Source organism: Schistocerca nitens, chromosome 7 (genome assembly GCF_023898315.1).
Source record: "Schistocerca nitens isolate TAMUIC-IGC-003100 chromosome 7, iqSchNite1.1, whole genome shotgun sequence".
NCBI lineage: Eukaryota > Metazoa > Arthropoda > Insecta > Orthoptera > Acrididae > Schistocerca > Schistocerca nitens.
The window spans coordinates 77,268,808-77,340,896 of NC_064620.1; positions in this window are offsets into that span (position 1 = coordinate 77,268,808).

The following is a 72,089-nucleotide window of genomic DNA, read 5'->3' on the forward strand; positions in this document are numbered from 1 at the left end:
TAAGATACCTAACGCAACCACTAGCAGTTCATTTCTAACCAAAGTTGCTCCCCGTGATGTAATCAGTTACTCCTAGACGTTCGATGCAAAGGCTCTGAAACACCTTGCATTGTCTCCAAACGTATTCTTCTGACGTTGCCAGAGGTTGTGTCGTGACATATAACCAGTGGTGCGGCACGTCGGCCGAAGCAGGTGAGGCAGTGAGGAGAGGTTAGTGCGGGGAACAAGCATGCAGGCCACGGCTGACCACAGCTGATTAGCTGGAAAATTCCAGGCAGGGGGAGTGAGACTGCTCTCCAGTTGGACAGAGTGGGCGATGGTATCCAAAGAGAATTAATATCATAGTCCCACAACTAAATACCTACCATACGGCAGAGCACACGCCAGAGAAACTGCAGCAATAAGGTGAACTCATTGAAACTTTCAGAATAATTCTAAAACTTACGTTTTAAAAGATGTAAATTGTTTGAATCATAATAGTTTATAAAATTAATAACAAGTGTAACAAATGAATTAATGGACACTATGTACTTACCATGCACCATATGAAAGCTGATGATGACAGCACTGACTCCGAAACGTAACAGGACGTCAAATCAGACACCTGTCAGCCGTACAATATCCAAAGATTTTTTTATTTGGCTACCAGTTTCGGCAATTTACTACGACATCTTCAGGTTCCTGACCGACCTGTAGCAAGATTCCAATCTCAGATTAAAACTGTGTGCCCGACCGAGACTCGAACTCGGGAACTTTACCTTTCGCGGGCAATTGCTCTACCATCTGAGCTACCCAAGCATGACTCACGCCTCATTCTGACAGCTTTACTTCTGCCAGTACCTCGTCTCCTACCTTCCAAACTTTACAGAAGCTCTCCTGCGAACCTTGCAGAACTAGCACTCCTGAAAGAAAGGATATTGCGGAGACATGGCTTAGCCACAGCCAGGGGGATAGGGGGATGTTTCCAGAATGAGATATTCACTCTGCAGCGGAGTGTGCGCTGATGTGAAACTTCCTGGGAGATTAAAGCTGTGTGTCGGATCGAAACTCGAACTCGGGACCTTTTCCTTTCGTGGGCAAGTGCTGTACCATCTGAGCTACCCAAGCATGAAGTAAAGCTGTGAGGACGGTGCGTGAGTCGTGCTTGGGTAGATAAGATGGTAGAGCAATTGCCGGCGAAAGGCAAAGGTCCCGAGTTCGAATCTCGGTCCGGCACACAGTTTTAATCAGCCAGGAAGTTTCATATCAGCGCACACTCCGCTGCAGAGTGAAAATCTCATTATGGAAACATCCCCAAGGCTGTGACTAAGCCATGTCTCCGCAATATCCTTTCTTTCAGGAGTGCTAGTTCTGCAAGGTCGGCAGGAGGGCTTCTGTAAAGTTTGGAAGGTAGGAGACGAGGTACTGGCTGAAGTAAAGCTGTGAGAACGGGGCGTGAGTCGTGCTTGGGTAGCTCAGATGGTAGAGCACTTGCCCGCGAAAGGCAATGGTCCCGAGTTCAAGTCTCGGTCCTGCACACAGTTTTAATCAGCCAGGAAGTTTTACTTCAGCGCACACTCCGCTGAAGAGTGAAAATCTCATTCTAGATTCCAATCTCGTTCACGTCGAACTAGGGACCGACATTAAAATACTGGTATCTGTAGATTTCTGCTTGATACAGTGATGAACCATCATCTCAAATCTACAGATACCAGTATTTGAATGCTAGACCCTATTTTGACCAGACCCGAGGTTGGATTCTTTCTAATCGTCGGTCAGGGGGCGTGAAGGTGGCGTAGTATATCGCCGAAACTGGTAGCCGATTAAGACAAAAGTTCAGAAATTAGGCGGCTGAAAGGTGTTTGATTTGACGTTTTCTACCGAACAGCCGAATCCGGCAACCATCTCTGAAAAGATGGACATACAGAGACTCCAACACGTAACGTTTAGAGTCAGGCGGTTGTGAGAATCATTACAGACAATTAACGAAATTTATTTGCAGATTGTGGGAATTAGTGCAACACGCTGTGTCCAGGCCTGGCAGGGTACGTAAGGGGTCTGCACAGCGTCAGACTTTGAGTGATTATTGTGAAAGACGTGGAGACACCACATACGCGTGTCAAACAGAGTTGTCGGCAGTCTGAAAGAGACTTCATTGTCGTCTCCATATCGGTGGCTCGTCAAATAGTGCCAAATCACATGTGACACTGACCCATAGAGGACTGCATGAGAACGTGAGGGCGGGCGTACTCTTCGTCGAGATTCCGGTCGACCGCGCCTGACCACAACAAAAGGACTGCTATATTGTACACCAAGCACTAATGCACCTACCATCCGTGAATAAGTAATCCACTCCCTGCAACGCTCTGTGTCAACCCACACCACTGGCCGGAAACCGCCAAATCTCTGACTAGGAAATTACTGTTCCATGCGAGTTCGCTGTTAACATTACAACAAAATGGACCGAGTTTGGAGCGGTGCTATGCCTAGAAGGGATGGACAGCTGATGAATGTCCTCGAACCGTGTTCAGCAAAGAATCGTGGCTGTACACGACCGCGATTGAGCATCCTGCGTTCTCACGTGTTACCTCCCATGCGGCAGCATCATGGTGCCAGTTTTAAACAGGACAATTGTCGTGCACACGTAGGACGTGTCTGTCTGAAATTTCTACTTGATGTTGAAATATTACCTTCCACAAGAAGGTCGTCAGATATCTCTCTGGTAGAACACCAGCTCGTTCCACTGTTGGTATCCAGAATATCAAGCATCAGTTGTCGGACATCTTGCCTCAAAAAAGGACACCCTCCCGGAATCGGTGCATACGCCAGACCGAGGCAATAGGGCTTACACTGTCAAGTTCTTCATACATTTGACTCTATATAATAATCACAGGAACAACGTCATATACTCTCCGGAACGGTGAAGTTAATTTCGTTCCCTTCTCCCCTTCAGGGTGCTTATAACTGTTTTGTTGCATTATTGTGTTGTTTGTTGTTGTTGTGCACATAAACAGGTTTCTTAATCTTACGTATAATGTGTGTCCGTGTTGTAAGGTGTACCTGAACAATGGAAGTCGTGTCCTTACGTAAACTTTATCTCTTAAAAAGAGCCGCCGAATCCACCTGAACCTGTATAACTGTATTAACTGTCACCAAAAATAATTAGAAAACATGAAACTATATACTAAATAAGCTATCCCGTGAAATTTTGTATTTTTTAGTGGAGTGAACAGTGTGAGAATAGGTGACGTCATAGTGCTTGTCTTACTGTTCCACCACTTAAAACTAAGTTAATAAAAATTTTACATAAAATATAAATCGAATTTTGAAACAAAAGACATTCAAACAACAAAACAGTTTCATCTGAATGCCCTGTAATTTTATACACGCAAGATGACAGAACAAAATCACGAACATTTAATGATGCACACGTGAATGTGAAACACTGCACTGTAAGAATAAGACTGACTAAGAAATGAAATCTGAACAGAACTCTACCTAAACTGATATTGATGATAATTTTGAAATGCAACGCTTAATTGTCAGTGACCTTATCGTGTCCATCACTGTAATGTTAAACTGGCTGGACCTAACAAATGTACATCGCTTACCCTGTCGCAACCGAAACACGGTGCTCTCAGAAGAACAATCAGGATTCTGAAAGTCACGTTCGGATAATGACTTTACGTCTGTAATAAGAGAAAATTATTGAAAAACGTCGCGAATGTGGGATATATTCGGATTTAGCATTTATTCATTTTGAGAAAGCTTTTGATGAGGTAAAACATTTAATTGTGTGAGGTGTAAAATACTGGAAATAAAAAGTTTTCGTAAATATCACGTTAATACAGTCAAGAGCATGTATATAAATACAAAAACAGTTATAATTCAGACGAATTTTTAATAAACCAGGTTTTTCGACGCGGGTGCAATCTATCACCCTCTTTATTTTACTTATGTATTGACAACCTAGTTATGAACTGCAAAGATGACATAAAATTAAAATAGGTTTTAATGTACCGTTAAATGCTGACAATCAGATAAAAAAATGTTCAAATGTGTGTGAAGTCTTATGGGACTTAACTGCTAAGGTCATCAGTCCCTAAGCTTACACACTACTTAACCTAAATTATCCTAAGGACAAACACACACACCAATGCCCGAGGGAGGATTCGAACCTCCGCCGGGACCAGCCGCACAGCCCATGACTGCAGCGCCTCAGACCGCTCGGCTAATCCCGCGCGGCTGACAATCAGATAATTATACAGGAAACAGAAGATAATTTACGATCAGTAAATAGATTGAGCGAAAACACAATAAACTACAACTTAACTACATCTGCAAACAACAAGAAGATAATGGCTTCAGAGAAAAGAATCTAGTCAGTTCGAAAGAAATAACACATGAGACAATTTTTGAACGAGTACCCCACTTCATTATCTAGGATGTGATATTAGTTTTAACAATGACAAAGATATTGAGAATAAGGTTAATAAATAACAAGCTATCTGCAGAAAAGTCGGAAAACTTTGGGAAGAAAAACAAGACAATAAACAGAAGCTGTACTTACTCTTGTATATTGTTGCGAATCATGGACGCTAACAAGAAAAGAAAAATCACGTATACAAGTAGCAGAGATGAAGTTAATGGCAAGATAGAAGAGAACATAATGAAGCGGTAGGACGATGTTGACAGAATAACAGAAAAGGGAGTTCCAAAATAGATAATAAATTATCGACCGACTGGAAAGAGGGAACTCTGTAGATGTCGTAAGAGATGAATGTATGGATGGCTGAGAGAGAGCGGAACAGGTGATTGCAACACCTATTCCTTGGAAGGAAATGATGGTGATTATACCCTGACACACTTCACTGTTTCGTCAGGCAGTGTGAATTGTTGCGACAGCGGGAGGATCGATCACTCTGTATATCGTTGTTGAAGCTGTAGCTACACCTACTCTCGGACATGGCTAGTACTTCTCTTTCTGGGCCTGGTCAGCGGTTTAAAGCTAGACAGCACTGTGCGGTAGTGTAGGCAATGTCGGATTTAGTTCATCGATACTGATATGAAAACACGGTAGTTGTAGTTGAAACTTTCATTCTCTACTTCGTTTTCAGCTACCGACCTTTCCTCTATCTCGGTTTCCACACGATATGTGGTTCGTGGCAGCGACCTGTGTATGTCGTGTTAGGCTACAACATTAGCTGATTGAAGGAGTCTTGTTACATCTGACTCAGTTCTATGTGTTTACTTACAGTGACAAATACACTCCTGGAAATTGAAATAAGAACACCGTGAATTCATTGTCCCAGGAAGGGGAAACTTTATTGACACATTCCTGGGGTCAGATACATCACATGATCACACTGACAGAACCACAGGCACATAGACACAGGCAACAGAGCATGCACAATGTCGGCACTAGTACAGTGTATATCCACCTTTCGCAGCAATGCAGGCTGCTATTCTCCCATGGAGACGATCGTAGAGATGCTGGATGTAGTCCTGTGGAACGGCTTGCCATGCCATTTCCACCTGGCGCCTCAGTTGGACCAGCGTTCGTGCTGGACGTGCAGACCGCGTGAGACGACGCTTCATCCAGTCCCAAACATGCTCAATGGGGGACAGATCCGGAGATCTTGCTGGCCAGGGTAGTTGACTTACACCTTCTAGAGCACGTTGGGTGGCACGGGATACATGCGGACGTGCATTGTCCTGTTGGAACAGCAAGTTCCCTTGCCAGTCTAGGAATGGTAGAACGATGGGTTCGATGACGGTTTGGATGTACCGTGCACTATTCAGTGTCCCCTCGACGATCACCAGTGGTGTACGGCCAGTGTAGGAGATCGCTCCCCACACCATGATGCCGGGTGTTGGCCCTGTGTGCCTCGGTCGTATGCAGTCCTGATTGTGGCGCTCACCTGCACGGCGCCAAACACGCATACGACCATCATTGGCACCAAGGCAGAAGCGACTCTCATCGCTGAAGACGACACGTCTCCATTCGTCCCTCCATTCACGCCTGTCGCGACACCACTGGAGGCGGGCTGCACGATGTTGGGGCGTGAGCGGAAGACGGCCTAACGGTGTGCGGGACCGTAGCCCAGCTTCATGGAGACGGTTGCGAATGGTCCTCGCCGATACCCCAGGAGCAACAGTGTACCTAATTTGCTGGGAAGTGGCGGTGCGGTCCCCTACGGCACTGCGTAGGATCCTACGGTCTTGGCGTGCGTCCGTGCGTCGCTGCGGTCCGGTCCCAGATCGACGGGCACGTGCACCTTCCGCCGACCACTGGCGACAACATCGATGTACTGTGGAGACCTCACGCCCCACGTGTTGAGCAATCCGGCGGTACGTCCACCCGGCCTCCCGCATGCCCACTATACGCCCTCGCTGAAAGTCCGTCAACTGCACATACGGTTCACGTCCACGCTGTCGCGGCATGCTACCAGTGTTAAAGACTGCGATGGAGCTCCGTATGCCACGGCAAACTGGCTGACACTGACGGCGGCGGTGCACAAATGCTGCGCAGCTAGCGCCATTCGACGGCCAACACCGCGGTTCCTGGTGTGTCCGCTGTGCCGTGCGTGTGATCATTGCTTGTACAGCCCTCTCGCAGTGTCCGGAGCAAGTATGGTGGGTCTGACACACCGGTGTCAATGTGTTCTTTTTTCCATTTCCAGGAGTGTAGATCTTAAAATCACAACTGTCATTTTGTTTCTAAAACAACAGCTTCCAGTAAAACATAAGGAATAACTTGCGAAAGGAAGCAATTTATAGTAAAAAGGTCATATAAATGTATCACAACAATGAAGCGTAACGTGTGTCGTATGCTGTGTAGAACACGTGAGCTACTGATTGTGTTAAGAATGCGTCACGTATTTCTACAAAAGACAGTACTGGTCGGATCTAGAAGAAAACTTCCTACAATTATATATGCAGAAACGAATAACACCTGAGATTTGGACCAGTCTGTCGTATCAATCCGAACTCTCTGTTACTGAGATGTAGACGCGATAGGCAGATCTGCATGTGGTTATACCCATATTTCAGTCATTCGCCGCAGTGAATCTCATACTCTTTCAAATAAACGTGGATCAGTTCGATTATTTCGTCACTAACAATTCCAATACAAAGATAGTGAAACGATCCAGATGCCCTTCCTTCAGCACTCAATGGTTTGCATCTCTCCACACTTGCGTATTGAGGTAATTTACTATGGCATCTCTTGTGACGGTCAACACCATCGAGTTCTACATATTAGTCGTCATTAGTAAATCTGTCCATATCTCAGCAGGTATGTGGTCGCCAAGAACCCCGGCCCACACATTGATGATGGACATATGCTAATGAGAAGCCGAAGACATTCCCCGAGAATTGTCTCTAGCCCACGGATAACGATTATGCAAATCGATGATGCCAGTTATGGTAAAAGTCGCTTCGTCGGTAAAGAAACACCATTAATTGCGATGGTCTGGTGCAGAAGCCATCGACAAAATCGTTTGCGTACAGGGCTATCTGCTGCTAATAATCCTTACACTCGTTGCAGATGATAGTGATAACAGTGGCTGTCACACAGGACATATACGTATAGTCGTAGTGTGACTTATACCATGTTGGAGGGCCACTTGCCTGGAACTTGTACTAGGGTTCGTCTCGATATCCTGTAGAACCCAGTCCTCCAAATCTGGTATATGCACTGTCTGCCGCCCCCATGATCGTTCGTCTGTCTGAAAGGGCCCTTGATCACACAAAAGGGCTTGGAATATTGTAGGATGTGGTTGATGTCTTGTTTTGGAGTAGCCGTGCTGCCTCTCCACCGTTTCCATCTGCTTGACCGCACAAAAATACCATCTCGGCTGTTCCCGGCATGAATACCAGACTACTGTGCAGCCTACAGTATGCTGCGTTAATCACACAACCCGCAACACACAAGGAGCACACGGAGCTCGGTCAGAGGAACTTACATTCCTCAGCGTCATCTACTATGGCAATGACGCGTTTCCGGACATATGTTCGTAGGACCTTTTTTCCTGCATTTCGAGTCAGAAATCCGTCCCCGCATTTCGTCGGTTTTATTAATGTTCACCCATCATATGTTAATGAGACATCCACAAGAGTAAAGGCAGGTGTTAATACTACCCATAACCAAATACTTTCAGATCCATTCAAGAACACTAAGGTCACACTTTCACTAACTTCAATGTGTTGGAGAAACAGAAAGTGATATTTAAGTGTCGTCTCCAAAAACAATTCTGTGACATTCCGTTGCAAAAGCATTTCTTCTGCGTAACTTGCTGGAGTATTATAGAAGGACATCACACGAGAATGACATAACTGACACGGAGTGAGGTCTATCAAAATACACTATGGATTGTTAAGTGCAAAAATAAAAGAGAAAGCAATAGAAAGAAACGATATAAAGAGATTAATGGGCTGTAGTCGGTTACGCGAGACTGAGAAGGGGTGAGGCAATTTCATAATTCAGGAACCTATTGTGCAGAAAGGCTTTATGATACATCGATTTCCGTTACGTCGCTACGTAAGAAACGAGTTCGTTGCTAAAAAGTTTCGAGTTTTCAATTTTACTTCAGTTTCTCTCAACTTTAGGACATAACGTAGCAATAAATCAAGTTCACGGGCCGCTACCTACCGACGCGAACATCTTTACAAACTCTGTTGAGTAATTTCGTGAGAAAAACTGCTTCCCCGCAAAAAAAGTTATTGTGCGCCCTGGATGTCTGAAACCTTGCTGTTGACGGAGATTCTATCCAGCTGTTGGGGTATATGTAGTACTGGGCGATCGGTATTGTAAGTGGGTAACTGAGAAGTTTGATGACTACAGAAGTACAATAAGAACTTGAAAGCCATTTTTGGACAATAGCACAATTTTGGCGAGGCGAAGTATATTCCTGAAATACCATACTCCCTCCAAGGTACTTATATGAACATAATCTCTGCAATTCCAGAGCCTCTAAATACTTCATGAACGTCTTTGTTAAACACCAAAAATCTATCCCATTCATAAATTCTTTCCTGCTTAGAATAACTTCAGTTACAGAATCAAATGGCTGTGAGCACTATGGGGCTTAACTTCTGAGGTCATCAGTCCCCTAGAACTTGGAACTACTTAAACCTACCTAACCTAAGGACATCACGCACATCCATGCCCGAGGCAGGATTCGAAACTGCGGCCGTAGCGGTCGCGCGGTTCCAGACTGTAGCGCCTAGAACCGCAAGGCCACCACAGAATCATTTTCCGATGACGAAACGACGACCAAGCGTTGTGAATGGTGAACTGGTCGAAAAAACTCGACGCGGAGATTCCGGACAACAGCCGATTCACAGTAACCTGTCTCTCGTTTAGGATCCCACAAATTTCACGAATTTCTTTTTTTTTTAAAATCATTTGTAGAAGCTAGGCTACGACAAATATTGTGCACGATGGCTACCCAAAATCTTGACAGAAAATCCACGAGAATCAGACATCACTGACATTTCTGGATTCTTACGAAAAACGTAGTAACTCATTACTTGTGTGCAGGGAGGAGACCCCCAAGAGGGATCATTGCCGACAAAATTTTATTTAAATAAATTTTTCAATGCATAATGTTCGGCCGTAGCCGGCTTGGGCATACTGTGGTGGAAGGTGCTGGCCGGAAGACCATGGTCGGCACATTCCTGCCACGTGCTCCTCGGTCAGACTCAAGTCCCACGGGTTGGTTGCGCTGACGGGGGCACGCTACTAGCAAGGCACGTTGGCGGAATCAATCCTCCAATCAGAGACTAATCGTGTGATCACGTGGGGACGCGGCCGGGAGCGGCGAGGGCGGCTTGGAAACAGCTCCGCGCTCTCTTAGCTTCTGACCTCGGCCCCGAGTAGTCGCCCCTCTAGTCTCTGCTTCTCTGATGAGCAGACGGCAACCCCTCTTGGGGCTGCTCAGCCCTACGTAGGCACCACTGTACCATCATTACAAGAATAAACTGGGTCCATTCCACTCAATTAACTTTCATTTTACAACGCCCTCCGCTCCTGACTTCTATCCTGACGAACAAATGGTGTCAGAAGTGCGGATGCGACCCACCTTACGGTTGTAAAATTAACTCATCAGTTGAGTATGAGTACTACGAAGGGGCCGAGGATGAGTAAGTAATGGAAACTAGTCCGAACGTGGCGAGGCTGCAGCGCGCCATGCACGTGCCAGCCGGTCGCCTGCGTTGCAGAATGTGCGTGGCCGCGCACTAGCGCGCCACAAGCGTGACGCAGTTCGCCGCCGGACGCGAGCCGAGGAGGGTCCGCGATGCAGTCACGCTCGCCGACGCCGCCGCCGCCGCCGCCGCCGCTGTCCGTAGCTGCCACGGGTCACAGCCTGCGCCAGGGTCCGGGGTGCGGCCCTCGCGCCGCCCCGCCGTCGCAGCTGTCCGTGCTGTCGCCCGCCGCCTGCTGCGCCCACGCGTGATCAACGCGCCTGCCGCCGCTCGTCGACACCGCCGCCGTCCGTCGTCTGCGCGCCACCAAATAATGTAAGTCGCTCGCGACGCTACGGTGGTGTAGATGCCCATATTATTGTAACATGCCGATCACCAGGCAGCAATCGGAGGCAGGAGCAGCCGGAGAGGATGAAGATCCCCTCTTGGCGCTGCAGTCACAGTTAAATCAATTAATTCTAACTAACGCGGAGCTTAAGCAACAGCTAGATGATCTTAAAATGGCTTCTCTGCAATCTAATGTTGCTAAGCAAGTGCTAGTGGAAGAACAGCCGAAGCAGGTGACTCCACCACTCACTAGTGCAGAATCACCTGTGGCACTAGCCACCTCTACTTTGGTGCAGAGCTTCCCAGCAGTAGCGTTTATTCCGGCGTTCGCTGGAAAGCCGCACGAGGATATTCAAACGCTTGTGCAGAATATCCAGGACATCGGAAAGCTTTGCGGTTGGCCAGATGAATTTCTCTTAAACGTGATGAAAATGAAACTCACCGGCGAAGCGCGGAACTACGTGCAGTCGGTCGAGAGCTTGAAAAATGCCCCTACCTTCCAGTCCCTTGCAACAGGGTTGATTGAAAGGTATACAGACAAACGTGGTACTAGTTACTATCGCGACTTGCTTTCCACCCTTAAGCAAAAAACGGGTGAAGATTTAGAAGCATTCGCGGACAGGATTAGAAGCGTCGCATGCCACACGTACGCACTAAGTGCCAGTTCTGCTCGTAACGAGGTTCTGTTGGAAGAATCTGAATGTCGTGCGATAGACGTGTTTATTCGTGGCATAAACCCTCAAATAGGGGGCGAAATCAAGGTAGCTTCCCCCCGCACCTTACACGAAGCCGTGCGATTAGCACTTTTAAGAGAGGAGGCGAACCGATTTGTGGCCGTCTCCGCGCGGCAAAGCGAGCCCCGACGTGTCTTTTCGAACGATACTAAGTGTGGGCGCTGTAATAGACAAGGACATGTGGCAGAGCAATGTCGCGTGCCATATTGTCATCAGTGCAGGAACATGGGTCACCAAAGCGTGCATTGTCCAAATAGTAGGCCACAACCGCCTGCAAATTCCAGGCGAAATGCAAACCAACCACAGAATTCGGGAAACGGCCGCGGGGCAGGAAGTGCCACCCCTCCCGGCCCCCGTTAAAAATAGTGACCCCCCTAGTTGATAAGGGAATCACGCAGGTGGCAAGCGTGGTTGTCGATGGTGTTAGAGGCCGCAAACCAATACGCGTGCTAATTGACACAGGCGCACAGATCAGCTTGGCATTTTTATCGAAGAGAGATAAAAGAACATTGCAACCGCCGCGGTACCATATCAGTGGTATTGGTCCCGGCATAGTGAAACCTGATGGCAGCTGTTGCGTTGAGTTCATGTTGGACTCCACGGAATATGCTTTTACGATGGAGGTTGTACGGAACAGACGCACGGATTACGACATCATCCTGGGAAGTGACTTTCTGCGTCATTTCCAGGGGGTTATTGACTATAGGTTAAATACCGTCCAATTCGGCGACAACGTGCACCGTTTTGGACGTGACTGCACGTTGCGGGCGAGCGGAGCTGGGAAAAAAGGATCCGTTTCCCAAGTTTCGGAGTCTCCCGTAACGATGCTAAAAGCCGATAATCCCGTGGAGATACCAGAAGGCACAGGAAAGATCCTTTGGGTGCCTGTCGGGATACGTGAATCCGAAGAGGTTCATTTCTTGGTAGATCCACTCTGCCAGAATGAAACTCTTGACCAGATGCAGGTCCACGTAAAACGTAGCCTGTGCAAAGCACAGCAAGTTCAGAAAGAAAATTGCGTACCCGTGTGTTTAGACAATTTTAGTCACAAGCAAGCTTTAATACCGCGTGGTACAGTATTAGCCAGCTTACAGGTTATCACAGAAGATGAGTTGCCAATGAGAACCCCTTCTCTGAAAAAGAAAAAGGCTGCTGCCGCCTCTCAACACCTTTTGACAATCACGTCACATCTGACAGATAAGTTTAAAGCTAAGCTTAGTCACCTTACATTGCATGAACAAAAGCTAATAAATGAAGTATTGAATGAGTATTCATGGTTGTTTGAGGACAGGAAATATTTACCAGCAACAGATCTAATCCAACATGAGATTCCAACCGGAAATGCTAGGCCAATAGCTCAAAAAGGGTACCGAATTCCCTACCATCTTCAGTCAGTGGTAGAGGAAACTATACAACAGCAACTAGAAGCAGGAATAATACAACCCTCTTCTAGTGCGTGGTCTAGCCCAATTGTAGTCGTTCCAAAGAAATCTATAGACGGAGAAAAATCCTATCGCCTCTGTGTAGACATGCGAGCAGTAAACAAAGTTACTACTCCAGATCATTATCCATTACCCCGGATCGATGAAACACTCGATCGTCTGGGCAATTGCCGGTACTTCACAACATTAGACATGCGCAGTGGGTATCATCAAATTCCAATTGCTCCTCAAGATCGAGCTAAGACAGCTTTTGTAGTTCCTGGCGGCTTATATGAATTCTTAAGGATGCCTTTCGGGCTTCGCAACGCACCAGCAACCTTTCAGCGATTTGCAGATCTGCTATTACGTGGGTTGAAACCTACTATGTGCCTTGTGTATCTTGATGATATAATTATATTTTCAAAATCCATTGCTGAACATGCTGAACATCTACGCAGTGTACTGTTGCGCTTGCAAAATGCTAATTTAAGCTTAAAATTAGAAAAATGTTCTTTTGCTCAATCACAAGTGCAGTATTTAGGTCACGTCATCAGTTCCAGCGGAGTCAAACCAGATCCACGATTAACTGAAGCAGTAGACACTTTTCCTATTCCAACAAATTTAAAGGAATTACAATCCTTCCTTGGCCTTGCAAATTATTACCGCCGTTTTGTTAAAGATTATGCTACTATTACCAAACCACTTACTAAATTGTTGAAAAAGGATACTCCTTTTGTTTGGACGGATGAATGTTCGACCGCCTTTCAAACAGTGAAAACTATTTTAACTAGTTCACCTCTACTTGTTTACCCAGACTTCGCTGAACCTTTTATTTTATCTTGTGACGCATCTGATTTTGCTGTAGGATGTGTCTTAAGCCAAGTGCAAGATGGTGAGGAAAAACCTGTTGGGTATGCCTCTCGTCAACTGAATAAAGCAGAAACTAATTACAGTACTACAGAAAAGGAATTGCTTGCCCTTCTTTTTGGAATTAATTATTTTAGATGTTACCTTTATGGTCGCAAGTTTACAGTTCTTACCGATCACTCTGCTCTGCAGTGGTTATTGAATCTTAAAGACCCTAGCAGCAAACTTATGCGCTGGGCCATGAAACTGTCAGAATATGATTTTGAAGTTCGGCACAAGCCTGGTCGGTTGCATCAAAATGCTGATGCATTAAGTAGAAAAGTGCGTGTCATTCAATCAGATGAGGTATCAATTGAAGAGTTAAAAGAAGCACAGCAGGTGGACGTTCAATGTCAAAGATACGCCACCTTGCCAGAATTTGAAGTAATAGACGACCTTTTGTATCGAAGAACTCCCCATGGGAATCGTTTGGTAATACCGGAATGCTTGCAGCAACGTATAATACGGCAATGCCATGATACCATCCAAGCATGTCACAGCGGAAAACGCGCTACGAACGCTCGAATTGCGACACGTTATTGGTGGCAATACCGACAACGTGACGTGGACAGGTATGTAAGATCTTGCCTGTCGTGTGCACAACGAGCACAAAATAGGCATCCGCGAGTGCCGCTGCAGACACTTCCTCAGGCATCTTCACCCTTCGAAATTCTTGCTTTAGATTTCCAAGGTCCTTTTCCACAGTCGCAACAAGGTAACAAATACATTTTGTCTGTTATTGATCACTTTTCACGTTATCTAATTTTGGTTCCCCTCCCCGACATGACAGCTGAAACTGTGGCGAGAGAGTTTGTAAATCGTGTGATACTACCTTTTGGAAGTCCTGATGCCATTTTAACGGATCAAGGAACCAATTTCATGTCTGCTTTATTTGTATAAGTTTGTAAATTATTAAGAATCAAAAAATGGCGTACAACTCCCTTCCATCCTAAAGCCAACGGTCGCGTTGAACGCGTACACCGTACAATTTGTAAAATTTTATCCTATTATGTTGCAAAAACGCACGCTGATTGGGACAGATATGTACCGTATATTTCTTCTGCATACAACACCCGAATACATGAATCCACGGGGTATACCCCTTACGAAGCTGTGTTTGGACGGCCGATGAATTCGCCGTTCGAAATAGACAAACTACCTCAAGGTGTAGAAATAAAGGAAGTAAAAGGTTTAGCCCGCCGGCTAAAAGCGATCTGGTACAAGGTAAAGAGGAATAATATCATAGCTACTAATAAACAGTTGCACAGGCAGAATAAAAATGCTGTTTTACCGACTTATCAAACAGGTGATTTCGTGTTACTACGGAACCCGGCAATCAAAAAGGGACGAACTAAAAAGTTCTCTCCCCGCTTTGAAGGCCCGTATCGGATTGTTCGGTTGACCTCACCAGTCAATGCAGAACTGCAATTAACCGATCGTACGGTGATAGTGCACTTTGACCGCCTGCAACCTTACCACGGTAGGGCTGTGTCACCACAACAGGTCGCAGCCCCCGATCCGCCTGTGTCACCTCCACCTCAAGTGGAACAAAGACGAAAGAAAAAACGGAGGAGATTACCTCCACAGGGTTGTAGATACCCTTTGCGGAATCGACACCCTTATGGGTTGAGGTCGCGTGATTAATCACGCCTAATTAGAGTTTTATGTTATGTTTTATTGCAGATTAGTTTAAGTCATTTTCTCCAGGAACTTGGAAGCAAGCCGTGCCTGGCCACCACGGAGTTCCCGGCCATTCTCAATTGTCAACTTCCAGTCCTGTCATTTATTTTTGCTCATTTTTATATGTATGATTAAGTTTTATGTTTTGCCAGCAATGCCACGCATTAGACGTCACGCAACTGACTTGCTTCAAATGCAACCATTACACTTGGTGTTGGCAGAACCGCGGCTGCTAACTCCGAATAATATTCTTCAATGTCCTCTATTGCCATCTATTTGACAAACCAGTACATGTGGAGTATTTTTACTCCGAGCTTTTCTTAATACTTGTTACGTTGACGTCTAGTGTATTGTACTATATGTCGTAGTTCTGTAATTGCTACAGCTAATCGTAAGTAATCGGAACAGAAAAAGCCAGGGCTTGAAATGCATACGCCTCGTACGCTTTGTTTACGGGACCAGCTGTTGGCGGGGCAACACATCAGCTGTCGCCTCCCCTCCTCTCTTCAGCGCTGTCCCTTCTCCACGCCAAGAACTGGCCAGCGGCCATCATTCTTTATCAGCCAGTAACAGCGCTCCGCGCGATGACGTATCTTATCACCACGTGCGCTGCCGCCTCCAGCGTCTCAACACGCGGCGCGTCCTAGTAGTTGCAAAAACAAACCGCAAATTACTGCCCTATCCTCCGTGCATGACAGACTACAATGCATTTACCATCATTTTATATAACTAACAGCTTTTTTTTTTTAAAAAAAAACTCTTATTCTAGATAATTAGCAATTTCTAATTCATCGTTATTTCTTGTACACGCTAAGCGCGTGATATTTGTCGCTGCAGTAGCGGCCGGTCTCTCGCGGCTACACGCCGTCTCACATAACCGCTGACGTGCCGGTGCCTACTCCGCACCTACGCGTGCGCTTCGCGCTCGCTAACAGCTCCAAGCTGGTTTCTTTCATGCAGCCGGAAGACACGGCAAACAAAATTCATTCACACATCCCAATAAATCTTAACATAAACATTAAGTAGATGTGATTTATTGTTTAAATTCTTTTCCTTGTGTTGTTTCACATTAGCTGGATAAATCACACGAAGTTTTTAACGATTTACATTATTCTGCATACCTTAGTCTGCCAATCCTATATGTGAAGTTTCACTACTGCTTTGATTCATTGCATAAGCTACAAACTACAGCCCTAACCCTCTTACACATCGAACTATGAGGACATTTAACGTTATCTTCCTTGGACAAGGCCAGATATGGGCAAACCAATGCAATGCCACGAGTTTTTCACGCTACTGACGAGGCACAAACGACCAATCGTCCGAGCTGCCGTATATCGGTGGACGATTGTTCCTTGGTTGCTACGCAGTTATTTTTGCCCTCCCCATTTATTTTACTCTACCGCCGTGGTCATTGTTCTATCCTGTTTTCCTTCTTCTGTCGATGAGGAGGCCCCTACAACATGTTAGGTACCCTCTTCCGACAGTACCGGTCTTTTAATCTTACCACCCATTTACACCGAGATATTGCTCTCCCTTGTTGCAGTCTTTCCCCAAAATATCGGCCGATGATCCATTGTGAGATACGTACTTTGCCTCTAATTAGCCGGTGATGTAAGCGCTACGGGAACTGTGCCTAGTTGCCCTTTCAGTTCAATTTGTTATCGTCAGTTTTAAAACTAACACACACGCAGCCTAGCAGCCAGCCCCAGGTGGCCAGTGTTAAATGTTAACGTTGAGCGTTCCGACTACTTACAGCATTATTATTATACATCATTGTGTTTTTATTTTCTTGTCAATATATGTCATTGTGTTTAATTATGTCATTATGCTAGCGCTAGTGATTTATAGTTCATGATTTTCATTTTATGTAGTGTTATGTACTGCGCGCACGTAAAGTGACGCTATTTATGCATGTATGCTATTCTAGCTTCAGATCTATTTTTATTGCTTGAACAGTCGACATTTCCCTAGTACAGCAGGTCGCTAATAACGCCGCTGATACTTTTATTGCCGGCCGAAGTGGCCGTGCGGTTAAAGGCGCTGCAGTCTGGAACCGCAAGACCGCTACGGTCGCAGGTTCGAATCCTGCCTCGGGCATGGATGTTTGTGATGTCCTTAGGTTAGTTAGGTTTAACTAGTTCTAAGTTCTAGGGGACTAATAACCTCAGCAGTTGAGTCCCATAGTGCTCAGAGCCATTTTGATACTTTTATTCCATGCATCGCAGGAAACCCATGTGCCTACACTAATTCTTATTAAGTCAGACGGACGCCCTTAGGCCCGCTGAACCACGGTATCGCAGATAGCTCCAGTGCACTGCCTACCCCTCAATTATTAGACAGGTTGCCTTACCACTGTCCGCAGGTTGCTCCATTGCCCTGCAAATTATATAATCATCAATCCAAGTCTGCAGATTGCACTAATGCACTGCTGAACGTAATAGTCGAGTCACTCGCAGGTAGCTCATACGCACCGCGAACTTGTACTTACACGTCACCGAATCCTAGGCTCCTCGGTTGACCACAAAGCAATTCATACATCAATTACCGTGAGACAATTTGCACTCACACTACCCCTTTGGCACTCAACCACAAATGAACTGAGCTCCAGACGCTCTTTTATTACATTTTATACAACGCCACCTTCTTCTAGATGGCAATTCCATTGCAAAATCATCGGATTCTGCCAAAGATTCAGATACCGTTCCCCAGATGGCAGCCTTTTCCGTTGCTGAACGGATTAGTTGCTTTTCACCATCTGACAGTGCAAACTGCACTTTTAAGAACAATGTTGTTATATACACACACTGTCGGATTTTACTGACGTAGTCTCTTATACACTTCGTCAACCGACTAAAAAACAACATCCCCTGACGGATTTCGTATCCTATTCGGAAGTTTACGTTCGGGAAATATTCCCTTTATTTTATTTCTTGTCAATTATGATTACTTCAATGTCATGTCTTATTGTTATCATTTTATAGTTATGATTAATGTTAGTACACCTTATGGTTATACGTTATTTTTGCGCCATATTCGGTATTCCCTTTTAGTTTTCATTGTTTCTGGACTGGAAGTATCTCTGATAGCACCTATTGGCCTTCAGTTCGTATCCGCATCAGCTACCATTAGTCACACATTTACACAACACTTCATACGCCCAGTAACAACTTACAACACACTCACACTGTTCATATCCACACTTCCTTGGTGTAACTTGTTGATGTTACCAGACCTCTATTGTCATATACTAAGTACATGAACAAGGCTTTTATGGTTTATGCCCTCCGTTCTTCGGAAGGGGAAAGGGAAGTACGTACGTATGTACGTTATGTTCAGTAGCAGTTTCTTTTAATCAACAACGTAATCAATTTACCTGTTGATCACTTAAGTTGTTCTGTTAAAATGGAATCAAACGTCTCTGTGACATCACCTATTCGTTTATTATTGCCTTGCAATAAACTGTTACTTTTTAGTTGCACATACAATGTCTTAGTCTCGGACGCAGAGCCACTAGCGCTCTCAGACGCTGTTACCTGAGCTCAGCACTCTGCCGGCTCAGCGCTGATAAAGCTGCGCTGCGCCGCCTCCACTGCTTCACGCCCAGCCTCTGTATTCACGAGCAACAGACTCGCTCTCGCTAACATTCATTTCCGACTTCAGTACAGTTAATCTCTCTATTGAGCACTTCTGTAAGTAAAGATCCTATGATTATTGAGTTAACTTGAGTTGTCCTACCCTCTTTCGGGTTTTCTACAGCTGAAAAACCACTCAATATTATTTCTGAAATTTATGAAGCACTTCACCTGTCTCGCCGTATCGAGCCTTAGCGGGGTGGGTGCCCCTGCGTAGTGGCCAATGCGTGGGAGGTGCCTAGGCTGTGCAGGTTCACACCGCGATCACAGGATTCCTTCTCATTTTATTCATTTAAAAAAAAAAGGAAAACTTCCTTCGTACAAAATCTCAAATTAATTAACGACACTTGGCTTTCGTCCCATAGCAGAGTGGACTCATCTTCGCTCGGGATTACGTAATCTGACTATCACATTGGACATTGTGAAGACCACGCAGATTCTTTTATTTAATATACACACAGCACAGTTACACGTGCACATGTTACACTCGGCCATTGAACTTGGACTGCAAGGAAAGCTCAGTCCACATCTGTTACCCTCAGAGCCCTTCTTGCACATCCTACACAATGTTTCGTCGCAAATTTTGGCCCCTAAACAAATGCTTAATGCCGTGCAGGAAAGCAACCTCCCCTTTTACTATGCCGCGTTGGTGGTCCGACTTGCCCGTAATTCTGACGGTATTCGGATGCGAATGAGGTTACCAATCACGTGCACAAATTGCGAATACGAGTGCTATCAAATATACACTATTCCAGTCTCTTGGGCTACCCTTCACCACCATGTTGTTTGGCAGATTCAAGAATTTTTAATAGTTAGTCGGGATCGACAAACTCACACCACTCTCTCTCGCTCTGAACTATCCAGTTGCTTCCATACAACACATTACTTATGCTCCACGCTAATTTTACACACTAACACTACTGAGTGCGAGATGTCACTGTTTTTAGCTGAAACTACTACACCACCATGTCGTCGTGTTCTAGTCTCACTTCATCAACCGATAATTCAGCCTGTTGGCAACAGTTTTCTATTCGCTGTTCCACAGACTGTCACCGCCACCCTGGTGTGCCACCGTTCAATGTCAGAGACTGAATCGTACCGGATAACACTGAATAATAGTGGCCTAGTGTATAATAGTTCAAGATGTGACGTATACGCTGCTTCTATGAGGATATCAGCTCAATTGCACTCTATCTTTCATGTCACCATTCCGACATTTACCTTATACCTTCCTGAACTCTCTTTTAAACTCCATCACCATGAGAAGCTAAAGAATTTACCGGATACCAATGATTCAGATCTACTCCAATCGATCAATCATCTCCTTACCCAGGAACACAACCAAGTTGCTCTTGACCGAGTGGCCTCACATATTGCTGGTTGGCACCAAACCAAGCGATTAACCACCGTTGTATTACCCAGCGCTGGTTCGGTAATCATCATTGTAATGATTCTGATTATAGTATCCTGGATACTCTGTAAAAGAGGGTTTTGCAAATGTTTCACTTCCTTCCGAGAAGTAGTACCACCCCCACAACCTGAAGGTGGATATCACACCTGAAACTACCTGCCAACCTTGGTGCATGCGATCAGGCATGACCCCCCCTTAGAATTAAGTTGTAGTCTAGGTGTCAGGTCAATGAACTAATTTTGTAATGGATTTGTATTTCTATGTAAAGTCTATGGAATCACAATTTAACTGTCGAGTTTTAACCCTCATGTAAGTCATTTTGTTTTCTCTTTAAATTTTTGTCATTTTGTAAAGTTCTCATTCACCCACTTGGGCAATTACCATTGTAATCCTAGATTTAAGAATTCAAAGTAATATTACGGGCAAAAACCCCCTTGTGACTGTTAGGCCTGGGAGCATTCTCTCACCCCCACGAGGGTGGAGTGTTTCAGTGTGCTGTGCTCCGGTGCCCCTCATCATCGCCTGGGTACCCACCACCACTGATACCGCCGACACACACTCACAGCATGGCGCCGCTCCACTGTCGTCGCACCAACTTCACAAGTTTGTTATTCAAGAGCCTTCCTTCAGGCCCTTCAGGCCACTTTGTAACTTTTGCACATATTGATATCACTATGTTATGGGACCCTTCATAATGATCATATATTTTTTAAATGGAATAATCAATTAGAATAAGCTCATTCATTTTCATCCAGAGAGCCTTCTTCGGAAGGGGAAAGGATGTGCAGGGAGGAGACCCCCAAGAGGGATCATTGCCGACAAAATTTTATTTAAATAAATTTTTCAATGCATAATGTTCGGCCGTAGCCGGCTTGGGCATACTGTGGTGGAAGGTGCTGGCCGGAAGACCATGGTCGGCACATTCCTGCCACGTGCTCCTCGGTCAGACTCAAGTCCCACGGGTTGGTTGCGCTGACGGGGGCACGCTACTAGCAAGGCACGTTGGCGGAATCAATCCTCCAATCAGAGACTAATCGTGTGATCACGTGGGGACGCGGCCGGGAGCGGCGAGGGCGGCTTGGAAACAGCTCCGCGCTCTCTTAGCTTCTGACCTCGGCCCCGAGTAGTCGCCCCTCTAGTCTCTGCTTCTCTGATGAGCAGACGGCAACCCCTCTTGGGGCTGCTCAGCCCTACGTAGGCACCACTGTACCATCATTACAAGAATAAACTGGGTCCATTCCACTCAATTAACTTTCATTTTACAACGCCCTCCGCTCCTGACTTCTATCCTGACGAACACTTGGTCGGATCTTGCTCCCAGTGGCTACCAGCTGTTTCAAACGATAAATATCTGGCTCGCGAGGCGGGCTCGCGACGCAGTACTCCGACGATATGGAATTATGGGAGGGTGTGACTAACTGGCCGAAGCCTCAGGTGGAATAATTTTATGAACATAGATTTTCAAAGCCTGCTCACCGCTGTAATAAGTACCTAAATTTGTGACGTGACTATGTTGATACGTGTGATAAGTAATACTTAAGTGTCACTTTCATGCAGGTAAAACACCATCTTTTGTTATACTTTTTTTAAATACTACAACGTAATATATTCTCTAGATAGCCACTGCATGTCTACTTGTCAATGTGAGAGTAGTATGTTTTGCATCCGAATAGCATCGTACTACAGATGTCAAAGTCCACTGCTCTTAGTTATCATTGTTGTTCCCAATTTAAAACCTTACTTTCTCTTAACAATTAGAATAATACCTGTGTGTGAATTTGAAGAAATTCAGTGAAAAATAAGGAATACTGAAAATAAATCTACAGTCTTGTGAAGCATCCCTTTTGAAAACCTTGTCATTAAAAATGAATTTCGTGTTTCCTTAATCTGGCTACCGTAGTCACCGATTAAATGACTCGTTTAGGTCCAATAAATGACGTACACAGTCACTTGTAATTGAAAGCAAGTCAAAATCGGGAAGATTTCCTATCTGTCCATGCAAAGTCCCAATCAGACCTTTCATAAGTCTGTTGGTCATCTCAGTAAGCGCAACTGCTGAGAACGTAATGGTGTACACCGGAACTGCTAGATAGCATTATTGTCCTCACCAGGAGGTCTGTAGTCTACAAACATGTGGGATAGAGGGAGCATGAAAATCAGAAATAAATGAACGTTCAGAGTCATACTTGTGTCTCAGATTTTGACTTAAACACTCAGAAACGGCTCTCACACAGTCTGATAGTTACAGCAGATATTTCGACGATGATGCTTTGCTATTGGGACACTCAATGTCGAGGTTATCAACTACTATATCACTAAATCGATTTGCAAAGTCTGCCAAGCTGACTGCCATCCCCAAGCCCTCAAGTGATCCTGAGGTCCTTGCTGACAACAGGATCATCAGCCTTCTGATTACTATGATGAAGGTGATAATACCTTTGATCCTCAGCTACACGTCCCAGCTGTGGTGGTAGTCGGGACAATCCATCCAGAACAGTTCAGTTTCACTTCCACCTGTCAGCTGAACTAGAAGTTCTTAGGATCAGAGAACATGTCAGCAAGGGTCTTAACTCTATTATGCCGACACCAATGGTTTTTGTGGATCCAAAAACTGCTTACAATAAGATTTGGCAGGACAACGGCATGTACAAAATGCTGACATCGATGACCATCCTGGACATCTTTATCGAGATCATGGATGATTGCCTCCGGAATGGAACCTTCTTGGTTCCTCAGCAAGGAATGCGCTCGGGCATGTGTGAAATGTCGATGGGTACCTTTCAAGGCTCTGTGTTGTCTCCCATCCTATTTAACATTTATGTTAATGAAATGCCAAACATCCCACTCTGCCACCTCGTGCAGTAAGCTAATGATGCAGCACTCTATGTGACTGGCCGCAAAACCAACCAACTCACTGCTCATCGCCAGGGGAAGTTGGGCACAACAGTAACCTGGTGTTGTTCAAAGCTGATAAAAACTTTGTAACCACTCTTCAACAGCAACGAACTGAACTGAAGACAACAAGTTCCAATTGTACTGTACAGTTATCCACCCTTCTCTCTCCTATGGCTCCTGCATGCTGGCCACAATTACCTGCATGCAGATCCTCTGGTGCCTACAGAATAGGGTGCTTCATTGGAGCCTGTACGCCCCTCCACTCACGAAGACTGTTACCCTACACAAGTAGACACACACAGTAACTTTAAAAGCGTCCATTTGAGAGAATGCAAGGTGCTTCTATTACAAAGTGGATGATTTGCACGACACATTTGATGGATTACAACACATTGCAAACATGACTCTCTGGTTCAGGCACCGCCAACCTGTTCCTCTTACCATTCTTGAGGACTAGGATTTGGACCATGGCTAACGGTAGCCCTGGTATGGCCACTAAAATTGAGTCAGTTTTGATGTGGCCACTCATTATGTTAAGTACGTGTTATGACCACCCCTGTAACTACTTATGTAATTGTGTCACCTTCTACCAGCAGCGCTGAACTTACACCATTCGTTGGTGGTATGGGACTTACACTACCACACTTTCAGTGTACAATACAATGACATCTGAGGTCTCACCTGACCTGAGAACCAAATCTACAGCTAGCCCGTCGGGAAAGCGTCAAGTAACACATAGAATAACCATATTCTTCGAATATGTATATGCTGTGGAACCCTGTTGACTTCTTTCCGCACACCAGAGAGTGCCTACTGGGAGATCCTCCTCTCTGATTCAGGTAAGAAGTTCTTCGACGTTTTCGACAGAAATTCCTGTAGAGGAAATCGGGAGGGACTGCAGTAGCGTCAGGTCTCGGTGGTCAAGTCGGTGTTTCCACAGAGTCGCCACTCCCCGATTGTGGCCGGGAGGAGTGCCCTTGCCACTCCACGTAGTGCCGGCGGCTGACGTAACCGGCGAGGGAGGGAGGAACACAAGGCCGGCGCCGGAGTGCGGCCTGCGATTTGGGGAGCAGGCAGGAGCGATGGCGCCGCTGCTGTATTCTTGATCGGGCACTCCGGTCGAGTGCACCGGGCAGCCGCTACGGCAGGCGCGGCACGCCGTCCGGGGGTCAGCCGGCGGCGCCGAGTGGATTGTGCGGCCTCGCCGTGACGTCATCCTCTCTCCGCCTCGCCTTTTGTCGCTGGCGGACACTCGGCAGCGCCTTTACGGCGTCCTGAATTTCTCGCCGAGTGTCCCCGCCGCCAGGCACTTAGCTTTACTCCCGCGGCGCCATTTTCGGCCGGATGCGTTCACAATGGGCAATAGCGCGAGCGCCTTTATCTTCCTGCCTGCAGATGCTCCTCCGTATCTATCCCGCCGCAATTGCCAAACGTGTTCGGTGTATTAACTAACTGTCGAACAAATATGAGTCACAGTGGGTTGTGGACTACCCGCAGCTGCGACATTTGGTGCCTGATAGCTGGGGATCCAGCTCTCTCCTGCACCTGCTTCGTCGTAGATCCACCACTTTGTTCTGGCTTCTGTGAAGCAGTGACTGAGTCAAAAACAGGACTCTGAAAACCAAATACTAGGCAACCCTAATGTGTAAGCTGCAAGACACGATCTATGGAGACCTAAGTACTGTCTCTCGCCTGTCTACTACAGTTGCAAAATTAAAGAAGACATCGAAATACATGTGTCAAACGACGTAATCAAGAGAGACACAGGATGTCAGCTCAGTAAAGTTTTAACCCATCGTCTGCCGCAAATAAGCGGAATCAGCGAAATCGTGTCGATGTAGGAGAAACTCAAGGACAGGTAGATCAGGTTCTGTTGTAAGCCAACAACTCTTTTGTCTATTGTTCTGAGAGCACATGAAGTTACGTCTTCACAAAAGTGTTCTTTCTACCTAAAGTTTAGAACCTATACATGATTTATAACGCAATCTGACTATATATCCTAGACACAACCAAGAGAGGACGACGGTTCAATCCCGCGTCCGGCCATCCTGATTTAGGTTTTCCGTGATTTCCCTAAATCGCTCCAGGCAAATGCCGGGATGGTTCCTTTCAAAGGGCACGGCCGACTTCCTTCCCCATCCTTCCCTAATCCGATGAGACCGATGACCTCGCTGTCTGGTCTCCTTCCCCAAACCAACCAACCATAACCAAGAGTAGTTAGTGCTTGCTTTGAGAATGGAAAGGAATATGGGCATAAATATTTTACTGAGTTTCTTATGCTCAATGTTACTTATAGCGATTTCATACTGTGATATGAAGAACATATGTACAAGATATATCAAAGTCTTTATAGCTTTAGTGTGCACTGGCTCTAGGATCACCAGATTTCACCGAACTAGCGAGGTCTACTAAGCATGTGTGCACCATACTACCGCCCCTGGTAAATCGATATAGTGATTTTCAACAGGAAAATCGTAATAGCGAGTGTCTCCAAATGGAGAAAGGTATATTAAAGCGACTCAGGAACTACGGTTTTGTTCGGTGTATTGCCTTTCACATAGAGAAGACGAATGGATGCATACGAACGTCGGAAAGTGCTTGTGCCTTGCCACCTCTCACGGGCACAACCTGTCTCAAATTACGCCTAGCAACGCCAGAAAGTCTCATCGAAACATTTGCCTCTAACAAAAGGTGTTTGTTTATTTTGAGGACCTTGAAATATCTTACACAAAATGATTCAGCTGCCCATACCGATGGGTTTTATGCAACCCACAATGCCTTCAAAAACCACTCGAGAAATTTTCAGTCACTTGTTGCTCGCTACATGCAAACTATTAATCCTACAGAAAAAATTAACAGGACATTTTCGGTTGGATATTGAATTTAATTGTATTTTGTACTGGGATACGTATCTGCTGGAGGCCTCAGTTTATGCGTTATCCAAGAGAAACCTACCTGAAGGTCACTTCTATACGTTTTTCTTGAATAATTCGAAAATTATGGCCCCTTGCGAAAGCATATCCCTGAATAAAATTTAAGCAGCAGATGTTCTCCTCATATTCTATAGGACTAAGATTTAGTTGTGAGCAAATGAAGGTGAAAATTTTGCATATGATATTTGAAGGCGTTGCAGGTTGCATAGAAACATCACTAGCGCATCTGAATCACTCTATGTATGATGAAACTCATAGGTGAAGCCTGTGCCGTACAAATGCTTGGATCCATCTGATAACATAGCACCTCACTGTACAAAACCTGAAATGTACCTATCTAAAGCAGTCAAGCCGAGTATAATATGATCAACAGGAAACAGTCTCGGAATATCCACAGCAGCACTTACTTTCTAACCTGCAACAAAAAGAGTAGCAAAAGGTTTCTGCGGACTGCAGTTGTGAAACAAGTTTATAAAGACTGCCGTTGTTGCTCACGCTGATTAACATTCTTGATGAAGGCAGCAGGCAGGTGAAAGTTCATACACCAAGTTTAAGTGTGAGCAAGCGAAGTGGAGAAAATGCCATGCAAACAGTCGTATCTTTAAACATGAATTCATCAGTGGCGCTGGAATGTAAATAGTTCCTAGAAGCGTCAATTCATAGTTTAATTAAAATTGTCCATACGTGCTCCAAGTGGCATACAGTTTCACAGAGTACGAAGAAATTCTACACAAAGGAATTCTAGACACATTATAAAACCTTAGAATCATTTAACTAAACGGTAGTGTGATGCCTTCGACATGCTTGTTATTTGGATGGATTAATGAAAATCCTGTTTTGTACCATGTGTATCGAAATCCAACTTCCTCACTGAACACTGAACTTTGACTTTGAGCACTAGAAGATGGTGTAAAAAAAGTATGACATCAAGCTGTCAGAATGATATTCCCAGTCTCACCATACTTTTGTAAATTGATGCATGATAATCCGAACTCAACTTCAAACCAAATTACTACATCAGTGATCCATAGTAAAAAAGGGGAAGCGACAGTCACAGGTTCTCGAAAAATACCAGCTGGAAACGCCGGGGAGGACAGACAAGAGGGTTTGGTGTGATCCTAAAGGGACACAACGCCGAGACCGTGTGACCATATTTTCAGGCTACTGGATCACACTTCTGCTCGTTAAAGTAGCTCTTGTCAGATATGCCTTCTCATCTAGTCAAAGACAGTGATACGTTCAGTAACTGATCACATGGTATGAGAATCTTCAAATATATGTAAGACAGTATGATTTTGGAAATTGACATTGTGACAAGCAACGCCACATTTCACGCACTGTGTCAGCTGCTTGTGGCCGGGCTTCCCACATTGCGCATGAAGAATCCTTGGCTCAATTCTTCTGCGTGGGGCCTATTAGTCAAGGTACCTTGCGATGACGTTGTAGTTGTGTTTACTGGCGCCTTCGCTTTTCTTCTGAACCAACATACAAACTGGCTATCCATTACAGCTCCCTATGGGAAAACGGACATCCGCCCAGCAGAAACATTGTGCAGTTCCCACTATACGAGCCGGCGCAGGGCCCGAAAAAGCTTCAGGCAGTTATTACGTCGGGAAAGCCTCACACAGCACGTAAGAGATACGTTATTGCTGTCCTTGCTGCAATCATTGACCTAGCAATAAAATGTACGATGTGAAGATTCTTGCCCACACATTTACAACCCTTACTATACCATCGGCAACTCCAACTATGTGCCTTCTTGACTGATTCCTTACGAAGTAACAGAGCTTAGGAAGCTACGAACATTTCGCGTACGAGGTAAAGTTGTTCTGGACAGTGCTAAACCTTGTTCCGTGGAGGCCGTTCAAATTAGATAATTATGGACGCTGATACACAAAGATTTCGCAGAGTTGTATCGTTCGAGCGTGGAGCATGGATGAGGTTCCGCTGAGCTGCTACATGTCTCGGTGGTGCCTGCAAGAGACTGATTTGCACACCAAAGCCGGGCGCAGTCGTTGTCTGCCCCATGGCTATTGAAAACGTAGCACCGTTTCACACGGTGATGGTTGAATGTCAAAGGTCCTACTTTGGGTCCGAAGGCTTAAGCTGCAACAACTCTATGTGCCTGCAGCACGTTAACATACTACAGGTTCTCCTATAATCCTTTCGCGTGTTGGTCGTGTCGGCGTAGAAAGTAAGTGAGAAGGATGAAACGAGCCATAAAGAAAATGCAAGTAAAATCTGTACGTAATTGTTCGTAATGGAATTTTTCGTGTACCTTACGAACCACATTTTGATACCACGGGGTTTGCAGGAACGACATTAGTCGATATCATGACAAATGATACTAAAAACGAGAAAAGAGAAAAATTTCTGCACGCTTGGTCCTTAAGCCTTGACTTCAGTGATTTATCGGCGTAGCAGAAAGAAATGGTCATCAGAGCCCTGGTAAGAAACATCGAAGCGAAGTAGAAATAACAGTCCATCATGTGCAGATGTCTCTTTTCCTCACAACAAGACTATTGCAAGAGATCTGTCAAACATGGAACAGTAGAAGCTTTTTTCTTATGATTGCCCTGTATGCTTCGTATCAGAATGCGTCCTCGTGTGTAACAAACTTCTCTACAATTAACTCTCCTGACTGCATGCATATAATGCATGGTAAACTACGTAAACTCTACTTAGTTGCCTGTTATTGTGCCGCCCATTTTACAAAACAACGCTTATCCACAGGAAATCATGAAACCGTCGTGCTGCGCAGATGTAGGCCCCACTGTTTGGCTATGAGTCTACTAAAACTGGGTTATTAGCGGTGTTGAAACATCTAATGACAGCACCTTGTTTCCCATCTCTGGTTGATGTTTCCGTCAAAGAATGAGGTGCACAGTCATTCACAGAATGGGCGCCACACTGTAATGCCAGCTTCTTGAGAGGTGCATCGCTTTTACGGCCAGACTCCGTAGAGGACGCACACAGCGCGGACTAAGTTATACTTCCCCCTAACACCACACAAATATACTGCTCTGCATAACTTAGGGACGAGATAGATAAAGTAATGTATTAGGTATTTGGTGGCAATTAATGAAAAGGCAGGAACCTGTTGCCATCAGTCTCATAGTCATGCAGAGAAAGCGTGGCGTGACTATAACGCCAAATGGGGTGGTCCCATAATACGAGGCAGTCGAAGGAAATCCGAAAGACAGTGTTTGTCAATCAGCGAGCAGTTACAGTGCCATTTGGTATTGTTCTTCGTCACCACATGGCCTAGAGACCACATTAGGAAGAGTCCAAGTGGGGAAGAATCGTCTTGAAACTGGAAGAAGAACGAAGGTGACGAGTGTAGCCCAGGAGTTTGGTATTGTTCACAGTATTGTATCACGTGTATAGGGAGTGTTCCAAACACAGGCATAGCAGCTAGAAGGAGAAGAGGTGTCTACTACGCTCGAGTACAGCAGCAGATGACCGCTACATTGCGCAGCAGGCAAGAAAGGACTCACGTCAAACAGCTGGTGTAGTTGCAATCATATTTAAGAGCACTGCAGAGCACATAATCTCACGATCCACAGTGGCAAGGCCACTGAATCAGCCTGGTCACTTTGTCAGATGATCAGTGTATTATGTTCCGTGGACACATCGGCAGAACGATGGAACCGTTTGCGATAGTGCCAAGAGCATAGGGACTAGGTCAGCGAGGAATGCGGACCGATGCTGTTCTCTGGTGAGACCAGAGTCAGCCGGAGTTGTGATTATGGCGACCTTCGTGTGCTGATAAGTGAGATCACGTAATGCCCCAGGAACTCTGTCGAACGTGATCGTTTTGGTGGTTCAAGTGTTACAGTGTGTTGAGGTAAAATGCTGGATGGGCGCACTGACCTCCGAATACCTGAACACGATAGATTCACCGATCAAAGTTACTGTGACACTGTACTCCTTCATCACATGCGTCTTCTCAGGGGTGCATTCGGCCATGACTTCATGTTTATGGATGAAAATGCGCGGCCGCTTCGTACAGTGCAGGTGTGGAAGCCTTTGGAACGACAGGATAGTCTATGAATGGACTGGCCTGTCCGTTTTCCCGACTTAAATCCCATGAAGTACTTGAGGGATGAGAGGGGAGCCGTTCTTCAACACGTTCACATGCACCAGAGACGATTCAGCACTTACCAACTATTGGTAAAGAAATGGAATGCCCGCCGGCCGCGGTGGTCTCGCGGTTCTAGGCGCGCAGTCCGGAACTGTGCGACTGCTACGGTCGCAGGTTCGAATCCTGCCTCGGGCGTGGATGTGTGTGATGTCCTTAGGTTAGTTAGGTTTAAGTAGCTCTAAGTTCTAGGGGACTAATGACCACAGCAGTTGAGTCCCATAGTGCTCAGAGCCATTTGAACAATTTTTTTAAATGGAATGCCCTATCAGAGGAACTCCTTTCCAGCCTTATAGCATGCAAGACAGCACGTATCAGAGCATGCACTGTAGTCTGTGGTGATCACACACCCTTTGTCGCAGCTAAAACCAGTAAGAATATAGCTTTATTTTATCTAATATCAAATGTAAAAGTGGATACTGATGAAGCTAGATGGCGCATTAAAATACAGTTTCCAGTAGCAGGAATAAACGAGCAATGTCGTTGTGACATGGAGCATCCGTATCTGACTAAACGGAATGCAGTTGTGATATTGATAAGGATACAAAGTCACGAACTATTATTAGTTTTTAGACTGAGAGAGGCTTATGTCATTTTGTTTCTAGCAGATTTAAAAGACTGTATTAGGGAATGTGAAATGCAGTAGTTCTCTGGAAAAATGAAAGCAATAGTTTTCGAGAAGAAAGCCTTACCTCTGCCAAAAGTCCAGAATAGTGAAGATCACTGCATTTACTCCACATTTACACCTCAAACAGTAATTATAATTTACTGTAAAAACAGTAACCCTACCGAAATACTGAAACTAGAATTATAGGCCAATGGACTGTCAGTTAATGGTCCTAGATGCCAAACAGCAGAAAGACAATTTCACCTTTCAGCTAACATCATGGGTAAAACAATGAATAACGCGGCCTGACCAATGTTTATTGGCTGGGCAAATCACCAGACATATTGTAACAACAACGGCGCTGTACTATTGTACATATAAGTAATTTTCTTTTGTTCTGATTTTTCGATAAACTTGTGTAATTGATGTTCTGATTTCATTTCTTTTTTGTTTCATGTCGTTATGTTAAGAAAACTGTAAATAAGTTTTAATGTGAATATTAATGTTTATATTCAAACGTTAAGCAAAATTATAATAGAATTGAAATGTAACAAATCTTGAAACTGTTGTAAGATGTTTAAAATTGTAACTGTGTGTCTGGTCCATACGTAGGCAATGTGTTAGGATATGTAGAATGCAAAACCTCGGGTGAAAACCCGGTCTGTCAGGGAGCGATAAAAGGTGGACGGCAGGCGAGCGCGGGAAAATGCACGCCTGCACTGCACGGCACAACGGGCTCAGCAGTAGTAGTTGGAGTTTGGCACTGGTTTGAGCAACACCTTCTGGAGCGAGGCGGCTCTCCTGGAAGACGTAGCTTCACTGAGCCTCTGGTACGCAGTTCCAACGGCCACACAGCATGGCAAACTTCCATAGGCACTAAATGGAAAAGTATTGCGACGCTAAGAAGAATTAAAGTGCCGATTCGTCATGAGCCATAGCTGTGGTTGTATGTGTGCTCTGTGCCTCGCCAGCTTGCTGCCCGCCAACTGCCGCATCGATACCAGCAGGTTGAAACTTTTAGTACTGTATTCGTATGGATCAGAGAGTGAACTGTGTAATAATAACCTAAATTTTACCAGATCTTTCCCATCATTTAATTATCCTCACAACTAACCTAGACAGGGTCCTTTCCACATGTTGTGCAATCCGAGTGTCCCAAAATGAAAATTAAAATTTGTGTTAATAATAATTATTTGAAGACTTAGCTATGTTAGAATGGTGTTTTAAGAAATGTTTTGTTAATGAACCGGTAAATGAACAACGAAGGTCTAACGAAGTTGAAAGATAACTTTAATATTGATATAGTAAAGAAGTTAAATTATTTTGAGACAGATATAAAGGTATTTAAATGAACAGTAAATAAGATGAAAAGATTAGTAACTTATATACCGGAAATATTGAACGCATAATAAATTCAGTAATCATTTTTTAATACAGTGATCATAACAGTTTCAGGGTCCCCCCCCCCCCTTTTATCCATTTGAATTCTGAAGTGTTCTAAATTATTTTGACTAGCAAAAGTTAAAGTTAGTTTAATTAAACTAATTAAAATTCAAGACTTAGATTCTGAAGCAACATATACGACAAAGACAGAGTGACTTTTTCAGATACGAGACACGTGTATACTAATTAGTAATAAGTGAAGGAAAGGTGAAATTTAGGACGAATTTTTTTAAAGAGGGGGGATGTGTTACGACACAGAACAGTCAGGAGTATAAATTGTAAAATTTTATGAAAACACGTTCACGTTGCTACAAGCAATATCAAATTACGCCAGAGGTAGAGGCGGAAGCAGGAACGCGAGCCGGTATGTTGCAAGCACGTCAGAGAGTCGACACATTGCGACATCGTCTGCCGAATGACAAGAGGTATTCGGCAGATCAAAAGACTGGAACAGGAAGCCAAGAGAGAGACAAGCATGTCCGTTAGCAGGTAAGACATATTGGAAGGAAGTCTATCTATTATACGAGAGCATGTAGCGAGGAGCTGACACTGCAGTTAACAGCCTGTTAAATAAATATAGCAGAGTACGGAGGACACATGGAGTCAGGTCTCTTTGCACTGGGCAACGACCGCTTCTGCTCGCCACAACCTGCTAGAGCGCCAGGGTCACTAATATCTTCTCCTGGACGGACAAACGCTGAAATGACAGAACAAAAGTCATCTAAAATCCTACACGCAGCTGAATGAGCAACATCAGAGGTTTATGTGGAAGAATATCAACTTATGACTGGACTTTAATAATGTATTATGAGGGTCGACGATCACTGCTTCCCAACAGCTATCATGACTTCAAAAAAGTGGCGTCTCAGCTCGACCCCTCTGCACTATTCATTACGAATACTGGTCCGGTTATAAGGTTTTCTACTGCTGTTGACGTTACACTATAATCGTCTGACTGATAATTCTTGCCTTCTTTCTGTTTCACTTCAATGACCAGTAGTGACTCTCAGAAATTCCATTTTCTGATTTTATAGCTTTTGTACCACTTTAAAACCTCTGATATGGGTATTCAATAATCTTTTTGCCTTGGTCACCTACACATTTGCAGTCCCGTCCCAGGGATCTGAATGACGGACGATTACGGAATCTCTTGCCAATGGATGGAGCGTCTTATTGCTTTTTCGATTACTGGCCACATGTCCTGTGGATAAACATATGTGTCTTTAATGCAGTGGCTTCAGTTGCCTTCTGCATCATCAGCCAGTCATTATTAATGCCTCTTCCTCCACTTAAGGGCAGTTTCCCACCCCAAGGGAGCAAAATAATGCTCTGAACCTCTGTCGGCTCCACGAATTTATTTGACAAGGTCGTTGACAGAACGAGGGTTATTTATTGTGCCAGAAGTCTCCGACCACCATTGTTGACGATTCTTTTTTGTTGTGATTGCGCAGTACAAATAATATTGCTGGAAGTGGACATTTCGGCCAAATAAGCTATATGTATGGTAACGTAGGTTTGTGCTAACTACAGGGTTGGTTGTAGAGAGTCCACAAACAATCGGAATGCTTGATTTCGGTGGCTGCCTTCGGACCCCACCATCACGGAGGCGGATTTCACTTTTTGTTTCAGTCCAAGCACAGTAACTCTCATGTTGACTCGTAAGCAGTTACTGGCGGAATACAAACCACACACATTGGTATAAGTTAAAATGTCGTTTAGGTGACAGCGACAGAAAAATCAGCCATGGATACTCACCAAAATCAAGTACCATAGTGGTGAAAAGTAAAGCGACACGACATAATCAAACACCTGTGGTGAGAGGCAAGAGGATTCACCGATAACAAGCACCCTGATGGAAATATAAAATTGTTACATTCACGTCTATGTTCTTCAATCACGCTAAAGGTAGTTTTTTAGCAGACACTGAAATGGCTATACATATTGTACTGTAAATAAAAGTTTCCAAAAGTAAACTAAATTTCGAACATAAATATCAGTCACGATCGTAAAGAAAATGTAGAATCAAATGCGTCGGTTATTAATTTCAAAAGCAGGTGCACTTGATGTTCGTCGATTACAGTGCCATCTACCATGAATGGGAAGCAATGGTTTCAGTAAACCAAATGCGTTTTGGTGTAGAATGGGAATAAGCAATAAAAATGGGGGTTGCTCATTTAAAAATACGAAGTTGGTCCTGCTGGAATGGTGGTTAGGAGGTGGGCAAGTGTGGTACAGAGATATGTCCCGCTTACTAATAATAACTTTCCACCTAGAATACTTTCTTTGTTCGATATGTCCTTTTCAAGATATTGGAGTTGTCTCAGGTTAAAACGAACACCCTGTCTACATGCTGGTAAACAGTGATAACTATCAGCCACCTGTTCAATATTCTATTTAGCTCTTCCCCAATTAAGTTGGTTAAATAATATTGTATTAGAAAGAAAAACCAAATTTTTCTAACAGAAATATATGTAGAAGCAGGCATTTTCGAGTATGACAATTCGGAGGGACAGAATTTTGATTATCAATATTAGTTGAAATTTATATTTGTGTCATTAAAAGGATTAAATTTCAAACCACTACTTTTTGTCGTTTATGAATATTTCACGAAGTAGTTCCCCACTCTTCAAAGTAAGACGTCCAGTAAAATTAGCATTGTCACACTTTTGCCTGAACATTAGTTATTAATTCTGAAAAGAGAAACAAAGCTTACCTGCTAAAACAGTATAAAATAAGAAGAAGAAGATAAAAATAAGAAGATAATCTTACCCAATGGCTTTTTTCAGATCAGCATTTGCAGTGCGGCCAGAGCAGAGTCAAGTTATCCGTTGCAAGATATGAATTCGTTGCACGGTGTTAAAGAATATTTCTCACTGAATATTAGGAACAATTTCCAGTTAGAAAAATTTCACAAAAATTCGACGGATGCACTTTTTTTATGGAGCACATTTCAATTACGTAACATTAATTTTCAGTATTATTGTGAATTTCTCTTTTATGAAATCTGACTTACCCAGTCAGATGGATTTCAAATTAATTAAAATCCTAAAAAACTCAATTTTCCATAAATAATTTCATGTTTAAGAGTAGGGTAGCCGCTCTGATTCTAGGTGTGAATCTGTAATTGGTATGTTAGAAGTTACACAGTTTTCAGATTGTTAGCGAGAAAATCTGTTACATTAAGTTTCAGCATACAGTTTTCTAATTATACAGGCCACTTTCAATCTGCATGTGCATAAATTTGGTTAATGGTATTTCTTTGCACACCTTTAACTTCGACACTTAGTCCACAATGAGTGAGAACTAAAAGGTATTATTTTTCCTTCCAAATCGCTGTATTTGTTCGGATAGCTCCTCCAGTAATGTATCCACGAAATACTGTTGGCGTACACTATAAACACGGCAGAAAGAGAACCGTCTGCCACCGAAAGAATTACCTCTTACTGAGGTTGCCTGCATGCATGTCAGAACTATATAGCCCCTCACTCGACCGTAAAGGATTAGACAATGAGGTTTAGGCACTCAAATGAAGGGAACACAACTTAGCAACAACTTACAATAATTTATCAGTTTAATTTACATATTATGTAACTTGAGTGTGGAGAGGATTCGTAGCAATATATAAGAGATAGAAAAATGGAAACGAGCCAGAGGGCAAAAAGCAAGTGAAGTGTTTATTGTTTCAAAAGTAATCGCCATAACTATGCATTTATCCCACTGTGTGATAAGAAGGTGAATGCCTTCATAGAGAAATTTCGGAAATCTGTGGTAAGTTCCTATGGGACCAAACTGCAGAGGTCATAGGTCCGTAGGCTAACACACTACTTAATCTAACTTAAACTGACTTACGCTATGGACATCGCACACACCCATGCCCGAGGGAGGACTCGAACCTGCGACGGGGAGAGCCGCGCAGGCCGTGCAAGGCGCCCAAGACCGCGCAGCTACCCCGCGCGGCCGTTCATGGAAAAATATTAGCAGTTGCCTGCGGAGCCATAATTGTATCAAAGTGTTCACCACCTCATCAAAAGGAAATCGATGGCCACTTACGAATTTTTCCAAAAATGTGGAAATCGCATGTGGAAGGATGGAAAGATTGGGACTGTATCGAGGATGTGTAAGGGCTTCTCAACGAAACTTTTGCTGTGTAGTTGTCATTACCTTGGCAACATTTGGCCAGCAGTCGATAGGTTCTGGATGAGGAAGTACATATCTATGTATTGTCATCGTTCCATAGGCAACTGCAAACATTTTTCCATGAAATCATTGATTGTCTTGACTCACAGTAGGATAAATGTATTAAGATTAGGGCTTCTGAAATTTTCCCGGCCTAATTCGTCTTCTAATAATTTCCGGGTATGCAGCCGGATCCCGTCGACATGGATGTAACAGTTTTCTATTGCAGCAGGTTTCTTTATGTCAGTAAGTCACATTACGTCTCACAATCGGGTGCTTGATTTCCGTGAGGTCTCTTCCGACTCACTACCGCTTACTTGGACACTGTAAGTCCTGTGGCCTCTCACCATTAGGATCCTTGATTTCGGCGACGGAATCCGGCTGCGTACCCGGAAATTATTAGAAGATTAGGGCTATTGCTTTTAAATAATGAACAATTTGATCAATGTACATATTTCACTTTGAACTGTGTCTACACTCCTGGAAATGGAAAAAAGAACACATTGACACCGCTGTGTCAGACCCACCATACTTGCTCCGGACACTGCGAGAGGGCTGTACAAGCAATGATCACACGCACGGCACAGCGGACACACCAGGAACCGCGGTGTTGGCCGTCGAATGGCGCTAGCTGCGCAGCATTTGTGCACCGCCGCCGTCAGTGTCAGCCAGTTTGCCGTGGCATACGGAGCTCCATCGCAGTCTTTAACACTGGTAGCATGCCGCGACAGCGTGGACGTGAACCGTATGTGCAGTTGACGGACTTTCAGCGAGGGCGTATAGTGGGCATGCGGGAGGCCGGGTGGACGTACCGCCGAATTGCTCAACACGTGGGGCGTGAGGTCTCCACAGTACATCGATGTTGTCGCCAGTGGTCGGTGGAAGGTGCACGTGCCCGTCGACCTGGGACCGGACCGCAGCGACGCACGGATGCACGCCAAGACCGTAGGATCCTACGCAGTGCCGTAGGGGACCGCACCGCCACTTCCCAGCAAATTAGGGACACTGTTGCTCCTGGGGTATCGGCGAGGACCATTCGCAACCGTCTCCATGAAGCTGGGCTACGGTCCCACACACCGTTAGGCCGTCTTCCGCTCACGCCCCAACATCGTGCAGCCCGCCTCCAGTGGTGTCGCGACAGGCGTGAATGGAGGGACGAATGGAGACGTGTCGTCTTCAGCGATGAGAGTCGCTTCTGCCTTGGTGCCAATGATGGTCGTATGCGTGTTTGGCGCCGTGCAGGTGAGCGCCACAATCAGGACTGCATACGACCGAGGCACACAGGGCCAACACCCGGCATCATGGTGTGGGGAGCGATCTCCTACACTGGCCGTACACCACTGGTGATCGTCGAGGGGACACTGAATAGTGCACGGTACATCCAAACCGTCATCGAACCCATCGTTCTACCATTCCTAGACCGGCAAGGGAACTTGCTGTTCCAACAGGACAATGCACGTCCGCATGTATCCCGTGCCACCCAACGTGCTCTAGAAGGTGTAAGTCAACTACCCTGGCCAGCAAGATCTCCGGATCTGTCCCCCATTGAGCATGTTTGGGACTGGATGAAGCGTCGTCTCACGCGGTCTGCACGTCCAGCACGAACGCTGGTCCAACTGAGGCGCCAGGTGGAAATGGCATGGCAAGCCGTTCCACAGGACTACATCCAGCATCTCTACGATCGTCTCCATGGGAGAATAGCAGCCTGCATTGCTGCGAAAGGTGGATATACACTGTACTAGTGCCGACATTGTGCATGCTCTGTTGCCTGTGTCTATGTGCCTGTGGTTCTGTCAGTGTGATCATGTGATGTATCTGACCCCAGGAATGTGTCAATAAAGTTTCCCCTTCCTGGAACAATGAATTCACGGTGTTCCTTTTTCAATTTCCAGGAGTGTATTCCGTTTGACTGCTCCTTATAGTTAAAAGTTCATATGATCTGATCTATCTCTAAACACTCGTTACGTGGGAATCAAGTAAACGATGACTGATCTGGCTAGGGCAGTGTCCTGTTGGGCTCTTTTGTCCGCTGCTGTAGGTAAAATCCAACTCTTTGAGGCACATTATTCAGACACACATTCAGTCGAGCAAGGCATCAGCTTATACTCATATTTAGTGGACGTATTCGCCGTGTAAATGTAAGGTTTTGTGTTCTAGTTGTTGAATTTATTGTTTGAGATTTACTTTAGCGTAGAAAAATTTTATTTTACAGTACCATATTGCCACCCATTTTCAGGTATCGTTGAAAACTACATTTAGCATGATCCAGAAACATTGACATGGATGCAACAGTTTTCTATTCCAGCAGGTTTCTTGATGTCAGTAAGTCACATTACGTCTCACCATCGGGTGCTTGATTTCCGTGAGGTCTCTTCCGCTCACCACCGCTTACTTGGACACTGTAGGTCCTGTGGCCTCTCACCATTAGGATCCTTGATTTCGGCGAGTATCCATGTGAGTTGCTCCTGTCCGATCACTTCATGGACATTTAACCTTACAGAAATTATTCTGGTTTGTTGGGATGCTTGTCTTCGTTCTTTCTCATTGCGTGTTTGCCTCTCTTCGTTAGGGTACTTAATTTCGGTGAATATCCATGGCAGGTCCTCCTGTCGCTATCACATTATGGATACTTTCCCTTTCACCAGTGATTCTGATTTGTATTCCGGCAGTATCTACATACTGGCAAGCATGAGAGTTAAGGTGATTGGTCTCAGAAACACACACCAAAATCAGTCATTGATATGGTAGGGCTCGAAGGCGGCCACAGATATCAAACATTCTGATGATCTGGACACTCCGTACAACCAATCCCATAGTGACACAACAATATCATACCATGCAACTATCTCGTTCGCCCAAAAATATCATCGTACAGACTTATTATTTATACTGTATAATTACATCAAAAATCATCAGAAATGGTGGCTGAAGACTTCTGCCAACGACCTTGTCAAAGATGGTGAAGGGGCACACTGAGGTTCAGTACACTCTTGCACTTGAAGAGGGGGCATGGGGAGAGAACTGCCGCTGAATGATGGAAGAAATTAATACCAGTGCATTAAAGATAGATAATATGTGTGCATTGGATATGTGGTCCGTAACTGAATAAGGATTATGATTATCCCTAGTGGTAAAAGGTTTCTGACTGGTCCCCCGGTTGGATTTCTGGGAAGGGAGTACCAAAGGAGAGATGCCTATGACAAAAAGATTACTGAATAACCAATTGAAGCGCAACTTTCTGCGAGTTAATGTGTGGAATGCCAGAAGTTTGAAAGTGGTAGGGAAACCAAAAGATCTGAAAAGATAAATGCTAAGGGTAAACCTAAATAGAGTGGATATCATTCAAGTGAAATGTAAAGAAGACAAGGATATCTGGACGACTATAGGACAATATCAACAGCATCAGAAAATTTCATAATGGGATTAAGATATATTATGAATAGTGTAGAAGGGCTGAGTGGATCACCTCTGCATGAAGTCAGGATAGCTGTTGGGAAGCTGTGAAACGTCTTCGAATCTTAATATCTTCAAAATATTTACAAGTCGTCACTCTTCCACAGCAGCCTCAGATGTAGTTTATTCAGCTGCATGCAGGACTCTGTCGAGACAGCTCAGTAGTTGCGTGCAGAGGAGAAGTTAGCGACCCTGGTGCAGCAGTGGGTTGTCAGGGAACAGAAGAAGCCATTGGCCAATATCAAGTGAACCTGTGCTGGCTGCTGTTGTATTTGGTCCTACTCAGGACCCTATGATGACCCTTGATGACCCATATATAATGAACCTGTATTTGTAGTAGGTTGATCTCCTGCATACTGCCTGGTAAGTTTCATCACCCTAAGGTATCTGAGTGTTGAACAGGACTGTGAGAACCACAACGTCATGTTGCTGGCTTCTACACTGAAGTTCAGTGCTGACAGAACTCTGAAATGTGTTGTTGTTGGATGTGGATTTCTGCATCAGCAGAGCAGCATGAAGAGCGTTGTCTTGAGTACATAGTTGGCTAGTTTATAGAAAGTGCTGGAGCTTTTAGGACATAAATTCAATAAAGCATCGTAATCACGGAATCGAGTGCTATTAATGTGCATGTGACGTCGTACTTAGGGAAAGCAGGAAAAGTGTAGACGGGGTCTACTCAGTTACCGTTGGTTGAACAGAAAACACAAACACTTTATTTTTTAAAAAACAACTCTCAACAGTAATTTTAAAAGATTTAACTACACTGACTACGAATGAATTGCAAATTATTTGTTGGCTGATGGCCACAGACAATGTTACACACAATGAACGGCTGAAGACCTGATTAAGAAAAGTTCAAAATTATTAGGCGGCTGAAGGCCGCAAGCAATTTCAGAATACACAACGGCTATAGGCCTAAATTACCAATAAGGTGGATAATTACAAGTTGAAAATATTAAAAGCCTTCTTTAACAATTTTAATAACTGTAACAAGATATAGGGACGGCTGAAAGCCTTATCAACACTGAAATGAAAATTATTTGTCGCCTGAAAGCCACAAGCAATGTTACAAACAATTAACGGCTGAAGGCCACAAGCAATTTGGGAATAGACAACGGCTGAAGGCCTGAATTACAAGTGAAGGAGGCAGTTACATATCAAAATATTAGGGTAAATTTTAAACACTTATGGCAACTTGACCAAGTAAGACCGAGTGATACACTGACCGTGCTTCCTGGATCGACCTGAGAAAAGTCCCTACAGCCGAGTAAGCTGTGGGACACGCAGCCAAGAGTTATGCTTACCTAACCGGATGGCACTTCAAACTAGGGACAGTTTAAATGTCGATCAATCCTCTTACCAAATCCACCTAACGTGTGATAACCAATACAACGATGGAACAATTCGAGCTAGGCCGAAGTCACAGACAGCAGTGCGTCGTCAGAATCCGTAGTTTCAGACACCGAGAGGCGGAAGGAACCACTACAACCAAGGTAGACTAAAGAAACCACAGCCCACACCGCAGTCAATGAGGCTGTTGAGTTACACGTCACACCGGACAGCATCGGCAATACGAGGAAAGTACGGTGCCGCAATATACGTTAACCTCCAGGGCAGGTAACTGGGCATTAGCGACCACTAGTCAGTAAGATACCGCTGGTTGCACATCACCAAATAATAACACAAAATTCAAAACTTAATAACAGGCAACAGAAGGCGGCTAATAGTTTCCGCCAACCTGACAGGCTCCATTTGTTGTAACATACTGGCTTAATTCCTGCTTCTGTCATAGTCTCTGCCACGACTAGATATTGCATATGGGTGTGAATAAATGAAAAAAAAATATAAAAATGAATATGAGTGTAAGTAAATCATTTATACCCCTTGCTCTTCTGCGCTGTAACAATAATGAGGTAGGACAGAGAGTGAGCTACTGTTATCAGTTCATTGTTAGGGTTGTTCTCATCAGAATCAACAGCAAACCTACACTCCTGGAAATGGAAAAAAGAACACATTGACACCGCTGTGTCAGACCCACCATACTTTCTCCGGACACTGTGAGAGGGCTGTACAAGCAATGATCACACGCACGGCACAGCGGACACACCAGGAACCGCGGTGTTGGCCGTCGAATGGCGCTAGCTGCGCAGCATTTGTGCACCGCCGCCGTCAGTGTCAGCCAGTTTGCCGTGGCATACGGAGCTCCATCGCAGTCTTTAACACTGGTAGCATGCCGCGACAGCGTGGACGTGAACCGTATGTGCAGTTGACGGACTTTGAGCGAGGGCGTATAGTGGGCATGCGGGAGGCCGGGTGGACGTACCGCCGAATTGCTCAACACGTGGGGCGTGAGGTCTCCACAGTACATCGATGTTGTCGCCAGTGGTCGGTGGAAGGTGCACGTGCCCGTCGACCTGGGACCGGACCGCAGCGACGCACGGATGCACGCCAAGACCGTAGGATCCTACGCAGTGCCGTAGGGGACCGCACCGCCACTTCCCAGCAAATTAGGGACACTGTTGCTCCTGGGGTATCGGCGAGGACCATTCGCAACCGTCTCCATGAAGCTGGGCTACGGTCCCACACACCGTTAGGCCGTCTTCCGCTCACGCCCCAACATCGTGCAGCCCGCCTCCAGTGGTGTCGCGACAGGCGTGAATGGAGGGACGAATGGAGACGTGTCGTCTTCAGCGATGAGAGTCGCTTCTGCCTTGGTGCCAATGATGGTCGTATGCGTGTTTGGCGCCGTGCAGGTGAGCGCCACAATCAGGACTGCATACGACCGAGGCACACAGGGCCAACACCCGGCATCATGGTGTGGGGAGCGATCTCCTACACTGGCCGTACACCACTGGTGATCGTCGAGGGGACACTGAATAGTGCACGGTACATCCAAACCGTCATCGAACCCATCGTTCTACCATTCCTAGACCGGCAAGGGAACTTGCTGTTCCAACAGGACAATGCACGTCCGCATGTATCCCGTGCCACCCAACGTGCTCTAGAAGGTGTAAGTCAACTACCCTGGCCAGCAAGATCTCCGGATCTGTCCCCCATTGAGCATGTTTGGGACTGGATGAAGCGTCGTCTCACGCGGTCTGCACGTCCAGCACGAACGCTGGTCCAACTGAGGCGCCAGGTGGAAATGGCATGGCAAGCCGTTCCACAGGACTACATCCAGCATCTCTACGATCGTCTCCATGGGAGAATAGCAGCCTGCATTGCTGCGAAAGGTGGATATACACTGTACTAGTGCCGACATTGTGCATGCTCTGTTGCCTGTGTCTATGTGCCTGTGGTTCTGTCAGTGTGATCATGTGATGTATCTGACCCCAGGAATGTGTCAATAAAGTTTCCCCTTCCTGGGACAATGAATTCACGGTGTTCTTATTTCAATTTCCAGGAGTGTATATCAATATCAACAGTTCAGATACACATGGCGATAGATATCGAACGTGTAATACAGTAAATAAAGGGAGATTAAAATCTAATATTCATGCGGCATTAAAATGCAGTTGCAGGGGAATGAGGAAAGGAAAGGGTTACAGGACAATATGGGCTTGCTGGTATGAATGAGAAGTTAGAAAGGCTACCTGAGTTTTGCAGTAAATCTCATTTAGTAATAATGAATACTCTATTCAAGAATCACAACAGGAGGAGGTATACTTGGCTGAGAGATACGTGGGATTCCAGTTAGATTACATTATGGTCAGACAGAGATTCCGAAATCGGGTACTGGACTGTAAGGCACACCCTGGAGCACATTTAGACTGAGATTACAGTTTAGTAATGACAAAGGGAAGGCCGAAGTTTAAGAGAGAGTAATCAGGAAGGATCAATGTGCAAAAAAGTGGGGTATGGAAGTAGTGATTAGTGAAGAGATACATTTGAATTTCTCTAAGGCCATAGGTACTGCAATAAATAGTATTTCAGTAGCCAGTTCAGTGGAAGAGGAATGGGCACCTCTAAAAATGGCATTCACAGAAACTGGAAAGAAAAACACAGGTACATGGTAGATAAGTGCAAACAACCGTTGAGAAACAGAAGGAGTACTTCAGTTGATCACTAGGGAAAGAAGTGTTCAGGGAAATTATGACTACAGAAACACAAATCAATTAGCAATGAAATAATAAGGAAATGCTGTCTAGCTAAGGTTAAATGGCTACATGAAAAATGCAAAGAAATCAGAAAAAGAATTACTGTCGCAATGAGTCATTCAGCATAAAGTCAAACCGAAGCCAGTGAAAACTTCAGTGAAAAAATGAAGAGTGGTATCACTAAGAGAGCAGTAGGAATTCCGTGGTTAAATTCGGAGAAGAGACCAGATGGTTGAAATGGTATATAGACAGACTGTATGAGGGGAAGGACTTATGTGATGAAGTCATAGAAAAAGAAACATAACAAATGGGATAGGGGATCAAGTATTAGTATCACAAATTAAAAGAGCTTCGGATGCCTTAAAATCAACTAACGCACAAGGGATGGATAATCTTCCATCGGAATTTCTAATATAATTGGGGGAAGTGGGAACAAAACGACTGTTCACGTTGATGTGTAGAACGTATGGGACCGGCGACATAAAATCAGACTTTCGGGAAAACATCATCTACACAATTCCGAAGATAGCAAGAGTCGGAAAGTGCCAGAATTATTGCGCAATCAGCTCAACAACTCATGGATCCAATTAGCTAGGAAGAATAATATACAGAAAAATGGTAAAGGAAGTTGAGGATCTATTAGATGACGATCAGTATGGCTTTCGGAATGGTAAAGACACCAGAAAGGCAGTTCTGATGTTGTGGCTGATAATGCAAGTAAGACTGAAGACAAATCAACACACATTTATAGGACTTGTCGAACCGGAGAAAACGTTCGACATTGGAAAACGGTGCATCAGTGAATAATACGCGTAAGCTATACTGAAAGACAGGCGACATGCAATATATAAAAGAAACAACAGGGAACACTAAGACTAGAATACCAAGAACGAAGTTTTCAGATTAAATAGGGTGTAAGACAGGGGTGTTATATCTCACCCATACTGGTCAATCTACACATCGAAAGAACACTGATGGAAAACAAAAGAAAGGTTCAAAACTAGAATTAAAATTCAAGGTGAAAAGATATCGGTCATAAGATCCGCTGATGAGAATTGGGATCCTCAGCAAAAGTGGAGGATCTGTTGGATGGAAAATACAGTTTAATGAATATTGAATATGGATTGAGAGTAAATCAAAGAAAAGAGAAAGTAATGACAAGTAGCAGCAGTGATGACAATAGAAACTAAATATCAGAATTATGGAGCATGAAGTAGACGGAGGCAATCAATTCCGGTACCTAGGCAGCAAAATACTATGACGGTTGGAGCAAGGAGGACATAAATGGTAACTAACAGTGGCAAAAAGAGCACTCTTGAACAAGAGAAGTCTACTAGTATCAAAAATTGGCGTTAATTTGAAGAAGAAATTTCTAAGAAGGTATGTTTGGAGTACAGAATCGTATGATACTGGAACAAGGACTACGCAAAAACTGGAACAGAAGAGTATTGAAGCATTTGAGATGAAGTGCTAGAAAGGAATGTTGAGAACTGGTTGGAATGATAGCGTAAGGAATGAGGACGTTTTCTGCAGAATCGCCAAGGAAAAAAAAATGTAAAACACTGACAACATGAAGGGATTGGATGACATGACATCTATTAAGACATCAAGGGATAACTTCCATGGTATTAAAGGCAACTGTGGGTGGAAAAAGTGTGGAGGAAGTCATAAACTGGAATACTTATAACTGATAATTGAGACCTTTGGTGCTAGGGCTTCTGTGAGATGAAAAGGATTGACACAGGAGAAGAATTCGTAGCAGGTCACGTCAGGCCAGTCAGAAGACAGAAAAAAAATTACTTTGCAGTACTCAAGAAATATGAACATCAATCAGGTAGGTTTACGAGTAATGTGTCAGTTCTTAATTTCGAAAAGAGCCACACTTGTTATTTGTCGCTTACAGCACCATTTACCACGAAGTGGTTTAAAGTAACGGTACGTAATTCTTGGTTTAGATTTCGTATATGCAATGTGAATTGGGAGGGAGCCTCTCATTTGAAAATACAAGGTTGACCCCGCCTAAGCAGGAGGGGTAGTTAGCAAGTGGCCACATGTATCACACGCAGAGGAGTGTCCCCAATACATTTCACTAGAATTTTTGTTTTGCATGATATGTCGGTGTCGATGTATTTAGTTTTCTCGAGTTGGAACAAACACTGCATTACTATTAAAACAATGAAATGCTTGCACATTAATAATTATTGAAATCCCAGTTGCAACTAACAAATTCAAAATATCTAATGAAACGTAACAGCTACAGCCGTCCTTACGATGTTATTTATTATATGGCTACCAGTTTCGGTGCTACAGTGCATCAACGACAGGCCCCGAAACCGGTTGCCATTAATAAATAATGTCTTAAGGACGGCTGTAGGTGTTCGATTTTATTAGGAAGTGTACACATACTGAAAAAAGTTACTTTTTTTCTGAAGTGCTGTCTCCATGGGTCCCGGCGAAGGTTCGAATGCTCCCTCGGCCATGGGTGTGTGGGTTTGTCCTTAGAATAATTTAGGTTAAGTAGTGTGTACGCTTAGGGACTGATGACCTTAGCAGTTAAGTCCCATAAGATTTCACTGTCTCTATGGACAGTCTTCTTAAAAAACATCCTTCAATGTCAGGTTACACGACATGGAACAGTTCAAATAATAATTTCTCTCTGGCTTCTCCGTTATCCACGCTGCTCATCCCTCCATGATACAAAACCCTCTTTTCACAACTCCACAACTACCACCGCGCAGGGCTATGACTCGACTCATCTGGTACCTATTACCTTACCTGCGCTTTTCTCAGTAATGTTAACTAGAGACTGTGTATCGCTAATGCGTTCATCATGAAAGGAGATTTAAAGTAGTAATACTCACATTTAGGTTCGAAGATGCAGAGAATGGTAACATACGATTTTGTACTATTACACGTCGTGTATAAATCTTTCATAGATCTCACCCCATCAAAGAAAAATTTTTGAGAACTTTTCTTGTTCATAGCCAGTAATATCAACAAAAGCTACAACCCTGTCTCACTCCCTTCCCAACCACTGCTTCCCTCTCATGCCCCTCAACTCTTAAAACAGCCATTTGGTTTCTGTACAAATTGTAAATAGCCTTTGGCTCCCTGTATTTTACCCCTGCCACCTTCAGAATCTGAAAGAGAATATTCCAGTCAACATTGTCAAAAGCTTTCTCTAGGTCTACAGATGCTAGAAACGTAGGTTTGCCTTTCCTTAATCTCTTTTCTAAGATAAGTCGTAGGGTCAGTACTGCCTCACGTGTTCCAACAGTTCTAGAGAATCCAAACTGATCTTCCCCGAGGTCGGCTTCTACTAGTTTTTCCATTTGTCTGTAAAGAATTCGTGTTAGTATTTTGCAGCTGCGATTTATTAAACTGATAGTTCGGTAATTTTCACATCTGTCAACACCTGCATTCTTTGGGATTGGAATTATTATATTCTTCTTGAAGTCTGAGGGTATTTCGCCTGTCTCATACATCTTGCTCACTAGATGGTAGAGTTTAGTCAGGACTGGCTCTCCCAAGGCCGTCAGTAATTCTAATGGAATGTTATCTACTCCCGGGGCCTTGTTTCGGCTCAGGTCTTTCAGTGCTCTATCAAACTCTTCACACAGTGTCATATCTCCCATTTCATCTTCATCTACACCCTCTTCCATTTCCATAATATTGTCCTCAAGTGCATCGCCCGTGTATAGACCATCTATATACTCCTTCCACCTTTCTACCTTCCCTTCTTTGCTTAGAACTGGGTTTCCATCTGAGCTCTTGATATTCATACAAGTTGATCTCTTTTCTCCAAAGGTCTCTTTAATTATCCTGTAGATAAGCCTCTACATCCTTACATTTGTCATCTAACCATGGCAGCTTAGCCATTTTGCGCTTCCTGTCAATCTCATTTTTGACACGTTTGTATTCCTTTTTGTCTGCTTCATTTACTGCATTTTTGTATTTTCTCCTTTCATCAATTTAATTCAATATTTCTTCTGTTACCCAAGGATTTCTAGTAGCCCTCAACTTTTTACCTACTTGATCCTCTGCTGCCTTCAGTACTTCATCCCTAAAAGCTACCCATTCTTCTTCTACTGTATTTCTTTCCCCCATTCCTGTCAATTTTTCCCTTATGCTCTCCCTGAAACTCTGTACAACCTCTGGTTTATTGAGTTTATCCACGTCCAATCTCCTTAAATTCCCACCTTTTTGCACTTTCTTCAGTTTTAATCTACAGGTCATAACCAATAGATTGTGGTCAGAGTCCACATCTGCCCCTGGAAATGTCTTACAATTTAAAACCTGGTTCCTAAATCTCTGTCTTACCATTATATAATCTATCTGAAACCTGTCAGTATCTCCAGGCTTCTTGCATGTATACAACCTTCTTTTATGATTCTTGAACCAAGTGTTAGCTATGATTAAGTTATGCTCTGTGCAAAATTCTACCAGACGACTTCCTCTTTCATTTCTTACCCACAATCCATATTCACCTACTACGTTTCCTTCTCTCCCTTTTCCTACTGACGAATTCCAGTCACCCATGACTATTAAATTTTCATCTTCCTTCACTATCTGAATAATATCTTTTATTTCATCATACATTTCTTCAATTTCTTCGTCATTTGCAGAGCTACTTGGCATATGAACTTGTACTACTGTAGTAGGCGTGGGCTTTGTGTCTATCTTGGCCACAATAATGCGTTCACTATGCTGTTTGTAGTAGCTTACCCGCATTCCTATTTTTTTATTCATTATTATACCTACTCCTGCATCACCCCTATTTGACTTTGTATTTATAACCCTGTATTCGCCTGACCAAAAGTCTTGATCCTCCTGCCACCAAACTTCACTAATTCCCACTATATCTAACTTTAACCTATCCATTTCCCTTTTTAAATTTTCTAACCTATCTGCTTGATTAAGGGATCTGACATTCCAAGGCCCAGTCGTTAGAAAGCCAGTTTCCTTTCACCTGATAACGACGTCCTCTTGAGTAGTCCCTGCCCGGATATCCGAATGGGGGACTATTTTACCTCCGGAATATTTTACCCATGAGGACGCCATCATCATTAACCGTACAGTAAAGCTGTATATAACATTTGGAAAAAGGTCTGTAAGATACCAGTCATTATTCTTATTTCTAAATTAGTACTATGTTTCTGCTCAGGTATAGTATCATCTCATAATAAAAGCAATTACAAGCTGTAAATACAGTAATATGCTTGTGTGACAGTTCAACGGCAGTTTAACTTCTACCTATGAATATGTTGCTAGTGCTGTTTATTTTTACTCATATCTTACCATATAAAAATTAACAAAGATCTTATCTTACTCGCATTAACATATATTTTCTGGACTTCAGTATTTGTACATCTTGATTTCATTGTAACTAATGTCTTGAAACATGCCTTCACATTAATCATCTTCAATACATAACATGAGCTTCATCTTTTCACAGCTCTAAATGTCTCAAAAATTCTTTTCTAATTACTGCTCTACATGAAAATTTATCTTTCAAAATTATATTACCACATTAGTGTGTTGATTCCTGTTCTTTGCCATGCCTTCAACCGAGCTGTATGCGGTTTCTCTTTTCTTTACTGGTTTTCATTTCCTTATCATCTGAATAGAGCCAAAAATAAAGTTCCACTATCCTCAATATTATTAAAACAAATACAGACATTGAAAAAAGAAGTAGCTAAAGACAGTACATGTACTGTATAGGCTCCTTTTTCCGAAACAGTAACTGTAGTTACCAAATATTCTAAACATAAATATGATCCAGTAAACCAAGTTATTTTATGTCATAGAATATCACACAAGGTTGATGAATGATCTATCGAGAAAATTGCTGCAGCTTATGTATACAGTACTAACATTAAAAGAAGAAGAGCATTATTATCTGTTGTACCATAGTTCTTGCACATATTCTTAAATGCTATGTTCCTTTCAACTTGTTTATATTATGTATTATATATTCCTCTACTGTTGCTCTATAAAGTCCTTCAAATACTTTTACAAAGTAACTTCTACTATTACCTTAATCTACAAATCGGAAGAAAAGAAGATTTTATCTTGAAATCAGAAATAATGTTCTACTCATCTGGGAGTGTACCATGCACCACTGTGATATACAAACAATACAGAGTTGTTGTCTTACTATGGCGTTAACCCCTACAGTTTTCTTTGTGTCTATTGATATTCTCTGTCATCTCTTCTTGTACCATGACTCATCACGTCTCTTATAATCCTCATCGAAAATTTACCTCTTGACTTCAATACGTACTTGATTCACATTAACAGTAGACATGTCTCATCTTCCCAATAATTATCTGCAGCTCCTAAGTATCTTATCTCCTCATTAAAATCTTGAGACCAACGAATAACAACAATACTCTCGTCTTCCCATTTACTAGCCTCATTTTCAGTTGCCGTTATCTCTTCAGTACACTCTGCAATCCTGTCAAAAAAATTCAACTTCCTGTTCTTTATTACTCTCATCATGATACCATTATTTTGTCCATCCCACCTTGTATCAGTTACTACCCTCACATTTTTTGTACTAAACCTCCTACTTAATTTATCTCAGGTCTACTCCATTTCGTCATTAATCTCTGTGTCTCATAAAGCTGCTCGAGTGGTACCCTTACTTAAATCACTATTCCTACTTCTCCAGTTGCAGTGTCTTTTATTTACTCATTTGCTAATCCCCACCTGTTTCCTTTTACTTGCAACATTTTTTCAGCTTGTATTGATCTTGGACATTTATCTTTAACCGTCATTTACAACGTCACAGAAGTACATGTCTGTAACTAAAGTATAAACTGAATGCCTTCCATCTGTGACTCAGTCGTCTCACCCACAGCAGAAAAAATATTTTGACTACTTTCTTTCTCTTCTGGTAAAGTGTTACTGGTCTGTTATAAATGTATTATTTTTATTGTTTCCTTCTTGTGTGGCACAGTGTCTCCGGGAGTTTCCTAAATGTAATTTATATGAGGTAATGGCGGACAAATTGTATCATTTATTAAATACTGTGTTCATTTATTAAATGCCGTGTTGCTAAGAATCGTAATGGGTTTCCCGAAATCCAAAACTACGGAAAATGAGATATCTCTAATAGAGCCTGTGACGACCAATACAGTGATGTAATGCACGTTATGCAACGTCATTCTCTGTTAACAGAGTGTCACTAATGTCTTCTTCCTACACTTCGTTTGTTCTGTTTGTTGGTAAGTTTTCTCTGCCTGCGTTTGTTTTGTTTGTAGGCCCAGCGGCCAGTCATTACTGCGACTTGCCGTCTCGTCTGGTACTGTTAAATGTGTCTGCTCTGGCTTAAAGCTTCTTTGATCTCGCCTGTCCTGACATTTAGTTGATCATAGTTGTCGCGATAGAAGTGGCTATCGTTCCCGTAATTACTGAGGTTCCAGGGGCACGTTCGCTACGTCTGTGGTCTCCACGATTGCGAAATCCACCCTTGGAATACCATTTGTTTTCCCTGTAAGGCCGATGTCTCGTCGAATGTATGTTGTCACCGCGATTATCACGAAATCTCTCTGCCAAATGCGAATGTTGCCACTGGTCAAGCTGTGGGCGGTAATTTTTCCTGTGATTATCACTTTAATGGCTATTACCCGGATTTACCCGGAAGTCGTTCACCATTATGTCACGGGCTGCAGTTTTGCGTGTGATTGTTATAATGGTCATTATTTGGTGGCCGTTCCTCATCGTCAAATTCTAGTCCCTGCAATTGACCCTTGAACGTTTCGATATCATCTTTACAACGACCCGCCAATCCCGTGTGTATTATACGAATCGGTAACTTCGTTAGAGGGATTCGTCATCAGTTTTGTGGGACTTTATTGATTAGTCAAAAATTGATTCTTCCGCACCATGGACTCGACAAAAGCGTGAAACAACATATGTCTCGTAGTTCTTGAGCATAATAATGCTAAGTTTAATATGCTCCTGCGTTGTCTCCGAGCAAAAAGCAGACAAAAATGCGTGACAGATATCACAGCTAGTTTGAAATTCACATGATAGTGGACACAGCCTTGTGACTGGTTCACCCTCTAGGAAGCTGACCATAAATTTTAATTTATGACCCATGTGGAAGAGAATACTTAAAATTGTAGCCTTTACCGAGTGTGAATTTCATCACCAACATTTCTGAAAACTGAACTTTCTAACAGTAAGGAAATGCTTGTATACGAATCCATAGTCACTGAGTGAGCATGAATTTTCTAGCGTGCCACAAGAAGTTTCGCAACTATCTTGTCATCGGAAGGAGTCATGTTAATGAGTAAGCTCACACATGTGCCATGAATCAGTCTAGGAGGGCAGAATTTGCAAAATGGACACTGTCTTGATTCTTGTCATTATCTATCTGATCAGTTTTATTTTCAAAGTAAAGAAGCTGTTCAAGTATTTTCTTTACCTCATTCCCGTATTGCTGGTTAACAGTCGTTCACGAAAGCTGAAATTCTTCAGAACCGTTAAAGGGTGCAGATTGAGTATCATCAGAATTTCAATCTGCATTTGTCGACAAATGTGCCACACTCATAGTTTTCGTGAGTATCTCAAGTTATTCTGTGATGGTATTCAACTGCTGATTAATATCACTAGACTCGGTTTCTAATTGTTGTATGCATGTGTCATGCCGATTCTCATGTTCTTTCAGCTGCGCAATTTCGACAGCATCTACTTGTTTAAGTCTGGACTGTATTTTATTAGACTTGACAGCTCCTTTCACTTCCATCCCAATCTGCCTTAAAAGCTCAATAAATTTAACTACCAGTTCGTCTCTACGCTTTTTGTCATTTCTTTCTAGAACCATACCAATGTCCTCCTCTTGTTTTGTGCTATATTCTTCTAACGTCTTACCAAAACTCCTGTGTTTCCAAATTGCCTTCACGCTTTCTAACATTTTCGTACAGTGTTTTGCTGTTCTCTGTAATTTCTTTCTCAAGCTCTTTAGTACTTCCTTTCTGTGCTTTGCTATTTTCCGTGATCTGGTTACGAATGTCAGTTATATTTTGTATAATATTTCCGTTTCCGTTGCTATCTACTGAAGGGAAGAGTTGCATTCATTCGTGTAAACCGCAAGGGATCTTTCCTACCAAGTTCCGTGTGACTAGCAGAAGGTGGTATACCTGCATCAGTTTGCATTTGTGTTGCAGTGGCAAGATCTGAGTATTCGACCATTGAATTTTTGTATTGTGACCAATCAGATCCTGCAAACATAGTTTCACTTGTAAATTTTCGTACCCCATTCTCACGTTCATTTCTAGTTAATAGTGTATTAACACTTTGATCGTGTCTGGCTATCATTATTACGCCTACCTCATTTGGCTACCTCATAATATGATCAGGCATCTATTGGCTCATTGTTTCTGCATCTAATGACTAATTAAAAGCAGCTTCCCCCTGACTTCTAGCATATGATTTGGATCTGGTGGTTGTCGACACGTTAACACAATTCTAGAAACAATAAATGAAAATCTCAAAATATCGCAACACAGTTAATGGAAAATTGCAGTGCACAGATAACCAGTTGATTGCAAAAATTCTATCAGCACGCAGAATCCTTATTACTAAAACATGAAATACAAGTAAAAGATCAAAACAGATCATTTAATTTAATCTGTAAATGCAGTTGCAGAACTCCGTCTTCATCCAACAACGAAACAAAAAACTACCAAAAGGAACGAGTCCTGAGCAGAATGGCCAACAAGTGAAAGTTCCTCGTATAGTTAGGAGATGTATCGTGAAACTGTGTGCATTTGAATTTCTCGATAAAATGTGAAAACCCTTTGACCTCTAAAATTTCCTCCACAGATTCAGATCTAAGGTCGACGTACCTACCCTGCTTTTCGATCTGAACCCATTTATGCAAATTACTGTTTTAGGAATGTGATTTATAGTTAAAGTGAAATGAATCTGCCTGTGAGTTAGATTGGAGAAAAGAATAATTCACAAGAGTTCTCAGTGATTAATCGTTATTCAATTTAAATTTTCGCTATTATGAAAACGATTCTCTTGAATTCACATGAAATTTATGTCAATAGAAACTGTTTCTAATACTCTGTCAAAATTGTAACTTAGACCCTACAACAAATTCTTACTTTGCAACAGACAACTTGACTCTGCTGTGACTGAACTGAAAATGATGATATAAAATAGATCACTGCACGGTAGTATATTATTGAAGTTGGTGGTTTAGCAATTAAGTTAGGTTCCCTTTTTAAAATTATTGATTACTGTATATACGAAAGTTCAAGATGTGACAATGCAAATTTTACCAAAAATGTATCTTTGAACAGTAGAGATTTCCTTTATGAAATATTCATAAATCCAAAAGGAACAGCTTTTAAATTCAATATTTTTAATGGCACAAAAGTAAATTCTAACTAATTATAATCCGCAATCTCTCGCTCCAGATGGTCATACTTGATAATGTCTGGTTATTACAAAAATGTGTTGTTTTGACTTCTTAATGCAATATGATTTATCTAATTCAAATGCGAGAGGGCTAATTGGAATATTTAACACATGACTGATAGTTCTCCCTCATTATCAGCACCTAGATATTGTTGGACACAGTGAACTCCTTGAACAGTAATAATTACTGAGCTCGCACTTGCAGCTAACAAAATCAAAATGTGCTACCTTTTTATGAATTGCTGTCTCTGTATACAGTCATCTTAAAAATCATCCTCAGTCCTCACGTTACAGGTCATGGAACGTCTCGAATACAAGTCTCTGTGCGGCACCTCCTCTATGCTAGCTGCTCATTCCGCAGTGTTGCAACATCCTCTCACCATGAATTCACAACTAATGTTGCGCAACGCTGCAAATTCCACTCGACTGTTACGTACTAACTAGCCCGCACCTTTCCCAATTACGCAACCTCAGTAAAACCAAAGACTGTGTATTGCTCATCCGTCCAGCACGCAAAGAAATTTAAAGGAGCAATAAGCCGAATAAACAGATAACTTTCATTACATGTGGACTGAAAGATGCAGCAATTAGCAATATTCCAACTTTATTGTGATTTACTGTTCCTTCATTTAGTGTATGTGCCTTTAAAAAATAAAAAAAAATCTGAGCTTTACGTATGAAGTGACATGTATTAATATCTTAGAACACGATAGACTCTGCAGTCATGTACTGCCAACGAGGAGAGACATATTAAACGAATCTGTCCTAGAAAGCTCCGTTGACTCGGCTGGAAGTGATTGTAGAACAAGATCGTGGACTACAATCGCCTCCCCCCCCACCAAAATATCTATAACATGTATGTACTGATAGGACCAACACACCCAGCGTAATGTAAGTTTTCGACATCTCAGCCATGGCTATACAATTGATGAAAATACCATTTCTTTGTGACGATCATCTCGTTCCTGTAGAACATATAAGTAGGAATACCTTGCAACTGCACACATTGCTATTGAAACTACCAGTTAATCTCGACAGAGAAGTCCACTGAGTGCAGCCTGATGAAAGAAGTCGAAAGAAGGGACCTGGAGTCAGGGCTGCTCGCAGGTTTTTGTGTCAACAGGACCAAACAACTTCCCGTATGCATGGCATTTACTTCAGAATTTTGAGTGCATTGTTAACTGCTCATCATTTTGTCCCATTGGTTTTTATAGTCAATTATAGTACTCTGTTAGTCATATAACCAAACTACCTGAATAATTATGTAAAACCTGTTTTATATTCCCAGTTGTAAGGTCTTCCGCGATTTACGCTAATTTCTGTTGATTCCGTAGTAAGGCCTAATCTCTCATTTAATTGTTTCCCTGCCGTTAAAAATGTCTTCCGGATAACATTTCCACCATTTGCGTGTTGAAACAACTACCACATGCTCCAACACTGATTTACAAATTGATTTATGTTGAAGTACATCGTGTTCCGGTTCACGCACAGCCTGTATTACATAAAACTATAGTATATAATTCGTTTTGTAAATAATAGGTTCCAGCTATCAATCGTCCTTTGGGATTTTTGCTGGCAGATTTAGATTTCGGCTAGCGACTAGGCATTCTGAGAAATGCACTATCCTTTTTTGGTCAATGCATGTAATGCCTGTTGGTCTGTCTTTGTACACAGTACTCTACGAACTGTGTACAAAGCCAGACCAACAGGCATTACATGCAATGACCAAAAAAGGATAGTGCATGGGAATGGCTAGTTGCTAGCCTAAATCTAGATCTGCCAACAAAAATTCCAAAGGACGATTGATAGCTGAAACCTATTATTTACAAATCAAAATAACGGTCGCTGCGTGCAACGGCCTCTGAATGGAGGGTAACCTGATAATTCGTTTTGTGTTCCATGAAAAATATAGGTGGCATTTTGGGGGGCACTTTCAAAAAGTTTCCGGAAAACTTCATCGTCGGAAACGCATCTGAATTTTTTTTTCTGTTAAATGCACGTCACGTAATGCACAAAACAATGCGCAAGAAAAAGTGCATCAAACTGTCGACATTAGTGTGTAGTCATTTCGCCACAGTGTATTGATGAATTCTTCGACACTATCCTAGTTTTGTTTCTCATAACATCAACAACATTACACTTTTCTTTAATTGCATTGATATTCCATTCGGAAAGAACGAGGGTGGGAACTTAAATAGTGGCATCTATTTATTGACAACCGATACAAAAGAGTTACATGTTTGCAAATGTTACTGGCTTTCAAAGTAGTCACCAGCGTTGTGTAGAACCCGTTGCCAGCGACGTGGAAGGCGTAGAATACCGTTAGCAGAGCCTGTTCTGTTGATGGTGGGAATGGAACGGTCTACTACCTGTCGAATGTCTGGAACGGTTCTGTAGCGAAAGACACTAAGTGGTTCGTTCATCTTGGGAATCAAATCAAAGTCACAAGGACTTGTGTCCGGGGAGTATGGTGGATGATACAGTACTTCCCAGTCCCATTAACCGGACAGAGCAGCCACAGATTGCGCTGTATGCGCCTGCGTATTGTCTTGCAAAACGTTGGGTGGGTTGCGCAGAAAGTGTCGCCGCTTCTTTCGCAAAGCTGGTCGCAGGTGATGCTCAAAAACGACGACCTGTGGCACATTCAGTCTTGATCGAACTCCGTCTTTCCTGTTTCGAAAACATAGTGACACCGTTACGTTAGACCGCTCGCCCACAAGTGACTGTTTTTCCCTCGACTGTGCGAACGCCGGTGACGTGGGACGTGCGAGTCCATTTGCTCGGAGGTAAGGTAGGTATATAAGCAATGTGTGCTATCAGAGACAGTAGTAGATTCCACCGCATAGTGTCTCCATAGCAGTGTTGCCACTATTTAAGTTCGAACCTACGTATATGGATTCTTGCAGATTCTTGAGGTTTTTTGAAACTGGCGAACGGATGGCTTATGAATGCAACGCGAATGCATTGTGTTGTACATGTCCAAAAGCACATACATCTTAGAAAGTACGCCTTTAATTGTATTAGGCAACCATGGATGTAGTGACATCCAGTTCAGTCGAAATGTTCTCCTTATCAGCGCCGGTTGGCGAACATTTCCCCACAAAAGGGAATTATTATTTGCTTCGCACCCTCCCTGACACTTTTTCCTAGAACATTTTTACCCCTGCCAGTTTTCGATACTAACTGGAATATCAGCTTGCAATTGTCATACGTCCACTATACAAATCTCACAGTTTGGCCCTTCTTTCAGCTTGTCGCCCCAAGCACCGGTTTGTTCGTTTATACCTTAAACTGGTCCTACCCTTTAGGCCATCTGTGTCATTTTTGAAATAATAATGTCTGTGAGGTTGCCGTGGATTGAATAAAATCTTATACTTTAGCAAATCGTCAGACCTTTTTTCAACGTAGTTTCGACAGCGGAAATACTAAGCAACAGACTACTATCGTTTTCATTAAATCTCTTGAAGCCGGCAGTGGCAATGGCTACCTTCGTATTTTGTCGACCAGTACATTTACTGGGATGCTTAACAGAGATATTTTTGACCCACCATTTTTTTGTTACATTTTATCGCGGGTATTATACAGGCGAATTGAAAACTGACTTTAACTATGGAGGAATACAGAAATTTGTGGAGACAACTTACAGAATCGGGAGGTGTTTTGTTTGATAGCGAATAACCCAAGTTCACATAAAAATGTCAAGTGTCATTTTGGTCCGATGTCACAACCATCAGTGACGAGGCAAACAAACCATTGGTAATCAACTTCTTCCCTTGCTCGTTGCTGCAAATCGGGCGTAACTTGTACAACGGCAGCGTATATTCGACTTTTCAGGTCTGATAAATTGTTTATAAGGGAGGAAGATACAGACGATCTGTAATGAAATCCCAGAGAAATAAATTCTGTGGTGGTACGGCTGGGGAGCATGGTGGCCATGCGATGGGCCCTTTATGGCCAATCCACTGACCTAGGAATCGATTATCGAGGAAACCTCGAACTTCCGTCAGGTGGTGCGCCGTCTCGCTGGCAGTAAACCATCCCATCTCTGTCACCTTCGTCGATCAGTGCAATTAAAAAGTTCTCAAGCATATCCAGATACACACCAACAGCACAGTTTTCTCCGTGAAGAAGAAAGGACCGTACACCCTCAATGTACTAAGGGCACAAAACACACAAAATTCTTGTGCCAGGAGTGAATTAATTGTAGGCCTGCTTTTTTCGCTTGTAGGCCTGCTTCCTTAGCTTGGTTCCATGAACCCAAAATAAACAGCGTGCACGCTCCGCACCGTGAAAGTAGCCATGTTAACTGAGCACTACGCTGGAGCTGCTGCTGGAGGAATAGGGTATTACTGCACTGCGTGAATCAATCTTGAGGGTGTTAGCTACGCAATGTCATATCTAAAGTTCTTTTTCATTCACCCTGTTGTTTTTCGGTTTCCTCCCTTTAATTTTCTGCTTTGATACGTTTACGAGGCACAAAAGAGTTTCGGATATCGGTCATTTTTTCACTCTGTTCAGTATACGTTTACATCTCACAGTGCACTAAATTCAGCGAACCACTGTGCACTTACAACTCATTGTTCAGTACGGACAAATTTAGAGACAACTTCGTTCACTGCTGACAACGGTCCGCGCCGTACCAGTCAGGTGAGTTTCATGAAAGAGCATTGTAGCGATCTAGCTTAGCGTCCTTTGCTTTGCTGTTATAGACTGTATGGGCAGTACAGTTTCTTTTTGTTCCCTTTAATCGAAATTTTATGTTGTTCAAAAATTGCACCCAGATCTAAAATTTTCACCCTAATTAAAGCCATAGAAGCATGGTCCTTAAAAAACGGTTCATATGGCTCTAAGCACTATGGGACTTAACATCTGAGGTCATCAGTCCCCTAGAGTAACAACTACTTAAACCTTACCTAAGGACATCACACACACCCATGCCCGAGGCAGGATTCGAACCTGCGAACGTAGCAGCAGCGCGGTTCCGGACTGAAGCACCTAGAACCGCTCGGCCACAGCGGCCGGCCATGGTCTTTACCAGAATACTTCTGATCATACAGCGATTCTGGTAGCTGGAGCCCACGGTTTCCACCATTATGACTTTTGCCTTCTTGTGGTGGTATTTCCATAGAAAATTTCATCTTGTAATACACATTACTTCACATCTAACCAAGAAGTAAAATGCCTTTTTACATAGATTTAGCTTTAAAAAATTTTCAGTATAAGAAAATATTCTCGTAACGAAATCATCCGCAATTTAACCCTCATTAGGTGTTGAAATTCCAGAAACGGTAAAACCATTTTTTTTTATTTGTAATGGCGAAGCCAAACACAAATTTTCATAGATTTAGCAACCAAAATGTTCTCGTAATGAAATATTTCCATAAAAACCTTCATCGCCTGTTCCACCTCCTTAAGGGTTGAATTTCCAAAAACACTGAAACACATAATTTTTTTATTTCTACACAAGAATCCAAACAATTTTTTATAGATTTAGTTTTAAAATGCTTTAATAATGGAATAATTTCATAAAAATGTTCATCTACTATTTCACTTCCAAAGGTGATCAGAATTTTTAAAAAAATGAATCTCATAGGATTTTTTTTATTGTAACGACGAATCGAAACACCAGTTTCCATAAATGTGGCTTCAAAATGATTTAGTAGCTCCTTAATAAAATATTTTAAAAAATTGACTTACTTTTTCACGTCCTTAGTATTGAAATTCCAAAAATGTTGAAATAAGATTTTTTTTATTTCTAACTGAGTCACCAAATACCAACTTTCGAGCTTCTACCATCGTAATTGCAGTAATACCGGTATCGACATATTTTCAAGGAGCTTTTCATCCTCTGTTTCAAACATTTCGAACATTGCTTCACTAAACAACGTCTCCAGTAAAATATCAAAACCTGCTCCAAATTTCCGGTTACTGTCCTGAGCGGTTTTGTCTAGGCAAAGCTGAGTTAATCAGTCAAAATATTGCCTTTTACATATGCAGATCTCACGCTAAGAGATGTGGTATCTGCAGTGGTGGCTACGAAACTAACTGAATGAATGCTGTTGTAGAGCAGTTACTCAATGAGTGCCATCCAATGTTAGATCGCATGGCGTGGCAGTAGTTACAACGACGATGAATTCCTTCTCGTGTTGAAAAGTACAGACCAGTGGCCATACGTTGCAAATGAACATCATTTCAGTTAATGAAAAGAAACAAACCACAATGTACTAAAGCAGCGCCTCGCGGCTTTTCTTCTTCTTTTCCTTCTCTCTACTCTTTATCCTGTATCTTCACTGGGGCGGCGTGTTATTTTCGGATATCGAAGTGTTAGTGGTAGTGTATGTTCGGGTGCCCTTCGTACGCCACCAGTTTCCCTCCCCCCCCCCCCCCCCTCGCCACGCCCTCCCCGAGACGGAATTTGTTCACGCCCTCAGTCTGTGTCCAGCGAAGTGTGAGAAATATTTGTGAAGTGAGAATTTGAGGCGGGACGTGGGTTCCAGATAGGTAATTACGGTGTCTGATGTGGGAAACCACCTAAAAACCACATATAGACTGGCCGACTTATCCGGCTTTCGTCCTTATCCGCCAAGCAAATTCGATCCGTTACCGCTTGACAATTTTTACCCATGTTTTCTAATTTCAATGGAGTAAGATTTTGTCGATTGTGTTTTGTTGTGCAAGAGTTTTTTTTTCTTTTAACTGTAAGAGCCATTTGAGGCCTAAGAAGAGGTGACGTGAAAACTAAGAGGGTAACTTTCCCTTGGTAGGCAACATCTCCGAGACGGGACTCTCCTCATGTACTCTCATCATAGATATCCTTCTTAATGGGACTGCGTACACACGTAGCAAATTTGTTAATCAGCAGATCTGCAGCTTCATTTCACGTTACTATAACTTATTAGTAATACTTGGAGTTTATTGACTTGTCATCGTTTTGTCTTTGTGAGTTGTATATAACTCGTAAGTACAAAAAGCACTTATATTGTGGTTATACACATGTAAGTTTAATTTGACATTTTTCTTCATTTAGGCACCGAACTGTGATTAATTTTTAAATGAAAATGACAATTTTAAGATTTTAATTCACTTTTACATGTTTGTATCTTACGCAGATTTATGACACAGCAGTTCGTTACTTTAATTTTGTCAAGAACGAGCAACGTACGTGCCTCTAGGCCCTATGGAAATCATAACAATACATACGAACTTGCAGCATGCTGCAGGTGAGAAATAAGTCCGCAATTTGTCTTGTAGTTGAAATAAATGGTTGTAGCTCAGTCATAATTTGCATTGAAATGTATCTATTTTTTATTTCTTGATGACGACTAGTTTCGAGTACCTGTGTCCATTTTCAAACCATCCGTGCTGTAGGCGTGACACACTCCATAGCCCATGTACATGAACTGTCGTCCATGGAGTAATCAAAGTGGTATATGGCTAATTTAAGAGCAAAAAATACATCACATGGGACGGCCATTAGAGAAATGGTGTCGGTCTTCTCCAAAAAGGTGTTGGCATCCTTTGCTGACGGACAAGAGTAAACATGCAAAATATTTGATACTGGCAAAGTATCTCCAGAATTCAAGAAGAATGTAATAATTGCAATTACAAAGGAGGCCGATTCTGGCAAGAACGAGAGGGGTTATAGGAATTATTGGCAGAAGAATGGAGAGATTGTTGGGAGACATTTTCCGAGAAGATCTGTTTGGGTTTTGGAGGAATTTGTTCAGCTCATGAATTCAAAATCAAGTGTTACAGATCTTCTGAAACACTCAAGTTCGGCAACATTTGGATTTACTCGACTTGTAATTTCTGACATTGGTGACTGAAGCGTTGAAAATCATCTCAATTTACATATTTATATTTAATGCTGTCATACTGAATCATTTTACGGGGTAATTGCACACAGATACGAAATATTCATTGCACAGAAATGCGCTGTAAGCATAACATTTGGGTTCCATCACTGAATATTACCTGAGCATCCGTTCAAAAAAATTTGCATACTAACGACATCCTCATATAACATTTATTCTCTTGCGAAGCTTGTTTTGTGGTTTGACGTATGGTGTAAAAAATAAATGAGAAACTAAGGACAACAAACGACTTGCACAGAAAGGTGGAAGAGATGCAGCCACAAAGATATTTGACCACTTTCCTTGTGAATTAAAAGTGCTGGTAGATAATGAAAGATTTAAAAGAAATTGAAAAAGTTTCTAGTTGACTACTTTTTCTAGTCTGTAAGTGAATGTGTAAGTAGATAGGTTCACTACATTCATAAATTTTTTTTGGATTGAATTTAAAACTATTAATCCATTTATTTCAATGGCCAGAAAGGAACAATGTTTCCACAGATTATAACAAATACGGTCCACGGAAGAAGCAAAGAAACTAAACTGTACCAAGCACACTGCATACATGGAAAGTTTCCTTACACAATAGCAGCAAAAGTTAAAAATTACTTTGTATATATTTTATTCGGTCGTGTGCAAAGTAGCATTACTACTATTATCACAAACTGCCATATATAAGGCTTAAAGGCAATCTCGGATTAGACATTACATATACAGGTCTCACCGGAAGCCAAAACACGATACTGCTATTACGCGTTCAATCGTAGTAAGCCGTATTCAGCATTCCGTAACTGGGACCTGGCACACAGGTTGTAGATGGAATTGCTACAAGCTTTCCGCGTATAATGCAGCCTATAACCATGTTCGCGGAATATCGAGAAATGCAGGAAATCATCGTGTGTTACGCTGAATCACAATAGGAATGTGTTATTGTTGAAGCTCGTTTTGACCAACTTCCGTTTCAGATGAAATATGTCCGCCTAGTAGCCTTCTGCTTTAGTGTATAAAAACTGTGGGAAGAATGTGACAGTATGTATTTTTCACCAGGAACAGTAGAACAATCGTGGCAGATATCGGTAATGTTTGTACAAGTTTTTTACTTATTATACAATTATCACCTCCAAGTCTACTGAAAACAACATAAAAATTCAGGATCAACACATTTCACTCAAGGAGCTAGGTTCTCTGTTGTTTACCAAAATTCTTCATTGACTGGTTATATTAATTTCGAATTTTAGATTGCAAGTTCTGATTTCTACAGACAGAGAAGGAAAAACTAGTAGGATACAGAGAGCATGAATGACGGCTGTGATAAACTTCGATTCCAGTTGTAATCGAAAATAACAAATTTTTCTACCACAAGAAATATAGCTAGATCATCTATTTCTTTTTAAAACATTTTGTAACACTTTCCTCTGCCTTCTCCACCGGTAAAAATAAAATATAAAGATTGGTAAAAATAGTCTTTGTCAGCGTAGTAAATTACATTACTTCCTGTTAACATATGACTTGATGCGAAAAACGTCACCAAGTCTCACTCAGATTTAACCTTTATTCTATTCGAAATTAAGCTGATAAAGTCTCAAAAACATCTCGATAGTAAATTAATTAAAATTATCCATTTTCACTAACGCAGAATTACTAATTCACATAAAAGTCTCATGGAAAATGAAACACAGGTTCAATATGTGATAGTTGGTCTGAGGGACGATGAATTTCGGTACGTTCACCAGACATTTGACAGCGCGGACCGTCTCTAGAGGCGTCGCACGTTCTCCCTGTGATCAGTCTTTACATACGAGGGGCGTTCAGAAAGTAAGCTCCGATCGGTCGCGAAATGGAAACGACTATGAAAATCCGATAAAGCTTTGCACAGATGTGTTGGGTAGTGTCTCTAGTATAACCCCAGTTAGCATCACGTCGCTCTTCTCATTTCTGAGCTCGCAGTGAGTGCGTAAAGATGTCTAGAAAATAGTGTCTGCCGCCAAGTACGAGGGCCTGGTGAGAAATTTCGCCTGAAGCTATGCAGCTAACATTACATAACTGTCGTGCTGTTTCTTCTTCAAGACAATTCTCAGCCGCATTCTGCAGGGGCAATGAAGATGCTCCTGCATCGTTTTCAAATGGAAATGTGAGATTACCCACAATACAGTCCGCAATTGTCTCCCCCTGAGTTTCATCTCTGGTCACATGAACCGCTGTCTTTGAAGACAACATTTTGACACAGACAACGAGGTGTAGGCCAGCGTGGAGAATTGGCGGAAAGCACTGGCGGCTGCCTTCTATGATGAGGCTATTGAAAAGTTGGTACAAAGCTATGACAAAAGTCTAAGTCAGAACGGCGACTACGTAGAGAAGTAGCTGAAAGGTGTAGCTAATTGTTACAAGTAAAACATTTCTGATGTTCATTGTGGTTTCAATTTGGCAATCAATCGGAGCTTACTTGCTGAACAGGCCTCGTAAAAAGTAAAAAATATAAGTTCTGTAGTACATACGTGTGCGTTAAAACGCAACAGAACCTTGCAGAAAATTTTTCTAATATAATTTTGGTTGGCTGTTGCGCGAAACGAGTGTCACAAGAAAAATGTAAAGACTACAGTGAACATTGTAACGGGTCCATAGGCCCTTACTATAAGTTTGCACTCGGCACAGGTCGACAGGGAAAACAATCGATAGTGTCGGGTTGCGAGAGCGAGTGTAGAGTTGAAGTCAGTTCCAGGTTGCGGGCCGAGCCGTGTGGAAGCCGGTTGATGTAATGCAAGGCTTACCGACAAAGGGAGTGGCCATCGCCGCGGTTTAACCCCTTTGTGTTAGAAAAATACGGGAAAGTGAAGAAGTACAATTACGAGAGTGATCAGTGACATTTCTGTGCCGATATTTTTGGTTTCACGTCTACCGCGCCGGCATCATTTGGATTGCTGTGTTGGATTGCAGTGTTGGATTGCAGTGATTGAATTTGCGTGTGACAGTAATGAATAACGAAGAGGCCTGAGCTGAGATTAGCCACAATTAAACGTGTATGAGGAAGGCAGTGGCTGTCCCCTTATTCTTGTGTTTTAGAGACGAATATAGGTTCTTGACTAATGAAGCTGTTTTGGTGTTCTTCTTGTCACCAGACATTTCATTATTACAGCATTTGAGAAGGACAAAATGGAATGTAACAACTCCGCAGCAGTCCATTCCGATTGCCAGCCCCATTAGGTACACGGTCACATAAATTAATTATTATTTGGGCTGCTATCTGATCCCGATCGAGCGGGCTACATAAAATCGGAGTGTTACACCCTTGGCTTACCATGAATGGACTAGTGCAATTTTCGGAGGAATAGTAAAGAACAATAGGTAATTTTATCTTGCTTAACGCGAGAAAATATTTTTCACTGTTGGATCAGGACAGAGCATAAACTTTAAAATCGCGACAAGAAACAGTGCATTTTTGAACAATACAAAGTAATAGCATCTTACGATTGTGACTAAACTGTTTTTTCTTGCCATATTAGATAAGAGTAATAGTGTCAATAAACTGTGTTATAATGTGCAAATGCGTAAATCCGCGCGAAAAACTGTGAAAAGTGAACACTAAAGAAAGACACGTGTGAACATTAAAATAGCAAAACGAACTAAAAATTCGTCACAAAAGTTTTAAAGAAGTGTTTAGTGGTAATATTATGACTGAAATCGCTCTTTGAATAGTGAAAATCGGACAGCTTCATGTGGACCTATAAACTGTTATGCGGATGACAATGTATTGTGGCGACGCAATTATTGAATGACGTCACGCAGACCCGTGTAGCAGCTGCGTCAAAGAGCTTCGATCCGCGAGGTGATTTCACATCTCATCCCAGCTACCTATGCAAGGAGTAGTTCAAGCACAGACGCACTACACCAAGCACCGACCCGGCATCTAGCGGCCGAACTACAACTATGCCCGCTTGCAGCGCCACGGAGCGGCCGGCTGAGAACTACGATGTCCCGCCACAGCGAGCAGCGTGACTTCGAGACACCGAGCGACGACCCAGCATCTAGCGGCCGAACTACAAACTACGCCCGCCTGCAGCGCCACGGAGCAGCCGATGGAGAACTACGACGACTCGCCGCAGATCTTCAGCGCGACTTCACGCAGCTCCGGTGGCACTACAGCGCCACACCCACTTCAAACGTCAAAACATCGCGACTCGTGGTAACGTCAGTTGGTGAGTGAAGACGACTGCTTGACATAACATTAAATTGTAATGTGCAGTCTTCGCGGTAAATAAGCATTTGTAAATTGAGTTTCGCATTAGGAAAAGTGCCCAATTACAGTAATTTCCGAAAAGTTTACGTACTTATTTATGCACACAGAGCTGTCTAAATAGTAATTATACAGATAAGGTCATGGTTTTTGGGGATTTTACGTTTATAGATTTTATGAGCGGTGTGATTTATCTTGTTTAGAACATTTTACATAAGCTGTGTATGTGAGAATTGATATTTGAAGTTATTAGGTTTGGAGAGTTGTTATGTTCGGTATTTATACGTATTGTACCAATTTTGGGATTAACTGAAAATACTGCAGGTACTGTTTGGTTAGTTTCATGGTAATTAGGAGTGTTTTGGGTTACTAGAGGTTATTTTATATTACTTGCCTGTGCATTAAAAATAAACCAAACATTTCTACTGAAGATAAGCAGGTTTGTGAGGCAGTAGTTGAAAGGAAAGGGATAGGACAGGAAGACAGAGATGATGCAGGAATCAGTGATTATGGATTGTCATTAGGAAGCCCATCAGCACATTTAACTAGTTATCCCGAGACACCGGGACAAACGACGAGAGATAAGCCAATTTCAGAGGATGCAGATATGCGGTCGATGTTAGCAGCCTTGCTAAAAGAAACTAGAGAGAGGGAAGAAATATTCTGCAAATCGTTGGAGAAAGGTTTACAAGAAACTAGAGAAGAGCGAAGAATAGCCCGAGAATCATTAGAGAAGGGTTTACAAGAGATCAAATCATCGCAAATGAAGATGGAATGCAATCTGAAGAAGGAAATGCAGGAGTTACACGAACGACTGAAGATGGACATCGACGAAAGAGAGAGGAAGCTACAGAAGAGCATAGACCAAGTCCAGGGAGACGTGGAGATGATGGAAGGAAAGTTAACAAAAAAGATGGAAGACGATATTGAAGAAACGAAAACTGAATTGGGAGAAAGAATCAACGAAGTGGAAACAAATTGCAATCATCGAATCGCCGAGGTGACACAGATGCAGAAACAATGCAATGATGTGGTTAAGGGGATAGGCGATAGGCAAAACCAACTGGCTGTCAATCTGAGAAATGCTATAGCCGTGCAACGAGAAGAGGATAACAAGAGGGTTGCAATGGAGGTCAGGCAATTACAACAGGGAGTGCAGCAATTAGAGAGCAAGACAGAAGAAATTGATAAACGAATTAGCAATGCACTTTAACCATTGGGGAAGGTAGAGTCGTTACCTTGATGAGCAGTGATAATTGGTACGTCCAAAATAATACAGGGCAGAAATTTAGACCTAAAGGAAGGTTGCACCCAATGATATTTATGAAATGGTTAAAAGGAGTTTTTCCAGCACATCTTAAAGACTCAGACAAGATTCAATTTGCAATAGATAGAATGGAAGGTGAGGCCTTCACTTGGGGAGTCAGGAAGAAGGAAGGAACTACTAGTTATATCAGTTTGAAGAGGAATTCTTGAAGAAATACTGGTCCAAAAGTCATCAGTGTGCAGCAATTGAGGACCTACTCCACCGCAAGTCACTTAGTACATGGAGATGAACATTGAGAGAGTTTGCCGAACATTTGTGGGAATTGAACGAGACCTTGGAACAACCCCTGAGTGATGACGTAATGATATCAGCGATAAAAAGAAGAATGAGCCGGAGAATGCAAGAAACTGTATCTGGGAGCCTAATTAAAGATAGGGAGGCCTTGATGGAAATACTGGAACAGTTGGAATCTGTTCGATCACAGGAACACAATCAAGCTAATGATCAAAAAAGAAGGGGGAAGTAATGACCCAAGGAATCATTTTGGTAATTCGTCTAATTATAGAGGACGAGGTGGTGGCCATAGGTACAGGAACCATGGTGGTGAACGGCAAAGGAGAAATGATTGGAGAAGGAGTGAAGAACCAAGAGATCATGAGAGAGGATGGGATAGGCGAATGAATGATACAGTGCATATAGAAGAGGCGGAGAGACCGGAAAACTGAATGACACTCCAGATGAGGTCTGGTCAGGAGTGAGAGCTACAAGGACCAGACTAAACCTACTAAGACACGACAATGGTGGAGATCTGAGAGAAGATCTACTGGAGGAAAGAAGTGGGATTCCCAAAGAACCCCTGCTACCCATGATAGGGATCAAGCAATGTGGACTGAATATCGAGGCATTAGTCGATACAGGAAGTGAAGCATGTGCAGTATCCAAAAGGTTATCTGAACAGACACTAAAAGCAAATATTAGCTTGCCTAGTTTCCCGGTGAGTGGAGTGAGAATTGTGAACATGTTGGGTGCAAGGAGTAAACCTATTAAAGAACAAGTGTTGATTACCTTCGAGATAGAGGGAGAAGAATACGAAGCAACATTTTTGGTGGTGGCTGGATTGAACACATCAATTATTTTAGGGATAGATTGGTTGAATGAAGTTGATGCAGTAGTGAGTTTTGATGAGGGTACTATCAAGGTCAAAGGAAGAAAGGGAGAAGAGAAGAGGTTAAAGTTTGGTGAGGGGAGTGCAATCGAAGAAGAGGAGGAATTCAGAAGAATAAATTTGTGTCATGAAGAGGAACCCACCACGGGATACGGGGAAGAGGAACTAGAAGAAGAAGTTTTGATATACCTTGAGGGATTAGCACGAGAGGATAGACATAAAGAGGATAAGATCAGTAAAAAGTTGGAGGAGGTGACACACCTAGATGAGGGGACTAAGAAGAAATTAGCCACAGTATTATACAGGCGTTGTAAAGTTTTTCTCAATGGCCAGGTATCATGAATGGGGTGGAGTGTAAGCTAAAGATAAAGAACCATTAACCATTCAATATAAAACAGTATTCCATTCCCCAGGCGAAACGAAGAGCAGTAGATGAAGAGATACAGAGGATGATGGACCTTGGTGTTACAGAAGGGGCCAACAGTCAATATAACAACCCCCTATTTGTTGTTGATAAGAAGGATGGAAAGGTGAGGATAGTTTTGGATGCATGAACAGTGAACAAAATCATCGAGCTGGAGCGGGACAAACCTGAGACTATAGAAGAACTGATTCAAAAATTCCGAGGAGCAAAGGTGCTTAGTAGTATCGACTTAACTGCTGGTTACTGGCAAATACCATTGGCCACAGAGTCTCGCCAGTATACAGCATTTACTTATGGAGGAAGGTGCTATCAATTTAGAGTGTTGTCATTTGGGCTTAATGTGTCAGTGTCTGAATTCATAAGAGCAATGGATAAGATACTAGGCGAGGAGTTACTTAAAAAGGTCCCCGTTTACGTGGATGACCTCTTGATAGCAAGCGAATCATGGGAAGAACATTTGAATAGATTGGATGCAATCTTGGCAGCTTTTGAAACCGCAGGGGTAACTGTAAACCTGGACAAGTCGGAATTTGGCAAATCAAAGATAAAATTCCTGGGCCATATAATATCCGAGGAGGGTATCTATCCTGATCCTGGTAAAATGGAGGCTATTAGAAATTTTCCGGCCCCCCCCCATAGTAAGAAGCAGTTGCGAGCGTTCTTTGGGGTTTGTGAGTTTTATAGAAAATTTGTCAAAGGATCCGTACTTAATGCCCCGAATATGAGGGAATTGACCAAGGCGAGGATGCCATGGCATTGGAGTGCAGAGTGTATAAAGGCACATTTGCATGCCGAGCGTGAGTTTCCGCGGAAACGCGAAATATTAATTAAATAAATAATCAGTGACTAATAAATAAAGCCTATGGCACACAACTGCAGCGCTGTGTCGCTGATAAAGACAAAAGAATAATTACGTTACTCTTATGTTTGATTAAGAGAGGGAGAGCTCAGGTAGAAGTGGTGCGAGAAGCACGTATTTTATTTTATTGTCTGGCACACCGCCATATTTTCATGTTATAGAAGAATACTGCGAGTTGCAACCACACTAGGCACTCGATTCTGTAATGAATTTATATTTATAAAAGTAAGTAGGATTATGAACTGTAGGCTATTTCATTGAATATATCTGATTTAACTAAATGTGTAACTTTTTTATGTTTAGTAGACAATCACCTCTGTACGACGTATTGGCATGGCTGGCAAATCATTGTAATATTGAGATTAGATCATGAGTCCGTACCTACCGCAGCAGTCTTTGGAAACGATTTAATTACGAAGTCCGATTATTTCAGTTTTCTTTCACGGTCAACTACGAGTTACATTGCCTTTTCCAAATAGCCATTGTCAAGCGTCTGATACCGAATAATTAAACGTCCACGTTCCAGATAAGCAAATACCAATTACAACCAATCATCATACATACAGAATAATTAATCATTAATATTTTATTCCATTTTATTTTTATTTATTTTATTTTGGCGACTGCGTGTCGGACTTGTTATTTTGTCATTTGTTACATTGTTCTTTTTGTTTCATGTCAAAAGTCAACTTTCTGGACCTGGACGTGAATGTATGAGAGATAATGAAAATCTGAAGATATTTTCCAATTCTAAAGTTTTGCCGGAAGACGCAATGAAGCTTCCAGCAAAATAAGGTAAGACGCAGCATCTTTGCATTAGCAGGCTTGACCAGACGTATAATTCAGTGTATTAGCTTTTCAGTAAATTCTGTAGTGTTTCTTTCGCGCATAACAGTTTTCAGTAACAAATTTCATTCCTAGTACTTTTCCCTAAACAATAACGTATCCAACAATACCAATACACGAGTGTATAATATGGCCGACTTCTGTACGATATGATGTAACATGGCCAGCAGCCATTACCAATAATCTCAAATTCAGTTTATATTTTTAAATTAACGGGACAGCCATTGTTGCTACGAGCGATTCATGCTCAACTGCATTTCATTTTAAAATCAGTGTCAAATATTTTCTTGAAACATAAATCACGTGTGGCATGGTAATGACTAGAAATCAATACGCAGAAATGGAACAGCAAAGACGTACTATTCAGACACAATCCGACTCGGACGAGAGACAAATGTTAGAAAATGACTTTACGACAGCAACCGGTAGTGACGATTTATCAAACATTGACGCAAGTGTTGACGGAAATTTTGACAATAGGCCGTCCACCACAAAAATTTCAAAGTCTCAGTCAGAACCCATGTTAATGCATGACGTCACGTCTAATGACGCGGCGCGGGCACAGACGTTGCAAACGGTAAACATTGCCGACATGTTACAAATGATAATGAAACAGAACGCCGAAAACATGGCAACCTTACAGACACAAAATGACGAAATTAAATCTGACCTCATAGCACTCAAGACGAGTAATGACACTTTATGTAAACGTGTAGAACTTATAGACGCCACACTGACCAAACAGATGACTGAACTCAGTACTAAATTTTCCCAGCTTAATACGACACAAGAAAAGACTACAACTGACGTAGCACTTTTACAGACACAAGTAAAAAATCTTAATGTCACGTGTGAAGTTCTTACTGAAAAAATTCAAACATATCCTTCAGTACACGACAACCTTGAAAAACGAATTACTGACGTACAGAATAAATTTGACAATGTTGAACAACACCTGACTGA